At 45.2% G+C, this 60,948-nt stretch overlaps 2 protein-coding genes and 2 long non-coding RNA genes across 4 annotated transcripts in view; 2 read left to right on the top strand and 2 right to left on the bottom strand.

The window, feature by feature from the left end:
- Nucleotides 1-8,726: 8,726 nt before the first annotated feature.
- On the top strand, nt 8,727-9,482 carry LOC139248269 (histone H1-like). The gene has a single exon (XM_070872050.1). The coding sequence runs from the start codon at nt 8,735-8,737 to the stop codon at nt 9,407-9,409; it is 675 nt and encodes a 224-aa protein (XP_070728151.1). The 5' UTR covers nt 8,727-8,734; the 3' UTR covers nt 9,410-9,482.
- Nucleotides 9,483-13,343: 3,861 nt separating this feature from the next.
- Nucleotides 13,344-30,907, bottom strand: LOC139248283 (uncharacterized). Its single transcript, XR_011591037.1, has 3 exons — nt 30,819-30,907; nt 29,098-29,186; nt 13,344-13,578 (listed from the first exon to the last, which is right to left on the bottom strand). It is a non-coding gene; the product is annotated as an uncharacterized lncRNA (long non-coding RNA).
- Nucleotides 30,908-38,228: 7,321 nt separating this feature from the next.
- On the top strand, nt 38,229-38,756 carry LOC139248165 (histone H1-like protein HC2). The gene has a single exon (XM_070871909.1). It carries the CDS (start codon nt 38,229-38,231, stop codon nt 38,754-38,756), a length of 528 nt encoding a protein of 175 aa, XP_070728010.1.
- A 15,726-nt stretch (nt 38,757-54,482) lies between these two features.
- Nucleotides 54,483-60,948, bottom strand: part of LOC139248278 (uncharacterized) — an 18,232-nt gene continuing 11,766 nt past the window's right edge. The window contains exon 4 of the long non-coding RNA XR_011591027.1: nt 54,483-54,840. This is a non-coding gene — a long non-coding RNA (uncharacterized lncRNA). The remainder of the gene's footprint in view (nt 54,841-60,948) is intronic.

The raw sequence follows: 60,948 nt of genomic DNA, 5'->3' as shown, positions 1-60,948 counted from the left end.
ACATAATGCTCCTACTTAAGAAAGGAGGGAGACAGAAAGCAGGAAACTGTAGACCAGTTAGCCAAACTTCAGTCATTGGGAAAATGCTGCAGTCCATTATTAAGGAAGCAATAGCAGGACATTTCGAAAATCATAATACAGTCAAGCAGAGTCAGCATGGTTTTATGAAAGAGAAATCATGTTTGACAAATTTGCTGGAGTTCTTTGAGGATTTAATGAGCAGGGTAGATAAAGGGAAACCAGTAGATGTGGCGTACAGTAGATTTGGATTTCCAGTAGTCATTTGACAAGGTGCCACATAAAAGATCACCGCACAAGATAAGCGCTCAGGGGGTGAGGGGTAATATATCAGCATGCATAGAGGATTGGCTAAAGAATAAGTCGGGATAAACGGGTCATTTTCAGGGTGTCACAATGTAACTGTAACTAGTGAGGTGCTACAGGGATCAGTGCTGGAGCCTCAACTTTTTATAATGTATTAATTTATTAATTAATTGCATTATATTAATGACTTGGATAAAGAGACCGAGTGCAATGTAGCCAAATTGTTGATGACAGAAAGATTGGTGGGAAAGCAAATTGTGATGAGGTGGCAAAGAATTTGCAACAGGATATAGACAGGCGAAGTGAGAGGGCAAAAATTTGGCAGATGAAGTATAATGTTTGAAAATGTGAGGTTTTCCACTTTGGTAGGAAAAATAAAAAGGCAAATTATTATTTAAATGGGGAGAGATGATAAAATGCTGAGGTACAGAGGGATCTGTGGTCCTTGTACATGAAACACAAAAAGTTAGTATGCAGGTACAGCAAGTAATTAGGAAAGCCAATGGAATGTTGGCATTTATTGCAAAGGGGGAATAGGGTATCAAAGCAGAGCAATGCTGCTACAACTGTACAGGGCATTGGTGAGACCATACCTGGAGTACTGCGTACAGTTTTGGTCTTATTTAAGGAGGGATATACTTCCATTGGAGACAGTTCAGAGAAGGTTCACGGGGTTGATTCCTGAGATGAGGGGGTTGTCTCGTAAATGCTGTAATTGTGAGGGATTTGAGTGTCTTAGTAAACACATCACAGAAAGTTAATGTGCAGGAACAGGAAGCAATTAGGAAGGTAAAAGTTTTGGGCCTATACCCTTGGAGATGAGAAGTATGAGAGGTGATCTCAATAAAACATCAGATTCTGAGGGGGATTTACAGGGTAGATGCTGAGAGGCTGCTTCCCCTGGCTGGAGTGTAGAACTAGGAGCGATAGACTCTCGATAAGGGCTCGGTCATTTAGGACTGAGATGAGGAGACATTTGATCACTCAGAGGGGTGTGAATCTTTGGAATTCTCTTCTGCAGAGGGCTGTGGATGCTCAGTCAATGACTGTATTTGAGACTGAGATCGGGAGGTTTTTGGGCACTGAGGGTTATGGGGATAAGGTGGGTAAATGGAGCCGAGATAGAAGTTCAGTTCAGGTATTATTGAAAGATAGAGCTGGCTCGAGGGGCTGTATGACCTACTCCTGCTCTTATTTCTTACTTTATTTTAGCGGTCACTCTTTGGGTTGTGAATGTGAGTTTTAGTCTGTATCTGTTAGATTCTGATGTGAGTGTGGGGGATTTACTCTCGCTATCAGTCCCCGATATGCAAGTGTGGATTTTAGTCTGTATCTGTTAGACTCTTAAATGCGAGTGTTGGATTTACTCAATAGCTGTCTGCCTCTTTGATGCGAGTGTGGGTTTTATTCTGTACTTGTCATTTTCTGGTATATATGAGTGTGGAGTTTAATCTATACCTGTCACTTCTTGGTATATGTGTGTGGCTTACATCTATACGTGTCACTTTCTGGTACTTGAGTGTGGGTATCTATTCTGTACCTGAAAGTACCTGGTATATGAGTGTGGGGTATAATTAGTACCTGTCAGTTATTGTCATGTGAATGTGGGTTTTAATCTGTACAAGTAAGTTTCAGGTATGAGTGTGGGTTGCATCTGTACCTGTCAGTTTCTGGTAATATAAGTGTGTATTTTATCTGTCCCTGTTAATATGTGGTATATGAGTGTGCGTTTAATCTATATATCAGTTTCTGGTATTTGATTGTGTTTTATCCTGTACCTGTCAGTTTTTGGTATGTGAGTATGGGTGGTATTCTGTAACTGTCAGCTTCTGAGATGTAAGTATGGGCATAATCTGTACCTGTCGGTTTCTGGTATACAAGTGTTGATTTAATTTGTACTTGTCAGTTTCTGGTATGTGAGAGTGGGGTTTATTCTGTACCTGTCAGTTTCTCATATCTGAGTGTGTGTTTTAATCTGTACCTGTCAGCTTTTATGTATGATACATGAATATGGGCTTCATACTGTATGTGTCTCTGATATGCGAGTGTGTGTATATTTCTGTAACTGTCAGATTTAGGTATTTCAGACACTGACAGGTACATAATAAAACCCACATTCACAGACCAGAAAGAGAAGATACTGGAAAAAAATAACACACACAAAGCAGGGACTGACGGGTAAAGACTAAAACCCACACTCACGTAAACCCCTCTCTTCCACAGCAGAAATTGACAGGTAGAAAGGAAAACCCACACTCATGTAGTGGTAAATGAATGGTACAGAGTAAAACTCACTCACACATCAGAAACTGACAGGTACAGAGTGTTTTATTCTCTACCTTCCAGTTTCTGGCAAGTGAGTGCGGGTGTTTAATCTACATGTCAGTTTGATCTGTTTCAATGGTGAAACAGCGTCTGATTCTACTGCTCCGTGTAAGATTCACAATGTAACTCTTGTACTGTGGATTACTGTGGGACTGACTGCTTCTGCTGCCTGTGATAATAGGATTGAGGCCAGTTCTGTGTCTCTGCGCTCTGTGAGTGATAATGTACTTACTGTGTGTGGGAAGGAGCTGCCTGCACTGGTTGACAGTCCGTGTATGCCAGCAGTGTGGATTGACACTGTGTCAGTGTCTCTCTGTTCCTGTGTTTGTGAGTAAGTGAGTGAAAATGGATCTGTCTCTCAGTGCGATATGTTTGGACTTTGAAACAACATCTTATTGTACTGCTCCAAGTGACTATGGGATTCATAATGTAACTCTGGAAATTCGGATCACTGTGGGACTGACAGCTTCTGCTGCCTATGACAATAGGATTGAGACCAGTTTTGTGTCTCTGCGCTCTGTAAGTGATAATATACTTACTGTGAGTGAGAAGGAGCTGACAGCACTGTTCCTTGTGTTCCGGGTGGAGGAAAGATCACATTTATTCAGGCTCAGTGAAGTACTTCTCTCTGAGAATAATAATACGAGAACATTATTAGTTATGATATGGACAGGTGAGTGGGAGACTATAAAAAGTAAAGTTATAATTAACATGTTTGTTTATAATTAAGTAAAGTATCTGGAGAGGAGAAACCACGATACAAACAGCACTGGTCCATGAATAGGACCACCCGATTGGAATAGTTCAGGTTTATATCTCCCACTCCCATGGGACTACTTGTAAAATTCTGAATCTCTTCCTGGAATATAACTATAGTACCTGGGCTGTACAACAATTGTTTTCAGACTTTTGAAACCGAGTTGAGGGCCTGTGTAGTTAACAGAATGTCACAGAGCCCGGATCCTGATGTATCTGAGGGAGCGACAGGCTCTCGATCACCTGCAACACGGTTCTGGACAACTCAATGCACCAAAACAAAATAACCGATGCTTGAAATGTCTTCTCCCACACTCCTCACCTGGTGTCTGCAATAGATACACTTTGTGAAACTCCTCACATCCTCACCGTCAGGCTGTGTTTCCACTGTTCACTGTCGAAGAACAATAGACACGGTGAGATTGGGACTGAATCAGGAACATTCACTACTGATTTGGGGAAAGAAAGCAGCAATGATTTGAAAGAGCGAGGTGATTTACTTTCACTGTTACCCCACACTGTATACACAACTATTTTAGTAAAACAATAAATCAAGTGCCCCCTTATTAAAGGGACATTAAAACAGACAAATTTAACTTTGGTATTAAATGGATCAAATTAAAATTTGGTTCCCGGGGGTGATGATGCACTCCAGTCCCTCTGGCGCCCATCTCTCACGGAAGGCCACGAGCGTAGCGGTGAACACCGCGTGCTCCATCTCCAGGGACACCCTGGCACGAACATAACTTTGGAAGAGAGGCAGGCAGTCGGGCTGAACACCCCCTCGGCCGCCCGTGGCCTGGACAGGTTAATGGCTACCTTGGCCATGCCCAGGAGCAGTCCAACGAGGAGGCCTTCCGACCTGCCTGCTCCCCTCCGCACAGGGAGCCCAAAGATCAGGAGCGGGGGACTGAAGTGCAAACGATTAACGAGTGTCATCCTTATGCAGGAGCCATCAAGCAAACTCTACCAAGTAACGTTCATTGGTTCATGTGCAACGGCCTGCGGAGAACCATGAGATGCTACTGTAAGTACTGCTTACAACCAGAGTCATCAGAGGACCATTTTATCCTCAAGTAAAAAGTAAGAGACTGTCCACACACAGCCCGAGAATAGCCTCTCCCTTCTCCCACTCACTCCATGTTCCGGAACTAGTTCCTGCTCCACTCTGCCTCTGACAAACAAACAGCCCCCGACGGAACGAAACCAGGAACGTTCACCCCTGGTTAGGAGAGAGAAAGCAGCAATGATTGTAAACAGCAGATTCCGACCATTCTGTCTCCCTTCCCCCTGGACACACACTGTCCACACACAGCCCGAGAATGGCCTCTCCATCCCCCCACTCACACCACGCACTGACACTGGTTCTTGCTCCACACCGCCCCTTACACACAGCCCCCGACTCCCCCTGAACTCTCCCCGGACTCAGTGCCGGTCTCTGAGCCCATCTGCGGACACGCTCCCAAAGCGCTGCGCTACTGTAAGGAGGCTGCTGCTCGCTGCCTTACTCCGGGGCCGCGGGCTCTCCATTCCCGGATGTTTGAAACCATCTTCTTCCGCTCACTGAGTGAATGGCGATCACAGGCAGGACTGGGGGAGGGGAGGGCGCATGCGCTCTTCTGCTCACTGGGAACCGACACAGGGGGCGGGGCTGAGCCGCCCATGCGCAGCTCTCTGCAATAATTCAGCCTGTAAAAATCAAAGTGCACTTTTCCCAACTTACTTTTATCAGAATCTGACAAAGGAACTGGGCCTGGGGGGAAAGGACAGAGAATGATTAAAGCTGGGAGCCTTGTCCCTTGGAGATGCTCAATTTGGGATCATTCCGTGCAGGGTTATTCTCTCTCCATGAGCCCCGTCTTCACAAAGCAATCCTGCAGAAACATCGGAGGGACGAGGGAGTGGGAGTGTTTGCTGGGACCGTGCAGGAGTTAATATCTGACAGAATGAGTCCGAGATTAGTTTGAACACTCTCACTGTGAGTAATACCGAAGTGCACAATCAAGAGGTTATAGGTAGGGAGGAACTTATTACAATCACTGTCACTAATGAAGTAGTACTCGGTAAAATAATGGGACTAAAGGCGGACAGGTCCCCTGGACCTGATGGCTTACATCCTGTGGTCTTAAGAAATGTGTAGAGATAGTGGATGCATTGTTTGTAATCTACCAAAATTCCCTGGATTCTGGGGAGGTCCTAGCAGATTGGAAAATTGCAAATGTTCAAAAAAGGAGGCAAACAAAAAGCAGGAAACTATAGACCAGTTAGCCGAACATCTGTTGTTGTGAAAATGCTGGAGTCCATTATTAAGGAAGCAGTAGCAGGACATTTGGCAAAGCATGATTCAATCAAACAGTGTCAGCATGGTTTTATGAAAGGGAAATCATGTTTGGTAAATTTGCTGGAGGTCATTGAGGATGTAACAAGCACGGTAGATAAGGGGCAGCCTGTGGACGTGGTGTATTTGGATTTCCAGCAGGCATTCAATAAGGTGCCACATAAGTGGTTACTGCACAAGATAAAAGCTCATGGGATTGGGAGCAATATATTAGCGTGGATAGAGAATTGGCTAACTAACAGAAAACAGAGAGTCAGGATAAATGGGTCATTTTATGATTGGCAAACAGTGATGAGTGGGGTGCCACAGGGATCAGTGCTGGGTCCTCAACTATTTACAATCAATATTAATGACTTGGATGAAGGGGCCGAGTTTAATTTAGCCAAGTTTGCTGATGATACAAAGATGGGTGGGAAAGCAAATTGTGATGAGGACACAGTAGATATGCAAAGGGATCTCGACAGGCTAAGTGAGTGTGCAAACATTTGGCAGATAAGAACATAAGAACATAAGAAATAGGAGCAGGATTAGGCCATATGGCCCCTCGAGCCTGCTCCGCCATTGAATACAATCATGTCTGATCCGCTCATAGACTCAGGTCCACTTCCAGATGGAGTATAATGTGGGAAAATGAGAGGTTATCCATTTTGGCAGAAATAATAGAAAAGAAAATTATAATTTAAATGGAGAAAAATTGCAACGTGCAGCAGTACTGAGAGCCCTGGGGGTCATTGTACATGAAACACAACAAGTTTGCATGCAGGTACAGCAAGTAATCAGGAAGTCAAATGGAATGTTGGCCTTTATTGCAAGAAGGATAGAGTCTAAAAGCAGAGAAGTCCTGCCATACAGGGTATTGGTAATGCCACACCTGGAGTACCGTGTACAGTTTTGGTCTACGTATTTAAGAAGGATATACTTACATTGGAGGCTGTTCAGAGAAGGTTTACTTGGTTGATTCCGGAGATGAGGGGGTTCAGTTCTGAGGATAGGTTTGAGTAGGTTGGATCTGTACACATTGGAGATCAGAAGAATGAGAGGTGATCTTATTGGAACTTATAAAATAATAAGGGGGCTTGACAAGGTGGATGCAGAGAGGATATTTCCACATGGGGCAACTAAAACTAGGTTACATAGTCTTAAAATAAGGGGCCGCCCATTTAAAATTGGGATGAAGAGGAATTTCTTCTCTCAGTGGGTTGTAGATCTATGGAATTATCTGCCCCAGACAACTGTGAAGGCTGTGTCATTGAATATATTTAAGGCGGAGATAGACAGATTTTTGATTGATAAGGGAGTAAATGGTTATGGGGAGGGAGCAGGGAAGTGGAGCTGAGTCCATGATCAGATCAGCCGTGATCTTATTGAATGGCAGAGCAGGCTCGAGGAGCTAAGTGGCCTACTCCTGTTCCGATTTGTTATGTTCTTATGGCCCTGGGCTGCACGATTGCAGATAGTTCAATAGGCAAGCGAGTGATAAATGTGGGACATTGTTTCTCTCACTCTCTGACACTGTCCCGCAGTGTGGGATTAATAATGTTTCTGTCTCTGGTACAATATCAGTGAGAGAGGAGACTGCATCTTCTGGCTCTCCAATGGGAACTTTCAGAATAAAACGGGACTTCACAGGTCAGTCTGGAACTGATACTGTGCATGTCTTCTGTGTCTCACCGCCCGACCTCGCACTCTCCTGTCTCTCGCTCAGCCCTCTCCCCTCTCTCTGCCTCTCTGTTGCTATCCCTCTCTCTTGTACTTTTTGTGAAGGCGGGATACTGTTATTTAGCGTGATGTGGAAACACTGTTGGAAGTGCAAGACTGATAATGTCTCTGTTTCTCTCTGGTGCAATACGTGAAGGTGTGGCACTGTTACTGAGCGTATTATGGAGACACTGATACAAAGTGTAAAACTGATACTGTATCTGTCTCTGTGTCTTTTCCGCTGGTGCTGTACATTAATGTGTGATAATATTATTGAGAGTAATATGGAGACACAGTTCGGTAGTTTAAGATTGATACTGTGTCTGTCTCTCTGTCGCTCTCTCTGACAGCCATCTCTGGGTGTTGAGTATGGGATGGATAGGGCACCAGTTACTGTTATATGTCCCTCATTTTCTGAGGAGAGAAAGACAAAGAGAGGCTGCAGGGGCGGTGAGCTCATAATTTGTATTTTCATGTTAGTCAAACATATTTCTGCATTAGAACAATAACAACTTAAAAGCAGAAATGGGTTAAGCCAGCCACAGCTGTGATTGGCTCCTGCCCCTGAATCTGGGAACAGACACTGTGAGGAGCGCCGGCCTCAGAGTGTTGAACACTTACTGAGCTGGGAAACGACAACTGACCCGAGAATCGGCAGCACAGCCGAGCGGAGAGGAAAACCTGTGCTGGGAACTGTAAATCTGGGAACAGTTTGTGCTGTGAATGTGCAGATTTCAACATTGTGTGAGCGAGAGTGTGTAAAAGGGGCGGGCGGGTTAGACTAATGTCACTGTGTTTGTGTGTCCGCTCTTATCGCCGGATTTCAGAGTCCCTCTTGTTTAAAATTCAAAGATTTCCCTGTCACAGGATCGCCCTGCTGCCCTGCTCAGGCCTGAAGTGGGAATGAATCAGAAAGTTTGATTTGGTTTCAAATTTCAGTCAAAAAACAGAGAAAATATCCGCGATCGGCTGAGAGAGCGCGACCAGTGCAGCAATGAAACGGGTTTAAATCGAAATTGCTGCCTTCAATTCGGATGGAACTTTCTCGGCTGCAAACATCCCGGTCTTCGGGACAGAAAGAGGCCAGTCTGGCAATTTGGAGGGCCCGAGTTGAATTGGAATCGGAGAGTTAGTGAGGAGAGAGAAACACAGAGAGGCTGGAGGGGCCGGGAGCTGACAGCAGGATGTCTCCTCCCCGTCCGCTCGCTGCCTTTAAGTTGCTCTGTGTCGCCGCCTCTCGTTTCATTTCTGACCCAGCTCTGACTGTCAGAGGGATTTTCCAGAGTCGCGGACATGACTGATACTGCAGCTGCCGAAACGGCACCTCCTGCCGCCGTCGCTCAAACCAAGGGTCCCAGCAAGAAGAAGAAGGCGGCTCCCCGCTCCGGGCCAGCCGGTCCCAAGTTGGGCGACCAGATCCTCAAGGTTGTGGCTGATGGCAAGGATCGCAGGGGAACGTCCCTGGCCGCGATAAAGAAGGCTCTGGCGGCCAAAGGCGTCGATGTGGAGAAGCGTGGTTTCCAGATCAGGTCCAGTATCAAGAAGAATGTGATGAATGGTTCCCTGAAGCAGATCAAGGGCACGGGCGCTTCGGGCTCATTCAAAATCGCTAATACAGATCCCCAGGGGAAAGTGGGAAAGAAGGTGAAGAAGCCAGCAGCCAAGAAATCTCCAGCAAAGAAAGCAACAACCAAGAAATCTCCAGTAAAGAAAGCAGCAGCCAAGAAATCTCCAGCAAAGAAAGCAGCAGCCAAGAAATCTCCAGCAAAGAAAGCAGCAGCCAAGAAAACGAGCGCCAAGAAGGCGCTAACGGCAAAAAAGACAGTGAAAGGGCCGGCTGGGAAGAAGGCGGCGGTGAAGAAGCCCAAGAGCCTCAAGAAAGTGAAGGCGGCCAAAAAGGTGGAGAACCCGAGGGTCAAGGCCACGCCCAAATCAGCAAAGGCCAAGAAAGCAGCGCACAAAAAGTAAATAAAAAGGCAACTTCTAAACATTTAAACCCAAAGGCTCTTTTCAGAGCCACCCACGCCTCTCAGAAAAGAGCTGATCCTGGAATCAAATAATCCCTGTCCCGGGCTCAGATTCCAGATAGAAATCATTGAAAATGACCCCGGGATCCCGAGTGACTCGTTGGCATTGTCTTCACCCCACCGCGCCCTCAGTGTCTGCACCCACCCCTCCCCTGCCTGCAATAAAACACAGAGAATGGGATGTCCGGGCCTCGCTGTAACTGGGGTTTGAGTCCGGCTCCAGTCTCAGTTCCTGGTCATTGTCATTTCACAGATTCAGGGGGAAGAGTCTCTGTGAGACGATGGGACTGGCGGCGATATCTCGCCTCACAACTCAAACCCCAAACTCCAGATTCTCCAAATCAGCTGGAATAAGGTGTTTGTAAACTGCTGAACCTGTCTGTGAGAGGAGATGGAATAAGGTCTGAGATTGACAGGGAACGGACTATATAGGCGGGAATATTCCTGATTGTTAATTGTACCAGGACCTTATTTAAAAGCTTCTGGTTCCTGGAAGCTTTGAATATGAATTCCGAGTCTGTAAGGGTTTGTGCGGAACGCTGTGTATCGGTTGTATTGTGGAGAAAACAATTTGAAATTGGCGGTTGCAGAAAGCTGGAGGTGGAGCTGGAAGATCAGAGGCGGCGCTCTGCTCTGTCTCTGTTTAATCTCTCAATCTGTCTCCTCCCCTTCCCGCCTCTCTTACTCTGCGCTTTCCCAGTCAGGTCGGGGCCGGCTCTATAAAAAAGGAGCCAGGAGGATTGCTTCCTCATTCAGTGACAGTTTGAGTGAAGAATCATCATGTCTGGACGAGGTAAAGGAGGTAAAGGACTGGGCAAAGGCGGAGCCAAGCGGCACCGTAAAGTGCTCCGTGATAACATCCAGGGCATCACCAAACCCGCCATCCGCCGCCTGGCTCGCCGTGGCGGTGTCAAGCGGATCTCGGGCCTGATCTACGAGGAGACTCGTGGGGTGCTGAAGGTTTTCCTGGAGAATGTCATCAGGGACGCCGTCACCTACACCGAGCACGCCAAGCGCAAGACGGTTACTGCCATGGATGTGGTGTACGCTCTCAAACGCCAGGGCCGCACTCTCTATGGATTCGGCGGCTGAACAACTCCACCCTTACTACCCAGCACAACACAAAGGCTCTTTTAAGAGCCACCCACCTCCTCACAGAGAGAGCAGTGACCTGGGGATGGGTGTGTGGACAATTTGGGTGGGAAATTATTTTAGTTATTTATTTAATGGAAAGTAACACGCCGAGTTATGTAGCGCCTTACACGGCCATCGGACTTCTCAAAGCCAATAAAGTACTTTTGCAGTGTAGTCGCTTTAGGAATATGGGAATTATTAAATATTTGAGAACAATAGTTTAATATGAGATCAGAAACTCCGGGTGTTCCGGTCACAATCAGCGGGCGGGGATACACAGTCTCCCCTCACAGATAATCCTGTTATGTTGTTAGCTTTGTGTGAGAATCGGTGAAACGGGACGGCACTGGCGGGATCGATGCGGGACTTTGTGTTTACAGGATGCAGTGACCGGGGAATTATTCCCGCCCGCTACAGACCCATCAGGGAATGGGACAGAATTCAAACCGGAATGTTGAAGAGAATGGGATTGGTGATTTATAATGGGGCACCATCGAGGTTATAAAGAGCCGGATTCTTAAATTGCTGGCGGGAAATTAGAGTTTCTTTAATCTCTGTTCGTTGAGACTCTGAAATTGGCGGGCTGTTTGAAATTGAGGAACTTGTCAGTTTCATTTCAGTCAATCATGACCCAGTAATCCCCGCCCTTCCCTTTCGCTCTCGGTGATTGGTTGAAACATGATTGGCGGTTATGACCAATCACAGCCCAGGGGCGGGCCCTGATAGACACTTTAAAAGGACCATTCTCAGACCTTGTGTCCCAGATTATACTGAGATCCGTTCAGAAAATGGCCAGGACCAAGCAGACAGCGCGCAAATCGACCGGAGGGAAAGCTCCTCGCAAACAGCTGGCGACTAAAGCAGCCCGGAAGAGTGCTCCGGCCACGGGCGGAGTGAAGAAGCCTCATCGCTACAGACCCGGCACCGTGGCTCTGAGGGAGATCCGCCGCTACCAGAAATCCACCGAGCTGCTGATCCGCAAGCTGCCCTTCCAGCGCCTGGTGCGGGAGATCGCTCAGGACTTCAAGACCGACCTGCGCTTCCAGAGCTCGGCCGTCATGGCCCTGCAGGAGGCCAGCGAGGCTTACCTGGTGGGGCTCTTTGAGGACACCAACCTGTGCGCCATCCACGCCAAACGAGTCACCATCATGCCCAAAGATATCCAGCTGGCCCGCCGCATCCGCGGGGAGCGCGCCTAGACTCCCCCTGCCCGCGCTTCAAGCTTTCGCACCAAGTGCAACAACGGCTCTTTTCAGAGCCACCAAATCAGCAAAGGAAAGGGCTGCGATCGCCTCCAGGCAAACTGTCCCGTGTACACACCCTGCACGTCTTGTAGTGTTACTGTAACTGGGGCTTTATGTAGTGCAGGCTGTGATTATCTGACGGTGCGACTTTGATCCAGGTATCAATGCGAGTCACATGCCCAGTATACCGACTGCACCCGCCCAATGTGGGGCGGTAACTATAAGTGGGAGATCTGATAGTGAATTGATCCCATTGCACAGACCGTAATAGAATCCAGAGAGGGGACGAGCTGCATGTAATCTGTATCTCACCTTTAACCCAACTCTTAATGCGGGCACAGTTCGGATACTATTTGTAATATTTTAAATTAACCATGAGCTGCAATTCCATCCTTCTGTACGCAAATTTAAAAAAAAGGGTAAAAGTCCGCATGGATCAATGTGTTCAAATGTATATATTTCTCCCTGTGGAATTATTAACTCTATTAAAGTCAGTGAGCCCATCAACCGCTCATTCCTTTATACTCGGCTCTTATCATCCGGTTCATATACGGCTGTCCCAACATGTTCAATGACTAGCGGTCTCACGTTCAGCTTCCGTCTGTTTTGTATTAAATTCGACCAGGGACAATTGTGTTCCACAGAACAGAAAGCAGCCCTTTCACAGATAGTGTGGGTGGCTCTGAAAAGAGCCTTTGGGTTATTAGATTAAATCCTGTCCGCTTTACTTGCTCTTGGGCGCACTGGCGGTTTTCTTGGGCAGCAGCACAGCCTGGATATTGGGCAGCACCCCGCCCTGAGCGATGGTCACCTTTCCCAGCAGCTTGTTGAGCTCCTCGTCGTTGCGGATGGCCAGCTGCAGGTGTCTGGGGATTATGCGGGTCTTCTTGTTGTCGCGGGCCGCGTTACCGGCCAGCTCCAGGATTTCAGCGGTCAGATACTCGAGCAGGAATGGGGTACTGAAGTTGAATGTTCAGCCATGAACTCATTGAATGGCGGTGCAGGCTAGAAGGGCCGAATGGCCTACTCCTGCACCTATTTTCTATGTTTCTAGCACAGCAGCCATGTAGACCGGGGCTCCGGCACCCACACGCTCAGCGTAGTTCCCCTTTCGCAGATTCTGTGAACACGGCCCACAGGGAACTGTAGTCCGGCCCGCGAGGAGCGAGACTTGGCCTTGGCCCGAACTTTACCGCCGCTTTTTCCTCTCCCAGACATTTCCGCAATCCACACGTTCAGAGAAAGAATGAGAAACTCCTCCCACATCTGCCTTTCTTGTACCTTCTGGAGGAATGCAGGGAACGAATTTGTGATTGGTAGCTCGGTGGTGAATTTCATTGGTCTTTTCAGGTGACCAATCACAGTCTGTTTAGCCCACCAATGAAAGTAGGGCGGAAACTACTGTCTCCAACAGTCAGAATATCGATTTTTAATTCAAAAATCCCAAGAAATTTTAAAATAGCGGATTGTTAATATAAATTCACCATTAGTCAAAGATTTCCCAACATGTTTTAATTAATTTTGTCTTTTACATATTCCCCTTGCAAGTTCCAGGCTGTTACGATCAGGATTAAATTCGGGTACTATTTCAAACTGTCTAATGGGCGGGAATCAATCCCCACCGATTCTGTAACGGGACACATTCCAACTCAATCTTTGTAAAAGTCGGGTTTCACAGATTATCGATCGATCCCCTGCAAAGGCGGGAGTGAGCCCAGAACTGGGAGTCCTTCTGTGAAAAGAGAAGAGGGACAGAGTGTTCAAACTGCCCCGGTTCTGGTCTCTGTAAGAACTCCCATTCTGGGTTGTTACACTGCGGGGAGTGTCGGCTGAATAAACGGACTGACCCGCGACAGAAATTGAAAAATAAACTTGAAAAGGGCTTGCGAGAGAGAATGTGAAACTGAAATCTGAGTCTCAGCCCCTAAACAAGTTCTTAATTCGGCAGGCGGTGTAAATGAACGTGTTTGAGAGCAAAGGGAAACAGCGACTAGGGACCGTATTTGTAGTTGGCGGAAAATTCCAGCGACGCTAAGGTGGAACCGGACAATGAAACTGATATATGAGAATTCAAAACTAAATCTACAGCTGGAAGTGTAAAAATTCTCAAATATATTTGTTCAGGAAATAATTACAGTAAACAGAGTGCAAGTATGCGAGTGTGGAGTTTAATCTGCATCTGTCTGATTCTGGTATGTGAGAGTTGGGTTTCATCTGTACCTGGCAGGTTCTGATATGTAAGTGTGGGGTTTATTCTGTACCTTTCTGCCCAAGTATGTGAGTGTAATGCTTATTCTGAATCTGTCAGTGAGTGTGGGGGATATTCGGTACCTCTTTGTTTCAGGTGTGTGAGTGTTAGATTTAGTCTCTACCTGGTTGTTTCTGGTATACAAATGTTGTGTTAAATCTGTACCCATCAGTTTCCACTTTGTGAGTGTGGGGTTATTCTGTAACTGTCTGTCTCTGGTATATGAGTGTGGGATTTAATCTGTACCTGTTAGTTTCAGGTATGTGAGTGTAGGGTTCATCTGTACCTGTCATTTCTGGTATGTGAGTGTAGGGATTAATCTGTACCTGTCATTTCTGGTATGTGAGTGTGGGTTTAATCAAAATCTGTACCTGTCAGATTCTGGTGTGTGAATATGGGTTTTATTCTGTTTCTATCATTTTCTGGTATGTAAGGGTGGACTTTTCTTTATTTTTCTGGCCTTGGTATGTGAGGATGGGATTTCATCTGTACCTGCCAATCTGTGGCTGGTATATGAGAGTAGAGTATAATCTGTACCTGTCACTTTCAGGGATGTGAGAGTGGGATTTAATCTGCATCTGTCATTTCTGGTGAGTGTTGGGTATAATCTGTACCTGTCGGATTTCCTCGCTTTCTGTCAACTTCTGCTACAAAGTCTTTACCCTGAATTTGTCAGTTTCTGGGAGGGGAATGCGGGTTTCACTTTGTACCTGTCAGCATTTTGTGTGTGAGTATGAGTGTTTCCCTGTATATATCTGTCTCTGGTATGTGAGGGTGGGATTTTCCCTGTATATATCTGTCTCTGGTATGTGAGGGTGGGATTTGTCCTAACTTGAGGAAGGACATTCTTGCTATTGAGGGAGTGCAGCGAAGGTTCACCAGACTGATTCCCGAGATGGCGGGACTGGCATATCAAGAAAGACTGGATCAACTGGGCTTGTATTCACTGGAGTTCAGAAGAATGAGAGGGGATCTCATAGAAACGTTTAAAATTCTGACGGGTTTGAACAGGTTAGATGCAGAAAGAATGTTCCTAATGTTGGGGAAATCCAGAACCAGGGGTCACAGTCCAAGGATAAGGAGTAATCCATTTAGGACTGAGATGAGGAGAAACTTCTTCACCCAGAGAGTGGTGAACCTGTGGAATTCTCTACCACAGAAAGTTGTTGAGGCCAATTCACTAAATATATTCAAAAAGGAGTTAGATATAGTCCTTACTACTCGGGGGATTAAGGGGTATGGCGAGAAAGCAGGAATGGGGTACTGAGGTTACATGTTCAGCCATGAACTCATTGAATGGTGGTGCAGGCTCGAATGGCCGAATGGCCTACTCCTGCACCTATTTTCTGTGTTTCTGTATATCTGTTTCTGGTGTGTGATGGTGGGATTTTCCCTGAATATATCTGTCTCTGGTGTGTGAGGGTGGGATTTTCCCTGTATATATCTGTCTCTGGTGTGTGAGAGTGGGATTTTCCCTGTATATATCTGTCTCTGGTGTGTCAGGGTGGGATATTCTCTGGAAATATCTGTGTCTTGGTCTGTGTGGGTGGGATTTTCCCTGTATAAATCTGTCTCTGATGTGTGAGGGTGGATTTTCCTTGAAAATATCTGTCTCTGGTCTGTGAGGGTGGAATTTCCCCTGTATATATCTGTCACTGGTGTGTGAGGGTGGGATTTTCCCTGTAGAGACCTGTCTCTGGTATGTGAGGGTGGGATTTTCTCTGTGCATATCTGTCTCTGGTATGTGATGGTGAGATTTTCCCTGTATATATCTATCTCTGGTGCAAGGGTGAGATTTTCTCTGTATATATCTGTCTAGTTTGTGAGGATGGAATTTTCCCTGTGTATATCTGTCTCTGGTGTGTGATGGTGGGATTTTCCCTGTATAGATCTGTCTTCGGTATGTGAGGGTGGGATTTTCCCTGTATTGGTCTGTCTCCGGTATGCGAGGGTGGGATTTTGTCTGTATATATCTGTCTCTGGTGTGTGAAGGTAGATTTTCCCTGTCTATATACAGTCTCCGGAATGTGAGAGTGGGATTTTCCCTGTATATATCGGTCTCTGGTATGTGAGGGTGGAATTTTCCCTGTATATATCTGTCTCTGGTCTGTGTGGGTGTGATTTTCCCTGTATATATCTGTCTCTGGTCTGTGTGGGTGGGATTTTCCCTGTATGATTCTGTCTCTGGTGTGTGAAGATGGGATTTTCTCTGTATATAATCGGTATCTGGTATGTGAGGGTGGGATTTTCTATGTATATATCTGTCTGGTTTGTGAGGGCGGGATTTTCTCTGTATATATCTGTCTGGTATGTGAGGGTGGGATTTTCCCTGTATATATCTGTCTCTGGTATGTGAGGGTGGGATTTTCTCTGTATATATCTGTCTCTGTTATTTGAAGGTGGGATTTTCTCTGTGCATATCTGTCTTGGTCTGTGTGGGTGGGATTTTCCCCGTATAAATCTGTCTCTGGTGTGTGAGGGTGGGATTTTCCCTGCATATAATCTGTCTCTGGTGTGTGAGGATGGGATTTTCTCTGCATATATCTGTCTGGTGTGTGAAGGTGGGATTTTCCCTGTTTCTACCTGTCTCTGGCAGGTGATTGTGGGATTTTCTTTGTGCATATCTGTCTCTGGTGTGTGAGGGTGGGATTTTCCCTGTATATATCTGTCTCTGGCGTGTGAGGGTGGGATTTACCCTGTATATATCTGTCTCTGGTGTGTGAGGGTGGGATTTTCCCTGTAGAGACCTGTCTCTGGTATGTGAGGGTGGGATTTTCTCTGTGCATATCTGTCTCTGGTATGTGATGGTGAGATTTTCCCTGTATATATCTATCTCTGGTGCAAGGATGAGATTTTCTCTGTATATATCTGTCTAGTTTGTGAGGTTCGGATTTTCTCTGTATATATCTGTCTCTGGTATGTGAGGGTGGGATTTTCCCTCAATATATCTGTCTCTGGTATGTGAGGATGGAATTTTCCCTGTGTATATCTGTCTCTGGTGTGTGATGGTGGGATTTTCCCTGTATAGATCTGTCTCCGGTATGTGAGGGTGGGATTTTCCCTGTATTGGTCTGTCTCCGGTATGCGAAGGTGGAATTTTCCCTGTATATATCTGTTTCTGGTCTGTGTGGGTGGGATTTTCCCTGTATAATTCTGTCTCTGGTGTGTGAAGATGGGATTTTCTCTGTATATAATCGGTATCTGGTATGTGAGGGTGGGATTTTCTATGTATATATCTGTCTGGTTTATGAGGGCGGGATTTTCTCTCTATATATCTGTCTGGTGTGTGAGGGTGGGATATTCCCTGTTTCTACCTGTCTCTGGCATGTGAGGGTGGGATTTTTCCTCTTTCTACCTGTCTCTGGCATGTGAGGGTGGGATTTTCCCTGTAGAGACCTGTCTCTGGTATGTGAGGGTGGGATTTTCTCTGTGCATATCTGTCTCTGGTATGTGATGGTGAGATTTTCCCTGTATATATCTATCTCTGGTGCAAGGGTGAGATTTTCTCTGTATATATCTGTCTAGTGTGTGAGGTTCGGATTTTCTCTGTATATATCTGTCTCTGGTATGTGAGGGTGGGATTTTCCCTCAATATATCTGTCTGGTATATGAGGATGGAATTTTCCCTGTGTATATCTGTCTCTGGTGTGTGATGGTGGGATTTTCCCTGTATAGATCTGTCTCCGATATGTGAGGGTGGGATTTTCCCTGTGTTGGTCTGTCTCCGGTATGCGAGGGTGGGATTTTGTCTTTATATATCTGTCTCTGGTGTGTGAAGGTAGATTTTCCTTATATATATATACAGTCTCCGGAATGTGAGAGTGGCATTTTCCTTGTATATATCGGTCTCTGGTCTGTGTGGGTGTGATTTTCCCTGTATATATCTGTCTCTGGTCTGTGTGGGTGGGATTTTCCCTGTGTAATTCTGTCTCTGGTGTGTGAAGATGGGATTTTCTCTGTATATAATTGGTATCTGGTATGTGAGGGTGGGATTTTCTCTGTATATAATCGGTATCTGGTATGTGAGGGTGGGATTTTCTATGTATATATCTGTCTGGTTTGTGAGGGCGGGATTATCTCTGTATATATCTGTCTGGTATGTGAGGGTGGGATTTTCCCTGTATATATCTGTCTCTGGTATGTGAGGGTGGGATTTTCTCTGTATATATCTGTCTCTGGTGTGTGAGGGTGGGATTTTGCATGCTTATATCTGTCTCTGGTATGTGAGGGTTGGATTTGTCCTGTATATATCAGTCTCTGGTGTGTGAGGGTGGGATTTCCACTGTATATATCTGTCTCTGGTATGTGAGGGAGGGATTTTCTCTGTATATACCTGTCTCTGGTGTGTGAGGGTGAGATTTACTCTGCATATATAGTCTCCGGTATGTGAGGGTGGGATTTCCCCTGTATATATCGGTCTCCGATATGTGAGGGTGGAATTTTTTCTGTATATAATCGGTCTCTGCTATGTGAGGGTGGGATTTTCTATGTGCATATCTGTCTGGTTTGTGAGTGCGGGATTTTCTCTGTATATATCTGGCTGGTGTGTAAGGGTGGGATTTATTCTCTATATATCTGTCTCTGCTATGTGAAGTTGGGATGTTCCCTGTACATATCTGTCACTGGTATGTGAGGGTGGGATTTTCTCTGTCTATACCTTTCTCTGGTGTGTGAGGGTGTGCTTTTCCCTGTAGAGATCTGTCTCTGGTGTGTGAGGGTGAGATTTTCTCTGTATATATCTGTCTCTGGTATGTGAGGGTGGAATTTTCCCTGTATATATCTGTCTCTGGTATGTGAGGGTGGAATTTTCCCTGTATATATCTGTCTCTGGTATGTGAGGCTGGGATTTTCCCTGTATATATCTGTCTCTGGTGTGTGAGGGTGGGATTTTCCCTCTATATATCTGTCTCTGGTGTGTGAGGGTGAGATTTTCCCTGTAGATATGCAGTCTCCGGTATTTGAGGGTGGGATTTTCCCTGAATATATTCTGTCTCTGGTTTGTGAGGGTGGGATTTTCTCTGTATATATCTGTCTCTGGTGTGTGAGGGAGGGAATTTCTCTGTATAGAATCGGTATCTGGTGCGTGAGGGTGGGATTTTCCATGCTTATATCTGTCTCTGGTATGTGATGGTGGGATTTGTCCTGTATGGATCTGTCTCTGGTGTGTGATGATGGGATTTTCACTGTATACACCTGTCTCTGGTGTGAGGGTGGGATTTTCCCTGTATATTTCATTCTTTGGTATGTGAGGGTGGGATTTTCTATGTATATATCTGTCTCTGGTTTGTGAGGCCGGGATTTTCTCTGTATATATCTGTCTGGTGTGTGAGGGTGGGATTTTTTCTCTATATATCTGTCTCTGGTATGTGAGGGTGGAATTTTCCCTGTATATATCTGTCTCTGGTGTGTGAGGGTGGGATTTTCCCTGTATATAATCGGTCATTGTGTGTGAGGGTGGGATTTTCCCTGCATATTTCTGTCTCTGGTGTGTGAGGGTAGGATTTTCCCTTGAAATACCTGTCTCTGGTATGTGAGGGTGGAATTTTCCCTGTATATATCTGTTTATGGTGTGTGAGGGTGGGATTTTATTCTGTATATATCTGTCTCTGGTATTTGAGGGTGGGATTTTCCCTGTATATATCTGGCTCTGGTGTGTGAGGATGGATTTTCCCCTGAATATATCTGTCTCTGGTATGTGATGGTGTGATGTTCCCTGCATATTTCTGTCTCTGGTGTGTGAGGGTGGGATTTTCCCTTGAAATACCTGTCGCTGGTATGAGAGGGTGGGATTTTCTCTGTATATATCTGTCTAGCATGGGAGGGTCAGATTTTCGCTGTAATTATCTGTCTCTGGTATGTGAGTGTGGGATTTTCCTTGTATATATCTGGCTCTGGTGTGTGAGGATGGATTTTCCCCTGAATATATCTGTCTCTGGTATGTGATGGTGTGATGTTCCCTGTATATATCTGTCTCTCGTGTGTGAGGGTGGGATTTTCCCTGTATAGTTCTGTCTCTGCTATGTGAGGGTGGGATTTTCCCTGTATATATCTGTCTCTGGTGTGTGAGGTTGGTATTTTCTATGTCTATATCTGTCTCTGGTGTGAGAGAGTGGGATTTTCTCTATATATGTATCTGTCTCTGGTGTGTGAGGGTGGGATTTTCCTTGTATATATCTGTCACTGGTACGTGAGGGTGGGATTTTCCCTGTATATATCTGTCGCTGGTGTGTGAGGGTGGGATTTTCTCTGTATATATCTGTCTCTGGTGTGTGAGGGTGGGATTTTCCCTGTATATAATCGGTCTCTGGTGTGTGAGGGTGGGATTTTCCCTGTATATATCTGTCTCTGGTGTGTGAGGGTAGGATTTTCCCTGTATATATCGGTCTCTGGTGTGAGGGTGGGATTTTCTCTGTATATATCTGTCTAGTATGTGAGGGTCAGATTTTCTCTGTATATATCTGTCTCTGGTATGTGAGTATGGGATTTTCCTTGTATATATCTGGCTCTGGTGTGTGAGGATGGATTTTCCCTCAATATATATGTCTCTGGTATGTGAGGATGGAATTTTCCCTGTGTATATCTGTCTCTGGTGTGTGATGGTGGGATTTTCCCTGTATAGATCTGTCTCCGGTATGTGAGGGCGGGATTTTTCCTGTATATATCTGTCTCTGGTGTGTGAAGGTAGATTTTCCCTGTATATATACAGTCTCCGGAATGTGAGAGTGGGATTTTCCCTGTATATATCGGTCTCTGGTATGTGAGGGTGGAATTTTCCCTGTATATATCTGTCTCTGGTCTGTGTGGGTGGGATTTTCCCTGTATATAACTGTCTCTGGTCTGTGTGGGTGGGATTTTCCCTGTATAATTCTGTCTCTGGTGTGTGAAGATGGGATTTTCTCTGTATGTATCTGTCTGGTGTGTGAGGGTGGGATTTTTCCTGTTTCTACCTGTCTCTGGCATGTGAGGGTGAGATTTTCTTTGTGCATATCTGTCTCTGGTGTGTGAGGGTGGGATTTTCCCTGTATATATCTGTCTCTGGCGTGTGAGGGTGGGATTTTCCCTGTATATATCTGTCTCTGGTGTGTGAGGGTGGGATTTTCCCTGTAGAGACCGGTCTCTGGTATGTGAGGGTGGGATTTTCTCTGTGCATATCTGTCTCTGGTATGTGATGGTGAGATTTTCCCTGTATATATCTATATCTGGTGCAAGGGTGAGATTTTCTCTGTATATATCTGTCTAGTGTGTGAGGCTGGGATTTTCCCTGTATAGTTCTGTCTCTGGTGTGTGAGGGAGGGAGTTTCCCTGTATATATCTGTCTCTGGTGTGAGGGTTGGATTTTCCCTGTTTATATATATATATATATATATACAGTCTCCGGTATTTGTGGGTGGGATTTTCCCTGTACATATCAATCTCTGGTATGTGAGGGTTGGATTTTCCCTGTATATATCTGTCTCTGGTATGTGAGGGAGGGATTTTCTCTGTATATACCGGTCTCTGGTGTGTGAGGGTCGGATTTTCTCTGTATATATATATATACAATCTCCGGTATGTGAGGGTGGGATTTTCCCTGTATATATCGGTCTCCGATATGTGAGGGTGGAATTTTCTCTGTATTTAATCGGTCTCTGGTATGTGAGGGTGGGATTTTCTATGTGTGTATCTGTCTGGTTTGTGAGTGCGGTATTTTCTCTGTATATATCTGTCTCTGGTGTGTGAGGGTGAGATTTTCTCTGTATATATCTGTCTCTGGTATGTGATGGTGGGATGTTCCCTGTACATATCTGTCACTGGTACGTGAGGGTGGGATTTTCCCTGTATATACCTGTCTCTGGTATCTGAGGGTGGGCTTTTCCCTGTATATATCTGTCTCTGGTGTGTGAGGGTGAGATTTTCTCTGTATATATCTGTCTCTGGTATGTGAGGGTGGGATTTTCTATGTATATATCTGTCTGGTATGTGAGGGTCGGATTTTCCCGGTATATATCTGTCTCTGGTGTGTGAGGGTGGGATTTTCTCTATTTATCTGCCAGGTTCTGAAATGTGAGTGTGGGTCTTCCTCTGTACATGACAGTTTCTGCTTAATTGAGAATTGATGCCGCCTATCTCATACCGTTTAATTCAACACCTTTCTTATCTGTCACTGCTGCTGTAACTACATTCGTTGTTTTACTATTATCTTCAATTGGAGTATCCTTGGCACTGTTTGGGACCCGAACTCTGCTCTTCACCCATTTTTTGGACATTTAACTACCATTTTTACTATAGTTTTTCACGGAGTACTCATTTATTAGTTTGAAGTCCCTTTTAGTTTAATTTTGTCAATTTTAATTTACAAATGGGATTGACAATTGTCTTGTTGTAAAATCCTGCTGCAAGATCCCATAATTCAGTTCTGACCTGCGACGGATATTAAAAGTACCTCGGTTGAGATGGCCAAGAATCGAACCCGGGTCAACTGCTTGAAAGGCAGCTATGCTCAGCACTATACCACCATCGCCCACACATCAGTCATTTTGTATTTGCAGACAAACTGCTTCTTGCGGGTCTTCAGCGGGACAAATAAATTGCTGTGCAATCATTTTAATCAGAATATAAGCACGGTGCTGGGACACCTTCCCTCCAATTACAAATGGTCACTCTGAATAGTAATCTTGCTTGGACCGAGCCCTCACCCCATTTATTAGTTTAAAGTCTGGACTGAGTCCTCACCCCAGTTACTTTTTCTTCAGTCCCCGATAGATTAAACAATAGTTATCACCAAAAATGAATGAAACCTCAATTTTATGTGATAAATAAATGGATGATGAATGTGCTTTGTAAATGTTAGAGAAATGGCATTTTCTGGAAGGCACTCGTGTTCGCTTCTAAGCTGCGACATGGTGACATAAACTGTATTAAATGGAGCCTGTTTGTGCTGGCCAAGAATGAAACCTGAGTCAACCCCTGGGAAGGCAGCTATGCTCAGCACTATAGCACCATCACACTAAGTTTAACATGTAAACCTCTGTATTGACAGACCACTCACCATGGGTCTTTGGAGCTTTAGTCAGGACTAACTGCAATCATTGTAATCTGAACGTAAACAAGGTGTTCAGGTTATTTGTCTCCAGCTTAAAACAGTTACTGATGAATGGTTATCTTGTTGCACTACTGGCTGGCAGCCAGGAGATGGCACCAACCTCCAATAGTTGGCTGTTGTGGATTGTGTACACACCCAGACCACTGTGAGTCTGGTGCTGCCCGGGGAGCTGGCCAAGCACGGCGTGTCGGAATGGGACAAAGGCAGTGACCATTGCAAATAAATTCACAACACAGGAAAAAGCATTAAAAAATCAACGGCTCTTTTAAGAGGAAAACCACAGCGTTAATTTAGTCGATTTATTCATTCTGCTATCGTCCTTTTATAAATTAATGGTACAACACAGAGTGTGTGAGTTTCACTCTGTATCTATCTGTCTCTGGTATGTGAGTGAGTTTCACTCTGCACCAGTTCTGGTGTGTGAGTGCGCATTTTATTATGTACCAGCTGATTTCAGCGAAGTGGGTGTGTGGCTTACACTGTATGTATCAATTTCTGTTTGCGAATGTGGGACTTAATCTACCTGTCAGTTTCTGATATGCGAATCTGTGTTTTACTCTAACTGTCAGGTTGTGAAAAGTGAGAGTGGGTTTTACGCTGTAACTGTCAGTTTCTAGTTTGTGAATGTGGGTTCCACTCTGTACCTGTCAGTTTCTGATGTGTGAGTGAGTTTTACTCTGTACCATTCATTTACCACTACATGAGTGTGGGTTTTCCTTTCTACCTGTCAATTTCTGCTGTGGAAGAGAGGGGTTTACGTGAGTGTGGGTTTTAGTCTTTACCCGTCAGTCCCTGCTTTGTGTGTGTTATTTTTTTCCAGTATCTTCTCTTTCTGGTCTGTGAATGTGGGTTTTATTATGTACCTGTCAGTGTCTGAAATGAGAATGTGGGTTTTACTCTGTACCTGTCTGTCTCTGGAATTACATTTGTGGGCTTTATTCTGTAACTCTCATTTTCTGGTACCTCTCATTTTCTGGTACGCGAGTGTGGGTATTACTCTGTATCTGTCAGCCTCTGAGATGTGAGTGTGGGTATTCCTCTATATCTGCCAGTTTCTGGTATGAGTGGAGGTTTTACTTTATATGAATAGAAAACCAGAATATTGTTTAAAACCTGAGAGATTAGAAAATGTTGCAATTCAGGGGGAGTTGAGTGCCGTTGTACGCGAAACATTGAAAGTTAACATGTAGGTACAGCAAGCACTTAGGAAGGTGAAAGGTGTAGGTCTATACACTTGGAGATGAGAAGAATGAGAGGTGATCTTATTGAAACATATAAGACCCTGAGGGGGATTGACAGGGTAAATGCTGAGAGGCTGCTTCCACTGGATGGACAGTCCAGAACTAGGAGTGTTAGACTCACAATAAGGGCTCAGCCATTTAGATCTTAGATGAGGGGAAATGTCTTCACTGAGAGGGTTGTGAATCTTTGGAATGCTCTACCCCAGAGGGATGTGGATGCTCAGGTGATGAGTGTATTCAAGACTGAGATTGACATTTTGTTTGATATTAAGGGAACCAAGGGATATGGGGCTAGTGCGGGCAACAGGATTTGAGGTAGAAGATCAGCCATGATCTAATTCAATGGCGGAGCAGGCTCGAGGGGCAAATCATAGAATCATAGAAATTTACAGCATGGAAGGAGGCCATTTTGGCCCATTGCGTCCGTGCCGGCCGATCAAGAGCTATCCTGCCTAATCCCATTTTCCAGCTCTTGGTCCCTAGCCCTGAAGGATACGACACTTTAAGTGCACATCCAAGTATTAAATGTCGTGAGGGTTTCTGCCTCTACCACCCTTTCGGGCAGTGTGTTCCAGACCCCCACTACTCGCTGGGTGAAGACATTTCCCCTCGTATCTCCTCTGAACCTCCCCCCAATTACATTAAATCTATGTCCCCTGGTTGTTGACCCCTCTGCCAAGAGAAACAAGTCCTTCCTTTCCACTCTATCCAGAACCCTCAGAATTTTATACACCTCAATCAGGTCTCTCCTCAGCCTCCTCTCTCCAATCTTTCCTCATTGCCAATATTCTCCAGTCCAGGCAACATTCTTTTAAATCTCCTCTGCACCCTTTCCAGTGCCATCACACCTTACTGTAATGTGGTGACCAGAACTACACACAGTACTCCAGCTGTGGCCTAACCAGTGTTTTATACAGTTCAAGCATAACCTCCTTGGCTCTTGTATTCTATGCCTCGACTAATACAGGCAAGTATTCCACATGCCTTCTTAACCACCTTATCTACCTGGCCTGATACCTTCAGGGATCCGTGGACATGTACTCCAAGGTCCCTTTGTTCCTCTACACTTTTCAGTGGCGTACCATTTAATGTGTATTCCCTTGCCTTGTTAGCCCTCCCCAAATGCATGACCTCAAACCTCTCTGGATTGAATCCATTTGGCACTGCTCCACCCACCTGACCAGTACATTGATATCTTCCTGCAATCCACAGCTTTCTTTTTCATTATCAACCACACAGCCTATTTTACTGTCAGCTGCAAACTTCTTAATCATACCCACAACATTCCAGTCCAAGTCATTGATCTATACCACAAAAAGCAAGGGACCCAGCATTGAGCCCCTCGGAACCCCACTGGATACATCCTTCCAGTGACAAAAACACCTATCAACCATTACCCTTCGCTTTCTGCCTCTGAGCCAATTTTGGATCCAACTTGCCACTTTGCCCTGCATCCCATCGGCTTTTACTTTCGTGACCAGTTGGCCATGTTGGACCTTATCAAAAGCTTTGCTAAAATCCATATACACTACATCACATGCACTGCCCTCATCGATCCTCCTGGTTACCTCCTCGAAAAATTCAATCAAGTTAGTCAGACATGATCTTCCCTGAACAAATCCATGCTGATTGTCCTTGATTAATCCCTGTCTTTCCAAATGAAGCTTTATCCTGTTCCTCAAATGGCCAACTCCTGCTCCGATTGCTTATGTTCTTATGAGTGTGAGTTCATTCCGCACCTACATGTCTCTGGTATGTGAGTGTGAGTTCACACTGTATCCATCTGTCTCTGGTATGTGAGTGTGAGTTCACACTGTATCTATCTGTCTCTGGTATTGAGTGGGAGTTCACTATGTACCTATCTGTCTCTGGTATGTGAGTGAGAGTTTCATTCTGTATCTATCGGTCTCTGGTATGTGAGTGTGAGTTCATTCTGTACCTATTTGTCTCTGGTATGTGAGTGGGAGTCCACACTGTATCTATCTGTCTCTGGTATGTGAGTGTGAGTTTCACTCTGTGTCTATCTGTCTCTGGTTTGTGAGTGAGAGTTCACTCTCTATCTATCTGTCTCTGGTATGTGAGTGTGAGTTTCACTCTGTATCTATCTGTCTCTGGTATGTGAGTGTGAGTTCATTCTGTACCTATCTGTCTCTGGTGTGAGTGGGAGTTTCATTCTGTATCTATCTGTCTCTGGTATGTGAGTGTGAGTTCATTCTGTACCTATTTGTCTCTGGTATGTGAGTGTGAGTTCATTCTCTACCTATCTGTCTCTGGTATGTGAGTGTGAGTTTCACTCTGTATCTATCTGTCTCTGGTATGTGAGTGTGAGTTCATTCTGTATCTATCTGTCTCCGGTATGTGAGTGAGAGTTTCACTCTGTATCCATATGTCTCAGGTATGCGAGTGTGAGTTCACTCTGTATCTATCTGTCTCTGGTATGTGAGTGTGAGTTCACTCTGTATCTATCTGTCTCTGGTATGTGAGTGTGAGTTCATTCTGTACCTATCTGTCTCTGGTGTGAGTGGGAGTTTCATTCTGTATCTATCTGTCTCTGGTATGTGAGTGTGAGTTCACACTGTATCTGTCTGTCTCTGGTAAGTGCATATATGCTTTTCTCTGTATCTGTTATGGGAGTCTGGGTTTTATTCTTTCCTTGTTATGTTCTGATATGTTAGCGAGTGTCCTACCCTATAACTGCCAGTTTCTGCTTAATTGGAAGTTGCTTTTCCTTTGTATCTGCCAGTTTCAGGTATGGGCGAGACGTTATAACCCTGTTCCAGTCAATAACTGGGAAGTGAGGATGGTCTTTACTCTATCTGTCAGTATCTGTTAGGTGAGTGTGGGTTTTACTTTGTACATGTCACTTTCTGGTATGTGATTGGGTACTTTATTCTGCACCTGTTGATTTCAAGTTAGTGGTTTAGTAATTTACACTGTATGTATCTTTCGCTAGAACACGAATGTGGCATTTACTCTGTATCTGTCAGTATCTAAGTGTAGGTTTTATTTTACCTGTCAGTTTCTGATATGTGAGATTCAATAGATGAGTGTGGTGCTTAATCTCTGCCAGTCAGTTTCTGATATATGAGGGTGTGTTTTACTCTGTACTTATCAGTCTATTGTATGTGAATGTGCGTTATGATCTGTACTTGTCAGTTTCTGGTATGTGAGAGTGGGGTTTATTCTGTACCTGTCAGTTTCTTATATCTGAGTGTGTGTTTTAATCTGTTCCTGTCAGTTTCTGGTATATGAGTATTGTTTTAATCTGTACTGGTCAGTTTCTGGTATGTGATTGTGGATTTTATTCTGAACCTGTCAGTTTCTGATAATTGAGTGTTGGTTTAATCTGTACCCATCAGTTTCTGGCTTATGAGTGGTAGTTTAACTTGTAACTGTCAGCTTTTATGTATGATACATGAATATGGGCTTTATACTATATGTGTCTTTCATATGCGAGTCTGTGTATATTTCTGTAAATGTCAGATTTAGGTATGTGTGTGGGGGTTTAATCTGTGCCTCTCAGTTTCTGATGTGTTAGTCTGGGTTTAATCAGCACCTATTAGCTCCTACAATTTGGGTGTATGTTTTAGACTGTACCTGTCAGTTCCTGCTATATGAGCGGGGATTTACTCTGTATCTGCCCGTCTCTGGTATGTGAACGTGAATATCTGTTTTATGTTCTACCTGAATTTGTCTGATATGTGAGTAAAGGTTTTACCTTTCTGATAGGTGTGTGTGGGTTTCACTCTGCATCTGCCAGTTTATGAGATGGCAATATGTCTTTAGCTCAGAAACTGTCAGATTCTGCAATGCAAGTATCAGTTTTACTTTTTAACCTCTGTTTTCTGACATGTGACTCTGGGATTTACACTCTACCTGTCACTCTCTGGTGTGGAGTTTACTCTGTGCGTGTCACTTTCATCTATGTGGGTGTGGGTTGTAGATTGTATCTGTCAGTCTATGGTATGGGAGTGTGGGTTTTATTCTGCACCTGTCATTTTCTGGTATATTCGAGATGGTTTAATACTGAATCTCTCCTTTCCTGATACGTGATTATTGCTTTTGCTCTGTACCCATCAGCTTCTGATATGAGAGTATGGTTTTTACTTTCTAACTTATATATTAAGGAATGTGATTGTGTGTTTTATTCTCTACCTGCCAGTTTCTGGCAAGTGAGTGCGGGTGTTTAATCTACATGTCAGTTTGATCTGTTTCAATGGTGAAACAGCGTCTGATTCTACTGCTCCTTGTAAGATTCACAATGTAACTCTTGTACTGTGGATTACTGTGGGACTGACTGCTTCTGCTGCCTGTGATAATAGGATTGAAGCCAGTTCTGTGTCTCTGCGCTCTGTGAGTGATATCGTACTTACTGTGTGTGAGAAGGAGCTGCCTGCACTGGTTGACAGTCCGTGTATGCCAGCAGTGTGGATTGACACTGTGTCAGTGTCTATCTGTTCCTGTGTTTGTGAGTAAGTGAGTGAAAATGGATCTGTCTCTCAGTGCGATATGTTTGGACTTTGAAACAACATCTTATTGTACTGCTCCAAGTGACTGTGGGATTCATAATGTAACTCTGGAAATTCGGATCACTGTGGGACTGACAGCTTCTGCTGCCTATGACAATAGGATTGAGACCAGTTTTGTGTCTCTGTGCTCTGTAAGTGATAATATACTTACTGTGAGTGAGAAGGAGCTGACAGCACTGTTCCTTGTGTTCCGGGTGGAGGAAAGATCACATTTATTCAGGCTCAGTGAAGTACTTCTCACTGAGAATAATAATACGAGAACATTATTAGTTATGATATGGACAGGTGAGTGGGAGAATATAAAAAGTAAAGTTATAATTAACATGTTTGTTTATAATAAAGTAAAGTATCTGGAGAGGGGAAACCACGATACAAACAGCACTGGTCCATGAATAGGACCACCCAATTGAAACAGTTCAGGTTTATATCTCCCACTCCCATGGGACTACTTTGTAAAATTCTGAATCTCTTCCTGGAATATAACTATAGTACCTGGGCTGTACAACAATTGGTTTCAGACTTTTGAAACCGAGTTGAGGGCCTGTGCAGTTAACAGAATGTCACAGAGTCCGGATCCTGATGTATCTGAGGGAGCGACACGCTCTCGATCACCAGCAACACGGTTCTGGACAACTCAATGCACCAAAACAAAATAACCGATGCTTGAAATGTCTTCTCCCACACTCCTCACCTGGTGTCTGCAATAGATACACTTTGTGACACTCCTCACAACCTCACCGTCAGGCTGTGTTTCTACTGTTCACTGTCGAAGAACAATAGACACGGTGAGACTGGGACTGAATCAGGAACATTCACCACTGATTTGGGGAAAGAAAGCAGCAATGATTTGAAAGAGCGAGGTGATTTACTTTCACTGTTACCCCACACTGTATACACAACTATTTTAGTAAAACAATAAATCAAGTGCCCCCTTATTAAAGGGACATTAAAACAGACAAATTTAACTTTGGTATTAAATGGATCAAATTAAAATTTGGTTCCCGGGGGTGATGATGCACTCCAGTCCCTCTGGCGCCCATCTCTCACGGAAGGCCACGAGCGTACCGGTGAACACCGCGTGCTCCATCTCCAGGGACACCCTGGCACGAACATAACCGTAGAAGAGAGGCAGGCAGTCGGGCTGAACACCCCCTCCGCTGCCCGTGGCCTGGACCGGTTAATGGCTACCTTGGCCATGCCCAGGAGCAGTCCTACGAGGAAGCCTTCCGACCTGCCCGCTCCCCTCCGCACAGGGGGCCCAAAGATCAGGAGCGGGGGACTGAAGTGCAAACGATTAACGAATGTCATCCTTATGCAGGAGCCATCAATCAAACTCTACCAAGTAACGTTCATTGGTTCATGTGCAACGGCCTGCGGAGAACAATGAGATGCTACTGTAAGTACTGTTTACAACCAGAGTCATCAGAGGACCATTTTATCCTCAAGTAGAAAGTAAGAGACTGTCCACACACAGCCCGAGAATAGCCTCTCCCTTCTCCCACTCACTCCATGTTCCGGAACTCGTTCCTGCTCCACTCTGCCTCTGACAAACAAACAACCCCCGACGGAACTAAACCAGGAACGTTCACTCCTGGTTAGGAGAGAGAAAGCAGCAATGATTTTAAACAGCAGATTCTGCCCATTCTGTCTCCCTTCCCCCTGGACACACACTGTCCACACACAGCCCGAGAATGGCCTCTCCATCCCCCCCACTCACACCACGCACTGACACTGGTTCTTGCTCCACTCCGCCCCATATACACAGCCCCCGACTCTCCCCGGACTCAGTGCCGGTCTCTGAGCCCATCTACGGACACGCTCCCAAAGCGCTGCGCTGCGCTGCTGAAAGGAGGCTGCTGCTCGCTGCCTTACCCCGGGGCCGCGGGCTCTCCATTCCGGGATGTTTGAAACCATCTTCTTCCGCTCACTGAGTGAATGGCGATCACAGGCAAGACTGGGGGAGGGGAGGGCGCATGCGCTCTTCTGCTCACTGGGAATCGACACAGGGAGCGGGGCTGAGCCGCGCATGCGCAGCTCTCTGCAATAATTCAGCCTGTAAAAATCAAAGTGCACCTTTCCCAATTTACTTTTATCAGAATCTGACAAAGGAACTGGGCCTGGGGGGAAAGGACAGAGAATGATTGGAGATGCTCAATTTGGGATCATTCCGTGCAGGGTTATTCTCTCTCCGTGAGCCCCGTCTTCACAAAGCAATCCTGCAGAAACATCGGAGGGACGATAAGTGATTACTCTCACTGTGAGTAATACCGAAGTGCACAATCAAGAGGTTATAGGTAGGGAGGAACTTATTACAATCACTGTCACTAATGAAGTAGTACTCGGTAAAATAATGGGACTAAATGCGGTCAGGTCCCCTGGACCTGATGGCTTACATCCTGTGGTCTTAAGAAATGTGGCTGTAGAGATAGTGGATGCATTGTTTGTAACCTACCAAAATTCCCTGGATTCTGGGGAGGTCCTAGCAGATTGGAAAATTGCAAATGTTCAAAAAAGGAGGCAAACAAAAAGCAGGAAACTATAGACCAGTTAGCCGAACATCTGTTGTTGTGAAAATGCTGGAGTCCATTATTAAGAAAGCAGTAGCAGGACATTTGGAAAAGCATGATTCAATCAAACAGGGTCAGCATGGTTTTATGAAAGGGAAATCATGTTTGATAAATTTGCTGGAGGTCATTGAGGATGTAACAAGCACGGTAGATAGGGGCAGCCTGTGGACGTGGTGTATTTGGATTTCCAGCAGGCATTCGATAAGGTGTCACATAAGTGGTTACTGCACAAGATAAAAGCTCATGGGATTGGGAGCAATATATTAGCATGGATAGAGAATTGGCTAACTAACAGAAAACAGAGAGTCAGGATAAATGGGTCATTTTATGATTGGCAAACAGTGATGAGTGGGGTGCCACAGGGATCGGTGCTGGGTCCTCAACTATTTACAATCAATATTAATGACTTGGATGAAGGGGCCGAGTTTAATTTAGCCAAGTTTGCTGATGATACAAAGATGGGTGGGAAAGCAAATTGTGATGAGGACACAGTAGATATGCAAAGGGATCTTGACAGGCTAAGTGAATGAGCAAACATTTGGCAGATAAGAACATAAGAACATAAGAAATAGGAGCAGGATTAGGCCATATGGCCCCTCGAGCCTGCTCCGCCATTTAATACAATCATGGCTGATCCGCTCATTGAATCAGGTCCACTTCCAGATGGAGTATAATGTGGGAAAATGAGAGGTTATCCATTTTGGCAGAAATAATAGAAAAGAAAATTATAATTTAAATGGAGAAAAATTGCAACGTGCAGCAATACAGAGAGCCCTGGGGGTCCTTGTACATGAAACACAAAAAGTTAGTATGCAGGTACAGCAAGTAATCAGAAAGTCAAATGGAATGTTGGCCTTTATTGCAAGAAGGATAGAGTCTAAAAGCAGAGAAGTCCTGCTGAACAGGGTATTGGTAATGCCACACCTGGAGTACCATGTACAGTTTTGGTCTACGTATTTAAGAAGGATATACTTACATTGGAGGCTGTTCAGAGAAGGTTCACTCGGTTGATTCCGGAGATGAGGGGTTTAAGTTCTGAGGATAGGTTTGAGTAGGTTGGATCTGTACACATTGGAGATCAGAAGAACGAGAGGTGATCTTATTGGAACTTATAAAATAATAAGGGGGCTTGACAAGGTGAATGCAGAGAGGATATTTCCACATGGGGCAACTAAAACTAGGTTACATAGTCTTAAAATAAGGGGCCGCCCATTTAAAATTGGGATGAAGAGGAATTTCTTCTCACAGAGGGTTGTAGATCGATGGAATTATCTGCCCCAGACAACTGTGAAGGCTGTCATTGAATATATTTAAGGCGGGGATCGACAGATTTTTGATCGATAAGGGAGTAAATGGTTATGGGGAGGGAGCAGGGAAGTGGAGCCGAGTGCATGATCAGATCAGCCGTGATCTTATTGAATGGCAGAGCAGGCTCGAGGAGCTAAATGGCCTACTCCTGTTCCGATTTGTTATGTTCTTATGGCCCTGGGCTGCACGATTGCAGATAGTTCAACAGGCAAGCGAGTGATAAATGTGGGACATTGTTTCTCTCACTCTCTGACACTGTCCCGCAGTGTGGGATTAATAATGTTTCTGTCTCTGGTACAATATCAATGAGAGAGGAGACTGCATCTTCTGTCTCTCCAATGGGAACTTTCAGAATAAAACGGGACTTCACAGGTCAGTCTGGAACTGATACTGTGCATGTCTTCTGTGTCTCACCGCCCGACCTCGCACTCTCCTGTCTCTCGCTCAGCCCTCTCCCCTCTCTCTGCCTCTCTGTTGCTATCCCTCTCTCTTGTACTTTTTGTGAAGGCGGGATACTGTTATTTAGCGTGATGTGGAAACACTGTTGGAAGTGCAAGACTGATAATGTCTCTGTTTCTCTCTGGTGCAATACGTGAAGGTGTGGCACTGTTACTGAGCGTATTATGGAGACACTGATACAAAGTGTAAAACTGATACTGTATCTGTCTCTGTGTCTTTTCCGCTGGTGCTGTACATTAATGTGTGATAATATTATTGAGAGTAATATGGAGACACAGTTCGGTAGTTTAAGATTGATACTGTGTCTGTCTCTCTGTCGCTCTCTCTGATAGCCATCTCTGGGTGTTGAGCATGGGATGGATAGGGCACCAGTTACTGTTATATGTCCCTCATTTTCTGAGGAGAGAAAGACAAAGAGAGGCTGCAGGGGCGGTGAGCTCATAATTTGTATTTTCATGTTAGTCAAACATATTTCTGCATTAGAACAATAACAACTTAAAAGCAGAAATGGGTTAAGCCAGCCACAGCTGTGATTGGCTCCTGCCCCTGAATCTGGGAACAGACACTGTGAGGAGCGCCGGCCTCAGGGTGTTTAACACTTACTGAGCTGAGAAACGACAACTGACCCGAGAATCGGCAGCACAGCCGAGCGGAGAGGAAAACCTGTGCTGGGAACTGTAAATCTGGGAACAGTTTGTGCTGTGAATGTGTAGATTTCAACATTGTGTGAGCGAGAGTGTGTTAAAGGTGCGGGCGGGTTAGACTAATGTTACTGTGTTTGTGTGTCCGCTCTCATCGCCGGATTTCAGAGACCCTCTTGTGTAAAATTCAAAGATTTCCCCGTCACAGGATCGCCCTGCTGCCCTGCTCAGGCCTGAAGTCGGAATGAATCAGAAAGTTTGATTTGGTTTAAAATTTCAGTCAAAAAACAGAGAAAATATCCGCGATCGGCTGAGAGAGCGCGACCAGTGCAGCAATGAAACGGGTTTAAATCGAAATTGCTGCCTTCAATTCGGATGGAACTTTCTCGGCTGCAAACATCCCGGTCTTCGGGACAGAAAGAGGCCAGTCTGGGAATGTGGAGGGCCCGAGTTGAATTGGAATCGGAGAGTTAGTGAGGAGAGAGAAACACAGAGAGGCTGGAGGGGCCGGGAGCTGACAGCAGGATGTCTCCACCCCGTCCGCTCGCTGCCTTTAAGTTGCTCTGTGTCGCCACCTCTCGTTTCATTTCTGACCTAGCTCTGACTGTCAGAGGGATTTTCCAGAGTCGCGGACATGACTGATACTGCAGCCGCCGAAACGGCTCCTCCTGCCGCCGTCGCTCAAACTAAGGCTCCCAGTAAGAAGAAGAAAGCGACTCCTCGCTCCGGGCCAGCCGGTCCCAAGTTGGGTGACCAGATCCTCAAGGTTGTGGCCGATGGCAAGGATCGCAGGGGAACGTCCCTGGCCGCGATAAAGAAGGCTCTGGCGGCCAAAGGGGTCGATGTGGAGACGCGTGGGTTCCAGATCAGGTCCAATATCAACAAGAATGTGATGAATGGCTCCCTGAAGCAGATCAAGGGCACGGGCGCTTCGGGCTCATTCAAAATCGCTAATACAGATCCCCAGGGGAAACATAGAAACATAGAAAATAGGTGCAGAATTAGGCCATTCGGCCCTTCTATCCTGCACCGCCATTCAATGAGTTCATGGCTGAACATGCAACTTCAGTACCCCATTCCTGCTTTCTCACCATACCCCTTGATTCCCCTAGTAGTAAGGACTTCATCTAACTCCTTTTTGAATATATTTAGTGAATTGGCCTCAACAACTTTCTGTGGTAGAGAATTCCACAGGTTCACCACTCTCTGGGTGAAGAAATTCCTCCTCATCTCAGTCCTAAATGGCTTCCCCCTTATCCTTAGACTGTGTCCCCTGGTTCTGGACTTCCCCAACATTGGGAACATTCTTCCTGCATCTAACCTGTCTAACCCCGTCAGAATTTTAAACGTTTCTATGAGGTCCCCTCTCATTCTTCTGAACTCCAGTGAATACAAGCCCAGTTGATCCAGTCTTTCTTGATAGGTCAGTCCCGCCATCCCGGGAATCAGTCTGGTGAACCTTCGCTGCACTCCCTCAATAGCAAGAATATCCTTCCTCAGGTTAGGAGACCAAAACTGTACACAATACTCCAGGTGTGGCCTCACCAAGGCCCTGTACAATTGTAGCAACACCTCCCTGCCCTTGTACTCAAATCCCCTCGCTATGAAGGCCAACATGCCATTTGCTTTCTTAACCGCCTGCTGTACCTGCATGCCAACCTTCAATGACTGATGTACCATGACACCCAGGTCTCGTTGCACCTCTCCTTTTCCTAATCTGTCACCATTCAGATAATAGTCTGTCTCTCTGTTTTTACCACCAAAGTGGATAACCTCACATTTATCCACATTATACTTCATCTGCCATGCATTTGCCCACTCACCTAACCTATCCAAGTCGCTCTGCAGCCTCATAGAATCCTCCTTGCAGCTCACACTGCCACCCAACTTAGTGTCATCCGCAAATTTGGAGATACTACATTTAATCCCCTCGTCTAAATCATTAATGTACAGTGTAAACAGCTGGGGCCCCAGCACAGAACCTTGCGGTACCCCACTAGTCACTGCCTGCCATTCTGAAAAGTCCCCATTTACTCCTACTCTTTGCTTCCTGTCTGACAACCAGTTCTCAATCCATGTCAGCACACTACCCCCAATCCCATGTGCTTTAACTTTGCACATTAATCTCTTGTGTGGGACCTTGTCGAAAGCCTTCTGAAAGTACAAATATACCACATCGACTGGTTCTCCCTTGTCCACTCTACTGGAAACATCCTCAAAAAATTCCAGAAGATTTGTCAAGCATGATTTCCCTTTCACAAATCCATGCTGACTTGGACCTATCATATTACCTCTTTCCAAATGCACTGCTATGACATCCTTAATAATTGATTCCATCATTTTACCCACTACCGATGTCAGGCTGACCAGTCTGTAATTCCCTGTTTTCTCTCTCCCTCATTTTTTAAAAAGTGGGGTTACATTGGCTACCCTCCACTCCATAGGAACTGATCCAGAGTCAATGGAATGTTGGAAAATGACTGTCAATGCATCCGCTTTTTCCAAGGCCACCTCCTTAAGTACTCTGGGATGCAGTCCATCAGGCCCTGGGGATTTATCGGCCTTCAATCCCATCAATTTCCCCAACACAATTTCCCGACTAATAAGGATTTCCCTCAGTTCCTCCTCCTTACTAGACCCTCCGACCCCTTTTATATCCGGAAGGTTGTTTGTGTCCTCCTCAGTGAATACCGAACCAAAGTACTTGTTCAATTGGTCCGCCATTTCTTTGTTCCCCGTTATGACTTCCCCTGATTCTGACTGCAGGGGACCTACGTTTGTCTTTACTAACCTTTTTCTCTTTACATATCTATAGAAACTTTTGCAATCCATCTTAATGTTCCCTGAAAGCTTCTTCTCGTACTCCATTTTCCCTGCCCTAATCAAACCCTTTGTCCTCCTCTGCTGAGTTCTAAATTTCTCCCAGTCCCCGGGTTCTCTGCTATTTCTGGCCAATTTGTATGCCACTTCCTTGGCTTTAATGCTATCCCTGATTTCCCTTGATAGCCACGGTTGAGCCACCTTCCCTTTTTTATTTTACGACAGACAGGAATGTAGAATTGTTGTAGTTCATCCATGCGGTCTCTAAATGTCTGCCATTGCCCATCCACAGTCAACCCCTTCAGTATCATTCGCCAATCTATCCTAGCCAATTCACACCTCATACCTTCAAAGTTACCCTTCTTTAAGTTCTGGACCATGGTCTCTGAATTAACTGTTTCATTCTCCATCCTAATGCAGAATTCCACCATATTATGGTCACTCTTCCCCAAGGGGCCTCGCACAACGAGATTGCTAATTAATCCTCTCTCATTACACAACACCCAGTCTAAGATGACCTCCCCCCTAGTTGGTTCCTCGACATATGGGTCTAAAAAACCATCCCTTATGCACTCCAGGAAATCCTCCTCTACCGTATTGCTTCCAGTTTGGTTAACCCAATCTATGTGCATATTAAAGTCACCCATTATAACTGCTGCACCTTTATTGCACGCACCCCTAATTTCATGTTTGATGCCCTCCCCAACATCACTACTACTGTTTGGAGGTCTGTACACAACTCCCATTAACGTTTTTTGTCCTTTGGTATTCTGCAGCTCTACCCATATAGATTCCACATCATCCAAGCTAATGTCCTTCCGAACTATTGCCTTAATTTGCTCCTTAACCAGCAATGCTACCCCACCTCCTTTTCCTTTTATTTTATCTTTCCTGAATGTTGAATACCCCTGGATGTTGAGTTCCCAGCCCTGATCATCCTGGAGCCACGTCGCCGTAATCCCAATCACATCATATTTGTTAACATCTATTTGCACAGTTAATTCATCCACTTTATTGCGGATACTCCTTGCATTAAGACACAAAGCCTTCAGGCTTGTTCTTTTAACACCCTTTGTCCTTTTAGAATTTTGCTGTACAGTGGCCCTTTTTGTTCTTTGCCTTGGGTTTCTCTGCCCTCCACTTTTCCTCATCTCCTTTCTGTCTTTTGCTTTTGCCTCCTTTTTGTTTCCCTCTGTCTCCCTGCATTGGTTCCCATCCCGCTGCCATATCAGTTTAAATCCTCCCCAACAGCACTAGCAAACACTCCCCCTAGGACATTGGTTCCGGTCCTGCCCAGGTGCAGACCGTCCGGTTTGTACTGGTCCCACCTCCCCCAGAACCGGTTCCAATGCCCCAGGAATTTGAATCCCTCCCTGTTGCACCACTCTCACTCTGCGCTTTCTCAGTCAGGTCGGGTTCGGCTCTATAAAAAAGGAGCCAGGAGCAGTTGGTTCCTCATTCAGCGACAGTTTGAGTGAAGAATCATCATGTCTGGACGAGGTAAAGGAGGTAAAGTGGGAAAGAAGGTGAAGAAGCCAGCAACCAAGAAAGCAGCAGCCAAGAAATCTCCAGCAAAGAAAGCAGCAGCCAAGAAATCTCCAGCAAAGAAAGCAACAGCCAAGAAATCTCCAGTAAAGAAAGCAACAGCCAAGAAATCTCCAGCAAAGAAAGCAACAGTCAAGAAATCTCCAGCAATGAAAGCAACAGCCATGAAATCTCCAGCAAAGAAAGCAGCAGCCAAGAAAATGAACACCAAGAAGGCGCTAACGGCAAAAAAGACAGAGAAAGGGCCGGCTGGGAAGAAGGCGGCGGCGAAGAAGCCCAAGAGCCTCAAGAAAGTGAAGGCGGCCAAAAAGGTGGAGAACCCGAGGGTCAAGCCACGCCCAAATCAGCAAAGTCCAAGAAAGCAGCGCCGCAAAAAAAATAAAAAGGCAACTTCTAAACATTTAAACCCAAAGGCTCTTCTCAGAGCCACCCACGCCTGTCAGAAAAGAGCTGATCCCGGAATCAAATAATCCCTGTCCCGGGCTCAGATTCCAGATAGAAATCATTGAAAATGACCCCGGGATCCCTGGTGACTCGTTGGCATTGGCTGCACCCCACCGCGCCCGCAGTGTCTGCACCCACCCCTCCCTCAGTGTCTGCACCCACCCCTCCCCCAGTGCCTACAATAAAACACAGAGAATGGGATGTCCGGCCCGGGCCTCACTGTAACTGGGGTTTAAGTCCGGCTCCAGTCTCAGTTCCTGGTCATTGTCATTTCACAGATTCAGGGGGAAGAGTCTCTGAGAGACGATGGGACTGGCGGCGATATCTTGCCTCACAACTCAAACCCCAAACTCCAGATTCTCCAAATCAGCTGGAATAAGGTGTTTGTAAGTGCTGAACCGGTCTGTGAGAGGAGATGGAATAAGGTCTGAGATTGACAGGGAACGGACTATATAGGCGGGAATATTCCTGATTGTTAATTGTACCAGGACCTTATTTCACAGCTTCTGGTCTCTGGAAGCCTTGAATATGAATTCCGAGTCTGTAAGGGTTTGTGCGGAGCGCTGTGTATCGGTTGTATTGTGAAGAAAACAATTTGAAATTGGCGGTTGCAGAAAGCTGGAGGTGGAGCTGGAAGATCAGAGGCGGCGCTCTGCTCTGTCTCTGTTTAATCTCTCACTCTGTCTCCTCCCCTTCCCGCCTCTCTCACTCTGCGCTTTCTCAGTCAGGTCGGGTTCGGCTCTATAAAAAAGGAGCCAGGAGCAGTTGGTTCCTCATTCAGCGACAGTTTGAGTGAAGAATCATCATGTCTGGACGAGGTAAAGGAGGTAAAGGACTGGGCAAAGGTGGAGCCAAGCGGCACCGTAAAGTGCTCCGTGATAACATCCAGGGCATCACCAAGCCCGCTATCCGCCGCCTGGCTCGCCGTGGCGGTGTCAAGCGGATTTCGGGCCTGATCTACGAGGAGACCCGCGGGGTGCTGAAGGTTTTCCTGGAGAATGTCATCAGGGACGCCGTCACCTACACCGAGCACGCCAAGCGCAAGACGGTCACTGCCATGGATGTGGTGTACGCTCTCAAACGGCAGGGCCGCACTCTCTATGGATTCGGCGGCTGAACAACTCCACTCTTTCCACCCAGCACAACACAAAGGCTCTTTTAAGAGCCACCCACCGCCTCACAGAGAGAACAGTGACCTGGGGATGGGTGTGTCGACAATTTGGGTGGGAAATTATTTTAGTTATTTATTTAATGGAAAGTAACACGCCGAGTTATGTAACGCCTTACACGGCCATCGGACTTCTCAAAGCCAATAAAGTACTTTTGCAGTGTAGTCGCTTTAGGAATATGGGAATTATTAAATATTTGAGAACAATAGTTTAATATGAGATCAGAAACTCCGGGTGTTCTGGTCACAATCAGCGGGCGGGGATACACATCTCTCCTCACAGATAATCCTGTTATGTTGTGAGCTTTGTGTGTGAGAATCGGTGAAACGGGACGGCACTGGCGGGATGGATGCGGGACTTTGTGTTCACAAGATGCAGTGACCGGGGAATTATTCCCGCCCGCTACAGACCCATCAGGGAATGGGACAGAATTCAAACCGAAATGTTAAAGAGAATGGGATTGGTGATTTATAATGGGGCACCATCGAGGTTATAAAGAGCCGAATTCTTAAATTGCTGGCGGGAAATTAGAGTTTATTTAATCTCTGTTCGTTGAGACTCTGAAATTGGCGGGCTGTTTGAAATTGAGGAACTTGTCAGTTTCATTTCAGTCAATCATGGCCCAGTAATCCCCCCCCTTCCCTTTCGCTCTCGGTGATTGGTTGAAACATGATTGGCGGTCGGGTTATGATCAATCACAGCCCAGGGGCAGACCCTGAAAGACACTTTAAAAGGACCATTTCCAGTCCATGTGTCCCAGATTGTACTGAGATCCGTTCAGAAAATGGCCAGGACCAAGCAGACAGCGCGCAAATCGACCGGAGGGAAAGCTCCTCGCAAACAGCTGGCGACCAAAGCGGCCCGGAAGAGCGCTCCGGCCACGGGCGGAGTGAAGAAGCCTCATCGCTACAGACCCGGCACCGTGGCTCTGAGGGAGATCCGCCGCTACCAGAAATCCACCGAGCTGCTGATCCGCAAGTTGCCCTTCCAGCGCCTGGTGCGGGAGATCGCTCAGGACTTCAAGACTGACCTGCGCTTCCAGAGCTCGGCCGTCATGGCCCTGCAGGAGGCCAGCGAGGCTTACCTGGTGGGGCTGTTTGAGGACACCAACCTGTGCGCTATCCACGCCAAGCGAGTCACCATCATGCCCAAAGACATCCAGCTGGCCCGCCGCATCCGCGGGGAGCGCGCCTAGACTCCCCCTGCCCGGGCTCCAAGCTTTCGCACCAAGTGCAACAACGGCTCTTTTCAGAGCCACCAAATCAGCAAAGAAAAGAGGTGCGACCGGTTCCACGCACGCGGTGATTATCTGATGGTGCGGCTTTGATCCAGGTATCAATGCGAGTCAGATTCCCAGTGTACCGACTGCACCCCCCCCCCCCCCCCCCCAATGTGGGAGATCTGATAGTGAATTGATCCCACTGCACAGACCGGAATCGATTCCAGAGAGGGGACGAGCTGCCTGTAATCTGTATCTCACCTTTAACCCAGCTCTTAATGCAGGCACAGGTCGGATACTATTTGTAACATTTTAAATTATCCATGAGCTGCAATTCCATCCTTCTGTACGCAAATTTAAAAAAAGATTAAAAGTCCGCATGGATCAATGTGTTCAAATGTATATATTTCTCCCTGTGGAATTATTGCCCCTATAAAAGTCAGTGAGCCCATCAACCGCTCATTCCTTTATACTCGGCTCTTATCATCCGGTTCATATTCGGCTGTCTGACGTTCAGCTTCCGTCTGTTTTGTATTAAATTTAGACCAGGGACAATTGTGATCCACAGAACAGAAAGCAGCCCTTTCACGGATAGTGTGGGTGGCTCTGAAAAGAGCCTTTGAGTTATTAGATTAAATCCTGTCCGCTTTACTTGCTCTTGGGCGCACTGGCGGTTTTCTTGGGCAGCAGCACAGCCTGGATATTAGGCAGCACCCCGCCCTGAGCGATGGTCACCTTTCCCAGCAGCTTGTTGAGCTCCTCGTCGTTGCGGATGGCCAGCTGCAGGTGTCTGGGGATTATGCGGGTCTTTTTGTTGTCGCAGGCCGCGTTGCCGGCCAGCTCCAGGATTTCAGCGGTCAGATACTCGAGCATAGCAGCCATGTAGACCGGGGCTCCGGCACCCACACGCTCAGCGTAGTTCCCCTTTCGCAGATGCCTGTGAACACGGCCCACAGGGAACTGCAGTCCGGCCCGCGAGGAGCGAGACTTTGCCTTGGCCCCGAAGTTTACCGCCGCTTTTTCCTCTCCCAGACATTTTCACAATCCACACGTTCAGAGAAAGAATGAGAAACTCCTCCCACATCTGCTTTTCTTGTACCTTCTGGGGGAATGCAGGGAACGAATTTGTGATTGGTCGCTCGGTGGTGAATTTCATTGGTCTTTTCAAGTGACCAATCACAGTCTGTGCAACCCACCAATGAAAGTAGGGCAGAAATTACTGTCTCCAACAGTCAGAATATCGATTTTTAATTCAAAAACCCCAAGAAATTTTAAAATAGCGGATTATGTTAATATAAATTCACCATTAGTCAAAGATTTCCCAACACATTGTAATTAATTTTGTCTTTTACTTATTCCCCTTGCAAGTTCCAGGCTGTTACAATCAGGATTAAATTCGGGTACTATTTCAAACTGTCTAATGGGCGGGAATCAATCCCCACCGATTCTGTAACGGGACACATTCCAACTCAATCTTTGTAAAAGTTGGGTTTCACAGATTATCGATCGATCCCCTTCAAAGCCGGGAGTGAGCCCAGAACTGGGAGTCCTTCTGTGAAAAGGGAAGAGGGACAGAGTGTTCAAACTGCCCCGGTTCTGGTCTCTGTAAGAACTCCCATTCTGGGTTGTTACACTGCGGGTAGTGTCGGCTGAATAAACGGACTGACCCGCAACAGGAATTGAAAAATAAACTTGAAAAGGGCTTGCGAGAGAGAATGTGTGACTGAAATCTGAGTCTCAGCCGCTAAACAAGCTCTTAATTCGGCAGGCGGTGTAAATGAACGTGTCTGAAAGCAAAGGGAAACAGCGACCAGGGACCGTATTTGTAGTTGGCGGAAAATTCCAGCGACGCTAAGGTGGAACCGGACAGTGAAACTGATATCTGAAAATTCAAAACTAAATCTACAGCTGGAAGTGTAAAAATTCTCAAATATACTTGTTCAGGAAATAATTACAGTAAACAGAGTGTAAAGGGAGATGTGTTTGTGCAGCTCTTTCAGAGAGGTTATGGGTGGCTCTTAAAAGAGCCGTTGTGTTTGGGGTTTGATCTCTCAGGACAGCGGGGCAGTCTCACTTGGAGCTGGTGTACTTGGTCACCGCCTTTGTCCCTTCCGACACGGCGTGCTTAGCCAGCTCCCCGGGCAGCAGCAGGCGCACGGAGGTCTGGATCTCCCGGGAACTGATGGTGCGGCGCTTGTTGTAATGGGCCAGGCGGGAAGCCTCACCCGCGATGCGCTCCAAAATATCCTTCACAAACGAGTTCATGATGCCCATGGCCTTGGAGGAGATGCCGGTGTCGGGGTGAACCTGCTTCATCACTTTGTAGATGTAGATGCGTAACTCTCCTTCCTCGACCTTCTGCGCCTCTTGCCGCTCTTCGCTGGGGTTTTCTTGATTACTTTCTTGGCGCCTTTCTTGGCGGGACCTGTTTTCTTTTCGTCAACCATCGTCTCGTTCAGTCCGGCGCAGATTTGGGGAAACTGCTCCGAGCCCGCACTCCGCCCACAGCCCTATGCTAATGAGGGATGGGCGAAGGCAATGGTTGTGATTGGCTTGTCAATATCCATTGTTCTGTATCTCTCTGATTGGATGTTTAAAGAGACCAATCAAATTTGTTGCTCGCCACAATCTCAAATTCCTGAATGAGGTCATCAGTTGCAACACCTCCTGATTTATATCTGTTCTTTATGTGTTTCTGTTCTGCTATCAGGCAAAAATCTTACGAAGAAGGTTCATGTATTTTTTCATAAATATATATATATATATTATAATCTGAACAGCAAGCTCGCTGCTCTGTTTGCCGATCTAGATTTTTACATGTTCAACAGACATTGACCGGTTTATAACCGAGATTGACTGAGGGTGACTTCTGGTCAGGAAACTCCCAGTTTATCAACCATCGGGATTTAATATTAAGTAGAAAAATACTGACTTGGATTTATATAGCGCCTTTCATGACCTGCTTCACATCCAATGAAATATTTTTGAAGTGTTAGCACTGATGTAATGTAACGCAGCAGCCATTTTGGGAACAGCAAGCTCCCACAAACAGCAACATGATAATGGTCAAATGATCTGTTGTGTTGTGTTGATCGAGGGATAAATATTGCCTATGACACGCGATAACTCCCCATATTGCTATGAGATGTTTTGCGTCCAGCTGAGAGAGCAGACGGTGGCTCGGTTTAACGTCTTATCCGATCGATGTCACCTCCGACAATGCAGCGCCCCCTCAACACAGCACTGGAGTTTCAGCCTAGATTTTTCTGCTCAAGATCCTGGAGTGGGACTTGAACCCACAACTTTCTGACTCAAAAGTGAGGGTGCTCCCAACTGAAGCACAGCTGATAAGATTGTGATCAATTGATCAGTTTCTTCAAACATTAACCAGCCCTTTCACAGAGTGGGTGGCGCTGGAAAGAACCAACGTGATATTAGATTAAATCTTGTCCACTTTACTTGTTCTTGCTGAACCCAGCCTTGGATTTCTTTGTCAGAAGCACTGTCTGGATATTGGGCAGTTCAGCCATGATCCTATTGAATTGTGGAGCAGGCTTCAGAGTCCTTTTGGCCTTCTCCTATTTCTTATAGCTGTCAGTCGCTTATATGTGAGTGTTGTTTTTTTACCTCAGTTACTGGCAGGCGAATTTGGGTTTTATTATACACCTGTCAAATTCTGGTATGTGATTATCATTCTGTTTCTGTCTGTCTCTGTGTATTTGTGTGGGTTTATTCTGCACTTTGTCAGTTTCTGTATGGGAGTGCGTGTTTTATTCTCTACCTGGCAGCCTCTGGTATGATAGTGTGGGATTTCATCTGTACCTGTCCATCTGTGGCTGGTATCTGAGTGGTGTTTAATCTGTCATTTCTGGTATGTGAGTGTTGGGTAGAATCTGTACCTGTCATTTCTGGTAGGTGATTGTGGGGTTTAATCTGTACCTGTCAGTTTCTGGTGTATGAGAGTGGGGTTTAATCTGTACCTGTCAGTTTCTGATATCTGACTGTGGAGTTTAATCTGTACCTATCTGTTTCTGGTATGTGAGTTGTGTGTTTTATTCTGTACTTGTCAATTTCTGGTATGCAAGTGTTGGATTTATTTTATACCCGTCAGTCTCTAGTATGCAAGTGTGGAGTTTAATCTGCATCTGTCTGATTCTGGTATGTGAGAGTTGTGTTTCATCTGTACCTGGCAGGTTCTGATATGTAAGTGTGGGGTTTATTCTGTACCTTTCTGCCTGAGTATGTGAGTGTAATGTTTATTCTGTACCTGTCAGTGAGTGTGGGGGATATTCGGTACCTCTTTGTTTCAGGTGTGTGAGTGTTAGATTTAGTCTGTACCTGGTTGTTTCTGGTATACAAATGTTGTGATAAATCTGTACCCATCAGTTTCCACTTTGTGAGTGTGGGGTTATTCTGTAGCTGTCTGTCTCTGGTATATGAGTGTGGGATTTAATCTGTTCCTGTTAGTTTCAGGTATGTGAGTGTAGGGATTAATCTGTACCTGTCATTTCTGGTATGTGAGTGTGGGTTTAAACTGTACCTGTTAGTTTCAGGTATGCGAGTGTGGGTTTAAACTGTACCTGTCATTTCTGGTATGCGAGTGTGGGTTTAATCAAAATCTGTACCTGTCAGTTTCTGGTGTGTGAATATGGGTTTTGTTCTGTATCTATCATTTTCTGGTATGTGAGGGTGGGCTTTTCTTTATCTTTCTGGCCCTGGTATGTGAGGATGGGATTTCATCTGTACCTGCCAATCTGTGGCTGGAATACGAGAGTGGAGTATAATCTGTACCTGTCACTTTCAGGGATGTGAAAGTGGGATTTAATCTGCACCTGTCATTTCTGGAGAGTGTTGGGTATAATCTGTACCTGTAGGATTTCCTCGCTTTCTGTCAACTTCTGCTCCAAAGTTTTTACCCTGAATTTGTCAGTTTCTGGGAGGGGAATGCGGGTTTCACTTTGTACCTGTCAGCATTTTATGTGAGTATGAGTGTTTCCCTGTATATATCTGTCTCTGATGTGGGAGGGTGGGATTTTCCCTGTAGATATCTGTCTCTGCGAAGTGAGGGTGGGATTTTCCCTGTATATATCTGTCTCTGGTATGTGAAGGTGGGATTTTCCCTGAAAATATCAGTCCCTGGTATGTGAGGGTGGGATTTTCCTTGGAAATATCTGTCTCTGGTATGTGAGGGTGGGATTTTCCCTGTATATATCTGTCTCTGGTATGTGAGGGTGTGATTTTCCCTGTATATATGTCTGGTATGTGAGGGTGGGATTTTCCCTGTATATATTTCTGTCTCCGGTATGTGAGGGTGGGATTTTCCCTGTATATATCTGTCTCTGGTATGTGAGGGAGGGATTTTCTTTGTATATACCTGTCTCTGGTGAGTGAGGGTGGGGTTTTCTCTGTATATATCGGTCTCCGATATGTGAGGGTGGAATCTTCTCTGCATATCTCTGTCTCTTGTGTGTGAGGGTGGGATTTTCTCTGGAAATATACAGTCTCCAATATGTGAGGGTCGGATTTTCCCTGTATATATCAATCTCTGGTATGTGAGGGTGGAATATTCCCTGTATATATCTGTCCCTGGTGTGAGGGTTGGATTTTCTCTGCATATAATCGGTCTCTGGTATGTGAGGGTGGGATTTTCTATGTATATATCTGTCTGGTTTGTGCGGGTGGGATTTTCTCTGCATATATCTGTCTGGTGTGTGAGAATGGGATATATTCTCTATATATCTGTCTCTGCTATGTGAGGGTGGGAATTTCCATGGAAATATCTGCCTCTGGTGTGTGAAGGTGGGATTTCCCATGCTGATACCTTTCTCTGGTATGTGAGGGTGGGATTTTCCCTGCATATATCTGTCTGCTGTGTGAGGGTGTGATTTTCTCTGTATACATCTGTCTCTGGTGTGTGGGAGTGGAATTTTCCCGATATATATCTGTCTCTGGTATGTGAGGGTGGAATTTGCCATGTATATATCTGTCTCTGGTATGTGAGGGTGGGATTTTCTATGTATATATCTGTCTTTGGTGTGTGAGGGTGGGCTTTTCTCTGTATATATCGGTCTCTGGTGTGAGGGTGGGATTTTCTCTGTATATATCTGTCTAGTCTGTGAGGGTCGGATTTTTTCTGTGGAGACCTGTCTCTGGTATGTGAGGGTGGGATTTTCCTTGTATATATCTGGCTCTGGTGTGTGAGGATGGAATTTTCCCTGAATATATCTGTTTCGTGTGTGAGGTGTGATTTTCTCTGTATATATCTGTCTCTGGTGTGTGAGGGTGGGAATTTCCATGGAAATATCTGCCTCTGGTGTGTGAAGGTGGGATTTTCCATGCTGATATCTGTTTCTGGTGTGTGAGGGTGTGCTTTTCCCTGTATATATCTGTCTCTGGTATGTGAGGGAGAGATTTTCTCTGTATATACCTGTCTCTGGTGTGTAAGGGTGGGATTTTCCCTGTATAGTTCTGTCTCTGGTGTGTGAGGGTGGGATTTTCCCTGTATATATACAGTCTCCGGTATGTGAGTGTGAGATTTTCCCTGTACATATCAATCTCTGGTATGTGAGGGTGGAATTTTCCCTGTATATATCTGTCTCTGGTGTGTGTGGGTGGGATTTTGCATGCTTATATCTGTCTCTGGTATGTGAGGCTGGGATTTTCCCTGTATATATCTGTCTGGTTTGTGAGGGCGGGATTTTCTCTGCATATATCTGTCTGGTGTGTGAGGGTGGGATTTATTCTCTATATATCTGTCTCTGCTATGTGAGAGTGGGATTTCTCCTGTATATATCTGTCTCTGGTGTGTGGGGGTGGGATTTTCCCTGTATATATCTGTTTCTCGTGAGTGAGCGTTGGATTTTCCCTGTATATATCTGTCAATGGTATGTGAGGGTGGGATTTTCCCTGTATATATCTGTTTCTGGTGAGTGAGGGTTGGATTTTCCCTGTATATATCTGTCTCTGGTGTGTGAGAGTGGGAGTTTCTCTATGGTGTGTGAGGGTGGGATTTTCCCTGTATATATCTGTCACTGGTATGTGAGGGTGGGTTTTTCCCTGTATATATCTGTTTCTGGTGAGTGAGGGTTGGATTTTCCCTGTATATATCTGTCTCTGATGTGTGAGGGTGGGATTTTCTCTGTATATATCTGTCTCTGGTGTGTGAGGGTGGGAATTTCCATGGAAATATCTGCCTCTGGTGTGTGAAGGTGGGATTTTCTCTGTATATACACAGTCTACGGTATGTGAGGGTGGGATTTTCTCTGTATATACCTGTCTCTGGTGTGTGAGGGTGGGATTTTCTCTGTATTTACACAGTCTCCAGTATGTGAGGGTGGGATTTTCCCTGTATATATCAATGTCTGGTATGTGAGGGTGGACTTTTCCCTGTATATATCTGTCTGGTGTGTGAGGGTGGGATTTTCTCTGCAAATAATCGGACTCTGGTTTGTGAGGGCAGGATTTTCTCTGCATATATCTGTCTGGTATGTGAGGCTGGGATTTTCCCTGTATATATCTGTCTCTGGTGTGTGAGGGTGGGATTTTCCCTCTATATATCTGTCTCTGGTGTGTGAGGGTGGGATTTTCCCTGTAGATATCTGTCTCTGGTATGTGAGGATGGTATTTTCTCTGTAGATATCTGTCTCCGGTATGTGAGTGTGAGATTTTCCCTGTACATATCAATCTCTGGTATGTGAGGGTGGAATTTTCCCTGTATATATCTGTCTCTGGTGTGTGTGGGTGGGATTTTGCATGCTTATATCTGTCTCTGGTATGTGAGGGTTGGAATTGTCCTGTATATATCGGTCTCTGGTGTGTGAGGGTGGGCTTTTCCCTGTATATATCTGTCTCTGGTATGTGAGGCTGGGATTTTCCCTGTATATATCTGTCTCTGTTGTGTGAGGGTGGGATTTTCCCTCTATATATCTGTCTCTGGTGTGTGAGGGTGGTATTTTCTCTGTAGATATCTGTCTCTGGTGTGTGAGGGTGGGATTTCACCTGTATATACCTGTCTCTGGTGTGTGAGGGTGGGATTTTCTCTGGAAATATGCAGTCTCCGGTATGTGAGGGTCAGATTTTCCCTTTATATATCAATCTCTGGTATGTGAGGGTGGAATATTCCCTGTATATATCTGTCTCTGGTGTGAGGGTGGGATTTTCTCTGCATATAATTGGTCTCTGGTATGTGAGGGTGGGATTTTCTATGTATATATCTGTCTGGTTTGTGAGGGCGGGATTTTTTCTGCATATATCTGTCTGGTGTGTGAGGGTGGGATTTATTCTCTATATATCTGTCTCTGCTATGTGAGAGTGGGATTTCTCCTGTATATATCTGTCTCTGGTGTGTGGGGGTGGGATTTTCCCTGTATATATCTGTTTCTCGTGAGTGAGCGTTCGATTTTCCCTGTATATATCTGTCAATGGTATGTGAGGGTGGGTTTTTCCCTGTATATATCTGTTTCTGGTGAGTGAGGGTTGGATTTTCCCTGTATATATCTGTCTCTGATGTGTGAGGGTGGGATTTTCTCTGTATATATCTGTCTCTGGTGTGTGAGGGTGGGAATTTCCATGGAAATATCTGCCTCTGGTGTGTGAAGGTGGGATTTTCTCTGTATATACACAGTCTACGGTATGTGAGGGTGGGATTTTCTCTGTATATACCTGTCTCTGGTGTGTGAGGGTGGGATTTTCTCTGTATTTACACAGTCTCCAGTATGTGAGGGTGGGATTTTCCCTGTATATATCAATGTCTGGTATGTGAGGGTGGACTTTTCCCTGTATATATCTGTCTGGTGTGTGAGGGTGGGATTTTCTCTGCAAATAATCAGACTCTGGTTTGTGAGGGCAGGATTTTCTCTGCATATATCTGTCTGGTGTGTGAGGGTGGGATTTTCCTTGTATATATCTGTCACTGGTATGTGAGGGTGGGATTTTCCCTGTATATATCTGTTTCTGGTGAGTGAGGGTGGGCTTTTCACTGTATATGTCTGTCTCTGGTGTGTGAGGGTGAGATTTTATATGTATATATCTGTCTCTGGTATGTGAGGGTGGGATTGTCTCTGTATATATCTGTCTCTGGTGTGTGAGGGTGGGCATTTCTCTGTATATATCTGTCGCTGGTGTGTGAGGGTGGGATTTTCCCTGTATATATCTGTCTCTGGTGTGTGAGGGTGTGATTTTCTCTGTATATATCTGTCTCTCGTATGTGAGGGTGGGATTTTCCCTGTATATATCTGTCTCTGGTGTGTGAGGATGGGATTTTCTCTGTATAGAATCGGTCCCTGGTGCGTGAGGGTGGGATTTTCCATACTTATATCTATCTCTGGTATGTGAGGGTGGGATTTTCTCTGTGCATATCTGTCTCTGGTGTGTGGGCGTGGGATTTTCTCGATATATATCTGTCTCTGGTGTGTGAGGGTGGGATTTTCCCTGTGTAGTTCTGTCTCTGGTGTGTGAAGGAGGGATTTTCCCTGTATATATACACAGTCTCCGGTAGGTGAGGGTGGGATTTTCACTGTACATATCAATCTCTGGTATGTGAGGGTGGAATTTTCCCAGTATATATCTGTCTCTGTTGTGTGATGGTGGGATTTTTCCTGTATATGTCTGTCTCTGGTATGTGAGGGAGGGATTTTCTCTGTATATACCTGGCTCTGGTGTGTGAGGGTGGGAATTTCCATGGAAATATCTGCCTCTGGTGTGTGAAGGTGGAATTTTCCATGCTGACATCTGTTTCTGGTGTGTGAGGGTGGGCTTTTCCCTGTATATATCTGTCTCTGGTGTGTGAGGGTGGGATTTTCCCTGTGTAGTTCTGTCTCTGGTGTGTGAAGGAGGGATTTTCCCTGTATATATACAGTCTCCGGTAGGTGAGGGTGGGATTTTCACTGTACATATCAATCTCTGGTATGTGAGGGTGGAATTTTCCCAGTATATATCTGTCTCTGGTGTGTGATGGTGGGATTTTTCCTGTATATGTCTGTCTCTGGTATGTGAGGGAGGGATTTTCTCTGTATATACCTGGCTCTGGTGTGTGAGGGTGGGAATTTCCATGGAAATATCTGCCTCTGGTGTGTGAAGGTGGGATTTTCCATGCTGACATCTGTTTCTGGTGTGTGAGGGTGGGCTTTTCCCTGTATATATCTGTCTCTGGTGTGTGAGGGTGGGATTTTCCCTGTGTAGTTCTGTCTCTGGTGTGTGAAGGAGGGATTTTCCCTGTATATATACAGTCTCCGGTAGGTGAGGGTGGGATTTTCACTGTACATATCAATCTCTGGTATGTGAGGGTGGAATTTTCCCAGTATATATCTGTCTCTGGTGTGTGATGGTGGGATTTTTCCTGTATATATACAGTCTCTGGTCTGTGTGGGTGTGATTTTCCCTGTATATATCTGTCTCTGGTGTGTGAGGGTGTGATTTTCTCTGTATATGTCTGTCTCTGGTATGTGAGGGAGGGATTTTCTCTGTATATACCTGGCTCTGGTGTGTGAGGGTGGGAATTTCCATGGAAATATCTGCCTCTGGTGTGTGAAGGTGGGATTTTCCATGCTGACATCTGTTTCTGGTGTGTGAGGGTGGGCTTTTCCCTGTATATATCTGTCTCTGGTGTGTGAGGGTGGGATTTTCCCTGTATATGTCTGTCTCTGGTATGTGAGGGAGGGATTTTCTCTGTATATACCTGTCTCTGTTGTGTGAGGGTGTGATTTCCCCTGTATAGTTCTGTCTCTGGTGTGTGAGGGAGGGACTTTCCCTGTATATATCTGTCTCTGGTGTGTGAGGGTGGGATTTAGCATGCTTATATCTGTCTCTGGTATGTGAGGGTTGGATTTGTCCTGTATATATCAGTCTCTGGTATGTAAGGGTGGGAATTTCCCTGCATATATCTGTCTGCTGTGTGAGGGTGTGATTTTCCCTGTTTATATCTGTCACTGGTATGTGAGGGTGGGATTTTCCCTGTATATATCTGTCTCTCGTGTGTGAGGGTGAGATTTTCTATGTATATATCTGTCTCTGGTGTGTGGGAGTGGAATATTCCCGATATATATCTGTCTCTGGTGTGTGAGGGTGGAATTTGCCATGTATATATCTGTCTCTGGTATGTGAGGATGGGATTTTCTCTGTATATATCTCTCTCTGGTGTGTGAATAGAAACATGGAAACATAGAAACATAGAAAATAGGTGCAGGAGCAGGCCATTCAGCCCTTCTAGCCTGCACCACCATTCAATGAGTTCATGACTGAACATGAAACTTCAGCACTCCCTTCCTGCTTTCTCGCCATACCCCTTGATCCCCCGAGTCGTAAGGACTTCATCTAACTCCCTTTTGAATATATTTAGTGAATTGGCCTCAACTACTTTCTGTGGTAGAGAATTCCACAGGTTCACCACTCTCTGGTTGAAAAAGTTTCTCCTCATCTCGGTCCTAAATGGCTTACCCCTTATCCTTAGACTGTGACCCCTGGTTCTGGACTTCCCCAACATTGGGAACATTCTTCCTGCATCTAACCTGTCTAAACCCGTCAGAATTTTAAACGTTACTATGAGGTCCCCTCTCATTCTTCTGAACTCCAGTGAATACAAGCCCAGTTGATCCAGTCTTTCTTGAAAGGTCAGTCCCACCATCCCAGGAATCAGTCTGGTGAATCTTCGCTGCACTCCCTCAATAGCAAGAATGTCCTTCCTCAAGTTAGGAGACCAAAACTGTACACAATACTCCAGGTGTGGCCTCACCAAGGTCCTGTACAACTGTAGCAACACCTCCCTGCCCCTGTACTCAAATCCCCTCGCTATGAAGGCCAACATGCCATTTGCTTTCTTAACCGCCTGCTGTACCTGCATGCCAACCTTCAATGACTGATGTACCATGACACCCAGGTCTCGTTGCACCTTCCCTTTTCCTAATCTGTCACCATTCAGATAATAGTCTGTCTCTCTGTTTTTACCACCAAAGTGGATAACCTCACATTTATCCACATTATACTTCATCTGCCATTCATTTGTCCACTCACCTAACCTATCCAAGTCACTCTGCAGCCTCATAGCATCCTCCTCGCAGCTCACACTGCCACCCAACTTAGTGTCATCCGCAAATTTGGAGATACTACATTTAATCTCCTCGTCTAAATCATTAATGTACAATATAAACAATGTGGGATTTTCCATGCTTATATCTGTCTCTGGTGCGTGAATGTGGGAATTTCCCTGTATATATCTGTCTCTGGTGTGTGAGGGTGGGATTTTCCCGGTATATATCTGTCTCTGGTGTGTGAGGGTTGGATTTTCCACGCTTATATCTGTCTCTGGTATGTGAGAGTGGGATTTTCCCTGTTTATATCTGTCTCTGGTGCGTGAGGGTGGTATTTTCCCTGTATATATCAATCTCTGGTATGCGAGGGTGTAATTTTCCCTGTATTTTTCTGTCTCTGGTATGTGAGGGTGGAATTTTACCGGTATATATCTGTCTCTGATGTGTGAGGGTGTGATTTTCTCTGTATATATCGGTCTCTGGTGTGTGAGGATGGGATTTTCTATGCTTATATCTGTCTCTGGTATGTGAAGGTGGGATTTACCCTGTATATATCTATCTCTGGTGTGTGAGGGTGGGATTTTCTATGCTTATATCTGTCTCTGGTATGTGAGGGTGGGATTTTCTCTGTATATATCTATCTCTGGTGTGTGAGGGTGGGACTTACCCTGTATATATCTATCTCTGGTGTGTCAGGGTGGGATTTTCCCTGTATGTATCTGTCTCTGGTGAGTGAGTGTGGGATTTTTTATGTATATATCTGTCTCTGGTGAGTGAGTGTGGGATTTTCTATGTATATATCTTTCTCTGGTATGTGAAGCTCGGATTTTCCCTGTATATATCTGTCTCTGGTGTGTGAACGTAGGATTTCCTCTGAATATACATGTCTCTGTTGTGTGTGGGTGAGATTTTCCACGCTTATATCTGTCTCTGGTATGTGAGGGTGGGATTTTCCCTGTATATATCTGTCTCTGGTTTGTGAGGGTGGGATTTTCCCTGTATATATCTGTCTCTGGTGTGTGAGAGTGGGATCTTCTCTGTATATATCTGTCTCTGGTCTGTGAGGATGCGATTTTCTCTATTTATCTGCCAGTTTCTGAAATGTGAGTGTGGGTCTTCCTCTGTACCTGACAGTTTCTGCTTAATTGAGAATTGATGCCGCCTATCTCATACCGTTTAATTCAACACCTTTCTTATCTGTCACTGCTGCTGTAACTACATTCGTTGTTTTACTATTACCTTCACTTGGAGTATCCTTGGCACTGTTTGGGACCCGAACTCTGCTCTTCACCCATTTTTTGGATATTTAATGACCATTTTTACTATAGTTTTTCACTGAGCACTCATTTATTAGTTTGAAGTCCCTTTTAGTTTCATTTTTTTAATTTTAATTTACAAATTTGATTGACAATTGCCTTGTTGTAAAATCCTGCTGCAAGATCCCATAATTCAGTTCTGACCTGTGGGGGGTATTAAAATTACCTCGGTTGCGATGGCCAAGAATCGAACCCGGTTCAACTGCTTGAAAGGCAGCTATGCTCAGCACTATACCACCATCGCCCACACATCAGTCATTTTGTATTTGCAGACAAACTGCTTCTTACGGGTCTTCAGCGGGACAAATAAATTGCTGAGCAATCATTTTAATCAGAATGTAAGCACGGTGCTGGAACACCTTCCCTCCAATTACAACTGGTCACTGCAATAAAGCAATAAAGAAAGGAAAGATAGATTATGAAGGTAAACTTGCGCAAAACATAAAAACGGATAGTAAAAGCTTTTACAGACATATAAAACGGAAAAGAGTGACTAAAGTAAATGTTGGTCCCTAAGAAGATGAGAAGGGGGATTTAATAATGGGAAATGTGGAAATGGCTGAGACCTTAAACAATTATTTTGCTTTGGTCTTCACAGTGGAAGACAAAAAACCATGCCAAAGATTGCTGGTGACAGGAATGTGGGAAGGGAGGACCTTGAGACAATCACTATCACGAGGTGGGTAGTGCTGGACAGGCTAATGGGACTCAAGGTCGACAGGTCCCCTGGTCCTGATGAAATGCATCCCAGGGTATTAAAAGAGATGGCGGAAGTTATAGCCGATGCATTCGTTATAATCTACCAAAAGTCTCTGGACTCTGGGGAGGTACCAGCGGATTGGAAAGCAGCTAATGTAACGCCTCTGTTTAAAAAAGGGGGCAGACAAAAGGCAGTTAACTATAGGCCGGTTAGTTTAACATCTGTAGTGGGGTAAATGCTTGAAACTATCATTCAGGAAGAAATAGCGGGACATCTAGATAGGAATAGTGCAATCAAGCAGACGCAGCATGGATTCATGAAGGGGAAATCATGTTTAACTAATTTACTGGAATTCTTTGAGGATATAACGAACATGGTGGATAGAGGTGTTCCGATGGATGTGGTGTATTTAGATTTTCAAAAGGCATTCGATAAGGTGCCACACAAAAGGTTACTGCAGAAGATAAGGGTACACAGAGTCAGAGGAAATGTATTAGCATGGATAGAGAATCGGCTGGCGAACAGAAAGCAGAGAGTCGGGATAAATGGGTCCTTTTCAGGATGGAAATCGGTGGTTAGTGATGTGCCACAGGGATCGGTGCTGGGACCACAACTGTTTACAATATACATAGATGACCTGGAAGAGGGGACAGAGTGTAGTGTAACAAAATTTGCAGATGACACAAAGATTAGTGGGAAAGCAGGTTGTGTGGAGGACACAGAAAGGCTGCAAAAAGATTTAGATAGGTTAAGCGAATGGGCTAAGGTTTGGCAGATGGAATACAGTGTCGGAAAGTGTGAGGTCATCCACCTTGGGAAAAAAACAGTAAAAGGGAATATTATTTGAATGGGAAGAAATTACAACATGCTGCGGTGCAGAGGGACCTGGGGGTCCTTGTGCATGAAACTCTTTTGGAGTTCCTGCATGAATCCCAAAAAGTTAGTTTGCAGGTGCAGCAGGTAATCAGGAAGGCGAATGGAATGTTGGCTTTCATTGCGAGAGGGATGGAGTACAAAAGCAGGAAGGTCCTGCTGCAACTGTACAGAGTATTGGTGAGGCCGCACCTGGAGTACTGCGTGCAGTTTTGGTCACCTTACTTAAGGAAGGATATACTAGCTTTGGAGGGGGTACAGAGACGATTCACGAGGCTGATTCCGGAGATGAGGGGGTTACCTTATGATGATAGATTGAGTAGACTGGGTCTTTACTCGTTGGAGTTCAGAAGGATGAGGGGTGATCTTCTAGAAACATTTAAAATAATGAAAGGGATAGACAAGATAGAGGCAGAGAGGTTGTTTCCACTGGTCGGGGAGATGAGAACTAGGGGGCACAACCTCAAAATACGGGGGAGTCAATTTAAAACCGAGTTGAGAAGGAATTTCTTCTCCCAGAGGGTTGTGAATCTGTGGAATTCTCTGCCCAAGGAAGCAGTTGAGGCTAGCTCATTGAATGTATTCAAATCACAGATAGATAGATTTTTAACCAATAAGGGAATTAAGGGTTACGGGGAGCGGGCGGGTAAGTGGAGCTGAGTCCACGGCCAGATCAGCCATGATCTTGTTGAATGGCGGAGCAGACTTAAGGGGCAAGATGGCCTCCTCCTGTTCCTAATTCTTATGTTATGTTATGAATAGTAATCTTGCTTGGACCGAGCCCTCACCCCATTTATTAGTTTAAAGTCTGGACTGAGTCCTCACCCCAGTTACTTTTTCTTCAGTCCCCTATAGATTAAACAATAGTTATCACCAAAAATAAATGAAACCTCAATTTTATGTGATAAATAAATGGATGATGAATGTGCTTTGTAAATGTTAGAGAAATGGCATTTGCTGGATGGCACTCGTGTTGGGTTCTAAACTGCGACATGGTGACATAAACTGTATTAAATGGAGCCTGTTTGTGCTGGCCGAGAATGAAACCCAAGTCAATCCCTGGGAAAACAGCTATGCTCACCACTATAGCACCATCACACTAAGTTTAACATGTAAGCCTCTGTATTGACAGACCACTCACCATGGGTCTTTAGAACTTTAGTCAGCACTAACTGCAATCATTGTAATCTGAACGTAAACAAGGTGTTCAGGTTATTTGTCTCCAGCTGAAAACAGTTACTGATGAATGGTTATCTTGTTGCACTACTGGCTGGCAGCCAGGAGATGGCACCAACCTCCAATAGTTTGGCTGTTGTGGATTGTGTGCACACCCAGACCGCTGTGAGTCTGGTGCTGCCCGGGGAGATGGCCAAGCACGCCGTGTCGGAATGGGACAAAGGCGGTGACCATTGCAAATAAATTCACAACACAGGAAAAAGCTTTAAAAAAGCAACGGCTCTTTGAAGATGAAACCACAGTGTTAATTTAGTCGATTTATTCATTCTGCTCTCGTCCTTTTATAAAATAATGGTACAACACAGAGTGTGTGAGTTTAACTCTGTATCTATCCGTCTCTGGTATGTGAGTGAGTTTCACTCTGTACCAGTTCTGGTGTGTGAGTGTGCATTTTATTATGTACCAGCTGATTTCAGCTAAGTGGGTGTATGGCTTACACTGTATCTATCAGTTTTTGTTTGCGAATGTGGGACTTAATCTACCTGTCAGTTTCTGATATGCAAATCTGTGTTTTACTCTAACTGTCAGGTTGTGAAAAGTGAGAGTGGGTTTTACGCTGTACCTGTCAGTTTCTGATGTGTGAGTGAGTTTTACTCTGTACCATTCATTTACCACTCCATGAGTGTGGGTTTTCCTTTCTACCTGTCAATTTCTGCTGTGGGAGAGAGGGATTTATGAGAGTGTGAGTTTTAGTCTTTATCCGTCAGTCCCTGCTTTGTGAGTATTATTTTTTTTTCCAGTATCTTCTCTTTCTGGTCTGTGAATGTAGGTTTTATGATGTACCTGTCAGTGTCTGAAATGAGAATGTGGGTTTTACTCTGTATCTGTCTGTCTCTGGAATTAAATTTGTGGGTTTTATTCTGTAATTCTCATTTTCTGGTACGCGAGTGCGGGTATTACTCTGTATCTGTCAGGCTCTGAGATGCGAGTGTGGGTATTCCTCTGTATCTGCCAGTTTCTGGTAGGAGTAGAGGTTTTACTTTATATGAATAGAAAACCAGAATATTGTTTAAAACCTGAGAGATTAGTAAATGTTGCAATTCAGAGAGACTTGAGTGCCATTGTACGTAAAACATTGAAAGTTAACATGTTGGTGCAGCAAGCACTTAGGAAGGTGAAAGATGTGGGTCTATACACTTGGAGATGAGAAGAATGAGAGGTGATCTTATTGAAACATATAAGACCCTGGGGGGATTGACAGGGTAGATGCTAAGAGGCTGCTTCCACTGGATGGACAGTCCAGAACTAGGACTGTTAGACTCACAATAAGGGCTCAGCCATTTAGATCTGAGATGAGGAGAAATGTCTTCACTGAGAGGGTTGTGTATCTTTGGAATGCTCTACCCCAGAGGAATGTGGATGCTCAGGTGATGAGTGTATTCAAGATTGAGATTGACATTTTGTTTGATACTAAGGGAACCAAGGGATAGGGGGACAGTGCGGGCAACGGTGTTGAGGTAGAAGATCAGCCATGATCTAATTCAATGGCGGAGCAGGCTCGAGTGGCAAATCATAGAATCATAGAAATTTACAGCATGGAAGGAGGCCGTTTTGGCCCATTGCGTCCGCGCCGGCCGACCAAGAGCTATCCTGCCTAATCCCATTTTCCAGCTCTTGGTCCGTAGCCCTGAAGGTTACGGCACTTTAAATGCACATCCAAGTATTAAATGTCGTGAGGGTTTCTGCCTCTACCACCCTTTCGGGCAGTGTGTTCCAGACCCCCACTACCCGCTGGGTGAAGACATTTCCCCTCGTATCTCCTTTAAACCTCCCCCCAATTACATTAAATCTATGTCCCCTGGTTGTCGACCCCTCTGCCAAGGGAAACAAGTCCTTCCTTTCCACTCTATCCAGAACCCTCATAATTTTATACATCTCAATCAGGTCTCTCCTCAGCCTCCTCTCTCCAATCTTTCCTCATTGCCAATATTCTCCAGTCCAGGCAACATTCTTGTAAATCTCCTCTGCACCCTTTCCAGTGCCATCACACCTTACTGTAATGTGGTGACCAGAACTACACACAGTACTCCAGCTGTGGCCTAACCAGTGTTTTATACAGTTCAAGCATAACCTCCTTGTCTCTTGTATTCTATGCCTCGACTAATAAAGGCAAGTATTCCACATGCCTTCTTAACCACCTTATCTACCTGGCCTGCTACCTTCAGGGATCCGTGGACATGTATTCCAAGGTCCCTTTGTTCCTCTACACTTTTCAGTGTCGTACCATTTAATGTGTATTCCCTTGCCTTGTTAGCCCTCCCCAAATGCATGACCTCACACCTCTCTGGATTGAATCCATTTGGCACTGTTCCACCCACCTGACCAGTACATTGATATCTTCCTGCAATCCACAGCTTTCTTCTTCATTATCAACCACACAGCCTATTTTACTGTCAGCTGTAAACTTCCTAATCATACCCACAACATTCCAGTCCAAGTCATTGATATATACCACAAAAAGCAAGGGACCCAGCACTGAGCCCTGCGGAACCCCACTGGATACATCCTTCCAGTCACAAAAACACCTATCAACCATTACCCTTCGCTTTCTGCGTCTGAGCCAATTTTGGATCCAACTTGCCACTTTGCCCTGCATCCCATCGGCTTTTACTTTCGTGACCAGTTGGCCATGTTGGACCTTATCAAAAGCTTTGCTAAAATCCATATACACTACATCTGATAGAGTATTCAAACAGGCTCATTTAGACAGGCTTTGAAAATTCACAGTCCCCCAAGTCAAAGCTACTACGTGCTGCTCAGCATGTTGCATTAACTCATCAATCACCTTGACATTTTAGGACCTTGGGTATTGAGCCAATAAGGTCAAAGAAGGCGAGTTCTTTTCTGTAAATTGATCCAGGCATAAATACAGCCATTTTGACCATGTGGTTTCAGTAAGACAAAGGAACTGGCAATCAGCCAGCAGTTTGTTGCTCTCTGCCAAGATTAAAAAGTTAAAACTACCATCAGAGTTCGTATTTCATTGGAAATTAAGAGATCGAACAATTTTGGCGCTGCGAACAGGATCGCTGAGGAAAGAAACTGAATTTTGGACATCGGACCTACATACTGAGGTAAGGACACCTCTTTTTTAAAAAAAAGTCCTCGGTCAAAAGTCTAAATTCGCCTCTCCTTCTACGTGATTCCGAAAGCCTCCGGTTTGCGAACCCTCCGGTTGGTAGTCGGCTCGAGGTCCCATAGACGTCTAAACTTTGGCGGTGTGTTAGTTAATTAATCACCGACCTATTGATTGGCTGGGAAAGCTTACGGCTCGAGACCCCAGTAAAGAAATGGCAGCAGGAGATAAGAGCAAAGAATTGCCTACAACTTTTAAAGGTGGGCAAGCACCACCTGAAGTTTCGCTCGATTTAATTCTCGAACAGTTGAAAGAATACATAGAGCAACAATTCAACTTTTCTAAAACCTGTATTAAGATCGAACAAAAGTACGGAACCTCCAAAGGACAATGGTCCTTGGACGAGATTAAAAGGTTCTGGAGAAAAACGACCCATATGAAAAATAAAGAGCGAAATAGATGGTCCCTAGCGGTTATGGGCCAGATTCAAAAGCGGAATGAAATTATAATGCGTTCCCAACATGATCAAGAACTGACCAGTACAAAGGATCAATTGCAAGCAGTTTGTGCACAGCTGCGACAGAAAAAGCTTGAACTTGAAAAGCT

The sequence above is a fragment of the Pristiophorus japonicus genome, unplaced genomic scaffold (assembly GCF_044704955.1).
Source record: "Pristiophorus japonicus isolate sPriJap1 unplaced genomic scaffold, sPriJap1.hap1 HAP1_SCAFFOLD_29, whole genome shotgun sequence".
Classification (NCBI taxonomy): Eukaryota; Metazoa; Chordata; class Chondrichthyes; family Pristiophoridae; genus Pristiophorus; species Pristiophorus japonicus.
Note: the sequence above shows the minus strand (reverse complement) of the source record. Positions and strands in the feature narration are given on the sequence as shown.

Bases quoted from the DNA above. Each gene is read 5' to 3' on its own strand.
- LOC139248269 (XM_070872050.1), top strand. From the start codon at position 8,735: ATGACTGATACTGCAGCTGCCGAAACGGCACCTCCTGCCGCCGTCGCT.
- LOC139248165 (XM_070871909.1), top strand. From the start codon at position 38,229: ATGTCTGGACGAGGTAAAGGAGGTAAAGTGGGAAAGAAGGTGAAGAAG.